Consider the following 53,812-nt stretch of genomic DNA (forward strand, 5'->3'; position numbering starts at 1 on the left):
CCCCCCCCCCCCCAGAGCACGGCACTGTTCTGATACCGTGTTTTTCCGATAGTTTGACCCGTCTAGAGTGTAAGTCGTACACGGTGTGTAGATCCGACTCTGGAATCCACCCTTACTTTTGAGAAAGACACATTTCTTCTTGACCACCTATGAGGGGCGTGTTGGAGTGGAATGGAATCTGTTTTTCATGCGCATTTCATGCGGAATATTTTTTATTGCTTTGTCCCGCTGGAGCAGACGCTCAAAACACCATTCCCGGGACGGTGCGCGGGAATAGAGTGTTCCCTCAGCCTCGGGGAATAGAGGCTATGTCGAGATGTCAGCGTCTAAAGCATACGAGGTGATCTGCCACTGAGGCGATGATTGTAGAGGAGTCTCAGAACGCGAAGCTTGCGGAGAATAAGGACTCGAAGCCTACCCAAAAGTGCGCTCCTAAATTTGAAATTCGATTGATTTCAAGCCTAAAGGACAGACTGAGAGCCTAATGAAATACGGCACGTCGTACTGTGCGTAAATTGCCAGGCAGAGCCTTTAATGATCGGTCTGATTGAAGTCGAGATGTCGCTGGACGGCGTGAAAATCCCATTCGACAATATGGACGCCGATCGTCTCGGTCGCTTCTCTCGAGTCGATTTGGGGACAGTGCTTGCCCTGGAAGCCGTCGAACGTCGGTGCCTCGGATCCAGTCTGAGAATCACACCGAATAGAATTCGGGATTTGCTCTCTATCAGCTCATTCCGGCGCTGGCTCAGATCCTCGATAAGTTAGCCAATCCCATCCCCGGCCCGGAAAAAGAGTTCTGGAGCAACGAGTCTTGGCTCTGATTGGATAGACCTCGAAATTGCCCGGTTGACGGCCCGAAACATTTGCGGAGCGACTATGCGGCCTCTCGCCCACTTCTCACCCGCAAGCACGGGCCATTCCAAAGAATGCACGCTAGCTCGAAGAATTGATGGGTGATCGCATCTCATGTCGGAGAAACTCACAAACAAAACGACACCCGTAGGATTATTATTTCTCTCGCCGCGGGTGGATCATTCTTCAAACGAGTGGGTTTTCCAATCAATCGCTCGATTTGCTCCATTGATCAATTGCACGTGTCTCGAATAGAGCGGACTCTCAAGGAGAGAACAGAGGGAAGACATTGTGCCGCTCAAGTGCCGCCACCCGAGACGGACAATAATCGAGCTCCAATGACCAAGCGAAGGCACGCGACGGGAGAGCAAAATATAACTGGATGTCTCTATTAAGGAATGAGAACTCACGCCGTCGTCGCATCATGACACCGGAGAAACCATACGTCAAAACAACGAAGATAGACGGGGTTCGGATAGTCGGATAGATCGCCATGCGGTAGACTGCATTGAGCGAGAGAACGGGGAACGATCCATTGGTCAGACACACGTACAAGTGCCTCGGCCACGCTCCGTCGGAGCTCGGATCATATTTACTTGACTGCAAAGGAAGCCAGTGAGCCACTTTAACATGATTGGAGGCAAGTGGATTTCGCGGTCTCCCTGGAAAAGAATCGCCAAGATCACGGAAACCCTGACACCTGAGACTAGCGAGTGCAGATGAACAAACGGAGATGAATATGTTCTCTTTTCGTCTTTCTCATCTATTTCAATTAGACGCATGAGCTTCCTTCTACGCTGATGCGTCGGGCGCGTCGACTTCCTTGGAAGGAGCTGTCAGGTGGAAAAAATCGCATCGCGCCTTTCGTGGTTGCCCCGTCGGCATATGACACCTCGTATCTCGCGAAATCTTAGCATGAGTGAGCGAAGTCATTGGATGGCAGATTGAGAGCTGTGAGTTCAAACGAAATTCGACTCGACACTCGAATGTGATGAGGAGAATGATAATAATGATAACTTCATCGATGTTGAACTGGATGGGCTGAATCATTTAACGCGCCGAGAGTCTCTCAAGAAGAAAGAGGACGGATTGATACCATAGTCCGCTGTTGTTGCAGTGCGGATCAACTGCGTGATCGTAAGAGATCTGCTTCAGTTTTCTCCTGTGACGATCTCTGAGGCTCTCTCCGCGATGCCTCCGGGCGAATCACGGGCATTCCATTATCGAGTCATTCGAGGAAGTATAATTTCATAAGATTCGTTCCGACGTTGTCGAACGACCTCGTGTAATTTCGACCGATATGGTTCGGCTCCCCCAACCCGCCCTCGGAATCTCATTGTGAAGCCGGGTGGATGCCCGATCGTGATGGTTATGGTTATAATAATTATTGATCCTCGCTAATGTCTACACGTTTTCATTGTCTACATGAGCGACCCTGGTCCAGGGGCGAGTTTCCTCAGCGGATCCTTCGGGTCTCATCCTCCCGAGCATCCTTCTCGAGCATTTTCTTCGTGTCCCCCCATTCCCCCCCATCACCCACTCCAGTGAAGCCCAGTCTCCTGACGAGCGCTTCCGTCTCGTGATGATGCGAGCCACATTTCAGTATTATGTGTGGTATGGTTTCTATTTGACCGCCGCATCTTGTACAATGCGGGTCAATGGATTCGTATTTCGTGGGGTGGGCTCGCGTAGGTAGCATTCCCGCACGGGCCAATGCCAACAGTGCGCTGCCCCGGCCGTTTGTGTACAAGCCGCGTGCAGTCATGCCTCCCTCCTTCCATTCTCTGTAGAACTCCAAGCTTGATTTGGATCTCATCGATTCCGACCAAGTCTCGTCGTTCGCCGCTTTGTCTAGCCCGTTCCGGAATCAGTTCGGTCTCGACTTTGACGGAAGGACAGTTTGAGCTCCCGAGTTCACTTCTCTGCTAGTGACCCCGGTTTATTCCTCCAGCCACGCTCAATCACGCTCTCGGGACTCCCATCTGAGATATCGAAGATATGACGGAGATGAATCGAAAAATCATTGATCCCAATGCTGAGCTGATCCGTAGCCGGATCTACACCTAATCTGCCCGGCCACGCGATTGGATTACGATTCGTTCTCTAATTATTGCTGACGACAACAAGGTTTCAGTCGATGCAGGACGTGGAGGAGAACGGGCGGTATCGGTCTTCGAGAGCGGACTTCCTCGATGAGCAGCAGGAAGGATGAGCTCTCTCCGGAAATCTTAACTCTGGTGAATTTCGAATTCGCAGGCGCGATCCTTTACCTTCAAAAAAAAAAATACCCTCCAAAAATTTGCCGCTCCTCTCTGCGTGAGCCTGTGGGAATGTCGAGAATCTCGGAGCTGAGCATCTTCCTTTACATATCTACATATCAGTCGGAAGCTAGTCCACGCGGGGGCGGTTTCCAGTTTATCACCGAATATGAGCTCCAATGCCGAACCTAGCGGGGCTCCCTCAGGCGAATCGTATTTTCGTGACGAGCGCAGACGGGAATACTTTCCGAAGAAACCCCCTGCACCCTGGCGAGAAGGAGCGTCTTTGTGTACTCTTCGAACACTTCTGTTTGATGCAAATAAATCCCGCTTGTTTGTCTGGAAGCCTTTGCGGACTTCGGGAGACATCGACGGATCCCGATCCAGCTCAATCGACCATTCCTGCCGCGGCCGTGTTTTCCTCTTCCCCAGATGATCGGAGAGCGCCAAGAATGCCATGAATTACTGCACGGAGTCTCTCGGTCCGACTACGGCCGTCCATCATGATCCTAGAGGCGATCTCCTCTACGGAATGGATCTCAGATCACGGTCACGGAAGCTCATACACATATGTATATACGGCTTGGAACTTTTTCTTACGTCTCGTTCGCTTGCCCGGATTTCGACGTCGGACCCATCGATGGGAATTAATGAATCAGAAGCTTGAGGAATGAGAATCGGTGGAGTTATCCCTCCGACTCTGGATTATCTTGATTGGTGGGGTTGCAGACTGAGGGAAATGAGGAGCGTTCCGACGACGATATCCTCCGGTCGCATCACCGGCCGCGATCGTCGAGAAACATAGCCGGTCGGCAGAACCGACGAGGCCATCGATCGCGTCAACTACCAGCCGGACGAATAAAGGTCTCACTTCCATTGATTGAGCTCCCCGGGCTGAGGAGCCGACCGAGCAACACTGTGTGTGATTCCGCGATGCGGGTCCCGTGGTTCTGAGCAGCGGCGGCGGCGGCGGAAACCCGCATTCGCAGAAGGTTCCTAGAAAACTTCCCGCATTATCGACTTCGGGAGAATCATCATCCCGCGTCGTTTGCCGCATCGTCTACCCGTCACTGAGGAGTTCTATAGAGGGAACGAAAGCGAACAGAAGAGACCGGTGACTTAAGTGAACGATTTTTATTAATCATCTGCATCCTCCGCATATTTGTCGTCGACTTATCCAACGCCAACACCTTTTAATCCGAGTCCGCCATAAGTGTAAGATTTCGGTCTATTCAGATAGGCCACGACCGTCCGGAATTCACTGGACGACTACCGCCCAGCTGTATTTCATTTAATTTTACATCTCGTCTTCGTTCTGCTCCATTCAGACAGCTTTGTGTGCTCAGCGCCGTTGAAGTGTAAATTCAAGCGTTCTCCGTCGGATGTTATCGCGGAAGCTCGAGGATGCCTCGGACGAACGCGCTGTGATATGCAACTTTCGAATTGATGTCTGAGAGTTCATTGGAATAAAGTTTTGGAGGTGCGACCAGCGGCGAATCCAAAGACCGAGACGCCATTTCGGCACGAAGAGCGAGCCCTTCACTTTGGCAACAACAATTCATTCGGGATTCCCGCTCGCCGCATAACTGTACACGACCCAATGACGAGTACGGCAATACTTATTTACAACACGTTACAACACATCAGCCCTTTTTCCTTGCTCGTTTCATCGGAGACGCTGCTGCCCGGCAGAAGGTGCGGATGTTCATTCGTCTTGGGGTACACCTTCAACGTCGTATTCCTTCTTCTTTTTCTTGTGATGTCTCCTGCGACCATTCTTCCTCTTGCGTCCACGACGCGGTACCGAGGTCGGGGGCTCTGCAAAACAAAGAAGCATCTCCTTGGTGATTTTCGCGAGAGAGAACGAAAAACGAAAATTTCGAACGATGCGAGGAGGTGGGAACCTCGCAATGCAGATGTCCATCCGGCGCATCTTCAGGGGGGAAAGAATGTATCATTCCCAGATCTTGGGATAATTTCAGAGGACTCATTGGATGCCACGAGGGGAATTATCAGGCTATTTGCCGAGAATGGGAGAGAATCGTTCCTATCGAATTAGGGTTCGGCGGAGGTAGAAAGAGGAGAATTTCCACTGACGGCTCATTGTCGGAGTTTTTGTTCACCGACGAGGGATTTCCAGGGATTCGGCTCTCACATGCGCAAGGGGCCTCATTGGGCGTGGCAGCTCACCTGATGCTGTCTCAATCGTCGTCGTGGTGGTCGTTGTCGTCGTCAGCGTTGTTGGGAGAGTTCTGACGGCTTCGGTAGTGCTCGTTGTCAAGTCATCAGTTTCCGTCGCGTCGCCCTCAGCTTCGCCCTTCATTTCATCCGGAATGACAGGCAGCACCGTGATGAATTCCTCTTTTACTGGGGGCATCGTCGACATTTCCTCCTCGGGTGTCGCGGAAGCAGGAGCTTTGACTTCATGATGGTACTCCCTGTGAGTTTTGGAATGTTCTTCATGTCGGATCTCGTGAGGTTTTCTCACGTCCTCCGTGGTGACCAGGTCGTCATCCTCGATAACCCTCACGGTGGCGTGTTGCTGCCGTTGGTGGTGGGTGTGGTGGGCTTTATGATGTGAAGGATCCTCTCCGGCGAGTTTGAGAATTTCGTCTTTACTGGGAATGGCGATGGAGTCGTCCGCGGTGGCATCTTCTCCATCGCCCGGTCGCATGGGAATTTCAGTCGCCGCGGATTCTGTGGTCGTCGCAATCTCGGCCGTTTCCTCGATGTGATGGTGATGATGGTGGTGGTGATGAACCTTCGCCGATGGGTCGTCTTCACGGTGCAGCGGAACTTCTTTGTTCGGATGCTCTTGATGTGTGGTCGGACCTCCTTCCTGAGCTGTCGAGTGATGCTCCTTGTGGTTAGTTGGATGATCGTGCCGTGCGACTGCGTGATCCTCGTGAGCTTCGATGTGATGTTTCTGTTGATGGTGGTCACTCGGATGAGCATCGCCGTGCGACTTCAGGCCCGGGAGATGCGCGTCGTGGTGTCGTGGAGACTCACGATGCCCCTCCGAGCGATGCGAGCCGTGATGCTCGAGAGGGAGGTCGATCTTCTTCTCGATCTTTATCTCGTCGGTGTTTTCCGCAGGGGGCTCCACTACCATCTCCAGTTCACCGTTTCCTGTTTTATGATAGGTCAGGTCATGGAAGGGCTGACCTCCTCTTGGGTGCGATGCTTCAGTCGCGGCCTCGCGGACGTCCTCCGCCGCGTCTTCGGTTGTTGTGGATGTCGGTTTTCTCTTCGGGGGCAGAGTTCTTGTTTTCGGCTCGGAGCTCACTTCTACTGAAACGAATGAAAGGAATGTTATATGATCGATTCCTGCTCAGAACGATCGGATATCGACCGGAGACACGATGGGAATGAGCTAACCTTCGGCGTCCTCGTCGGTTCTGGGGGTTTCTGGCTTTCTGCGTTCGAGTTTACGACGGCGATCCTTGCGACGTTTCTCCCTGCGGGCCAATTCCTCCTCCCGAGCCTTCTCTTGCTGCGCAGCGATGTTATGCAGTTCCATCTCGCGTCTGAAGTTTTCCGACAGATCGAACTGTATCTTCGGCTGCTCTTTTTTAACTTCCATCGAGTCCTCGTCGTCGCTCTCCTGGCTACCGCCGTTCGAGTCGGGCTGTCGATCCCTCCGAGCGGACTCGGTTTTCCTGCCGGTCACTGGGTCGATCGGGTTGTTTCCGACAACGGCTGGATGAGCGCAGTTTATCTTCTGCATTTTCTTGATCGCTTTCTTGAATGCGTCGGAACCTCGCTTCCACTCCATGATGAATGTTGGAACTAAGTTTCCGTCGCCGTCGCGCGTTCCTGAATTCGAGAGAAACAAGGATAACCTCCCGCCTAGTCAGTCCTATCCCCAATCTATCGGCTGAGACTCGCTTCGTTGGCTATCGTGTTCTCAGATTCAATCTTTCAAGTTGGGTCTGAGAAGGTCAAAATCTCGCAGAATGAATTCTCTGCATATATCCGAGTGCGGGTATGCTTGAAGATTCTAAAACGAATTGAGTCTCGCGCTCGATTTCAATGATCGAATGAACAGGAGACGGCAAAAATGAATGATTATTCTCAATAATCGGGTCGTGTAAAACTGAGAATCTCTCGATTTCAGCGTCAGAATGTGATGCGTAGAGAAGGGAAGTATTCTCGCCAATTCTTGGATCGTATGTACACATGGTGACTTGCCGAGCAAATCGCCGCCCGAAGAGATCGATCCGGGCGACAGCGACTTTGAGTCGATGTGCTAGACGTCGCGACTCGCGACCCCTCCTGGCCGATGTCATGATTTACGAGGAGCCACCTGACTCCTCATGTTCTCCCGATATCCGACTCGCTAATTTCCGACCTCCATGTCATTCTCCTCCGTCAGGTATCACCGTCCGTGCTGGATATTTTCCCGCTTGAGAGAGCTCGAGCTTCAAGACAGCATGATACTCCTCGTCCCCACAGCACACACGAAGGTCGACCAAGATTTTCATTATATCCGCCGGCATACAGAATGAAACCGAAATCGTCTCTCCGCTTGACGTAAAGAGTTTGAAAAACTGCGGAGTCATGCTGCGTCCGAGGTCCGAGCTGAGGTGGTTGGGAGAATCCAGGACAACTCCGATAATAATCGACCTGAAAGGCGACTTCTCTTCCATCTCGCGCTACCCGAGTCGACGCAGCAACTTCCCTGATGCATCAAGTTTGGGAAGCTTGGAAATGGGCGAATTCGCCCGTCGAGATAGCTCTGAGGGCTGAAGGCTTCGGAAGCGACTGCCGTTCCTCAGGCCTGCCCTATCCTTTGGTGCAGGAGGCTCCGGAAACCGAAAATGATATTCGTGGCCATTCGAACTTCGGGCGAGGACCAGGATGGATAGCTGACCGAGATCCGGCTTCCGAAGATGGGAGAGAGGGAAAGGGGGAATCACAAGCCGAAACGACATCTCGTGGCGTGGCCCACCGAGGTCAGCAGAAAATGGACAACCCGCGCTGATAACGAACCTTGAAGAAAGGTCTACAGAGCGGATCCCTCAAGCATATCGGCAGACTTACGAGGAGACCTCTACTAAGACTCTGCCTGTTCGTCTGGTAAACTCACCCATTAAGAGGAGATGTGGATTTTTCTTGGCGATTTTCCGGTCGAGTCCGGAGCAGCATTGCGTCATGTTCGCATTCCTAAACTCGGGACTTCTGAGATCTTTCTTCGAAATGATCGTCTCTGTCACTTTGAAGATACGGCTCATTTTTGTCCGGAGAACAGTACCGTCCTTCGCCCGCCGGGCGCGCGCACGGATCACTGTGAAAGGGAGGATAAGTATCCGTCAGGAACAGCTGTCTGTCAACAACTTGTATCATTCAATTAGCCGTCCTGCTAAACTCATTCTCCCCTCCCCCTGATTTGGCCTGTTCTCCTCGTGTGTCTCGATGTTTTCCCGCCCCCTCCCAATCGCATTCGACTCGAGTCTGTCCTAATCTCTGTCCGTCTCCTATTCCGTTCGCCGCTACTCCCCCTTTGTCATATACCACGCATGTCTTTGAATCGTTTTGGGCCCCGCGGACTCGAATGAGTCGCTCGGAGAGAAGGGCACAGATGAGTTCCACTGTGACAAGGATGCGATATCGCTTCGTTCAATCTGACTGATTATATCAACTGCAGGAGACTCCCTATCGATTCCAGTCTTCTGGAGGGTTGCATGCCATGAGTGGAGTACTCGTGGGAAATCAACGGATATCAGATAACGCGATTCAGGGTGGGCAGACGCAGGGCTAGCCTCAATCGTCTAAGCTTTCTTCCCGATAGACGATTCCCCCAGCGCTGCTTTGGTCCCTGTTCAGGCAAACTCCAGAATAGAGTGGGATTGGGGGGCTATGGACTAACTTTTCAGGTCATCTATTCCGCGGAGTATCCTCTCTGGAAGTCGTAAATGATAAAGTGCCGCCAATCATGAACCCGGTCAACTCGCCAAAACCACGTCCACACGAATGAAAACATTCAGGACCCCTGAAGCGATTTCTGACCAACGATACTCACCGAAGTCTGCACGGCAATAGTTGTCCAGCAAACTTTCGGAGTTTGCGGGCTGTGAGCACGCCCTGCAGACTGCCGACTCTGAAAACAGAGAATGTTAGGATTAGACTCAAAGCGAACAAGTTCCGATACTTTCACCATGCAGGAGATTCACCAATCCATCAATGGCGAGGACGGAGGATTCGGGAGCTATAGGGCAAGGGGGAGGCGTGGTGATCTGATCGTGGATATAGAAAGTTCTTGGAAAGGACTAATTTTGTCGTGCGTCGGCCATCCGAAAGTCAACAGCCCCGTTATGCAAAGAGAGGACGGGGCGTTGGATAGAATCTTATTTGCATTTAATATGATCAGCGGCCAGAAAGGAGGCGTATCGAAAGAAAACTCGCTGAGCGGTGAGCGTAAGGGGCCGTAATGAAAACATTGAAAAGAAAGCCGTCCCTGGACCGAATAGTCCGAAAACGATCGATTTATCAATATGTACAGGGAAGCCACCGCTGGCGGTGCCTAAGTCGCGGCAGCGAGCCATCAGCGACAGCAGCACTCTAGAAAAGTGGAGTGGGTGAAGTGGATTTTTTAGAACAGGTTTTCCGACGGGTTCATCCTGCGTTTAATGTTTTCTCTAGCCCACCGAATATTCCTGACTCGCCCGATCCCTCCCCGCTCCTCATGTCGTGTCCTCAATAGGAATATCTGATCCTGAGGACCGCTGACCCTGATACAGAGCTGCACGTTCCAACACGGACCTCTGACGCTAGCATGGAACTTGTGTTTGTCGGCGCGGTCCCCGAAGAGCGCCTCGACGTTCCTTTTCGACCGTGCTGACTTTCGAGGTCTCTCGCTGAACCCTCGTTTTTTCCCACAGGACACTCGCCACGTTTCCATCAGACGGCGGCGGAGCGGGGACCGTGAGCCTGAATTCGAATACCCACATATACGCTAACGAACTGCTCCATTTTAGCGGCGAGAAAAATCCTGAAACCTCTCACGAATTTGCATACATTACGACCTCTATGCCGAACGCAGGTTATACCCCCGTCCCGAGACCGCTAGCGGGGAACAGTCGTCCTCCATCTCGCGAACTCATGGGGAAGAGTTTAGACCTGCTGCTCTTATGAATGTCTCGACCCGCGACTTCGTCGGTCAGCGAAGGAATTCCGACCTCCTGATAAGTGGGAAAAGCTAGCCCTCATTCCCACATGTTGTTCCCAAATCAGCGTTAGGGAGGCGGGGGCGGATGATCGGCGGAATCGATCACGAATTCTGCCTTTCCCCGATCGGGCCGCTTTCCGATGGAATTCTTTACCGACGCTTTCCTGCCAAAAGGAATCCAGGGAACCCTATGATGTGCCCTCACAAGGCCATTGAACATTGTTTCAGGCGCCCATGTACCTGCCGATCCACCGCGTGCAATTTTTCCCCATCTCCGCCGAGCGGAAATTAATATTTTTGTACTAATTAAATTCTGTCTGTTATTCTCGTACGCGACGACATCGGGTGCCGTTCATGTGTGTGAGTTTCTATGCGACAGCCATGTAGAACTATCTGAGCGGGCCGCCCGTGCTGCTACGTCAACTTTCGGACGACACGGGAAAGCGCACAGGCTGGCGTCTTGACATGTAGATAGCAGAGGATGAGAGAGAGAATCCTCACCGGCTCCCACCAGCGAGAGAGAGAGGGTTCGCGCGAGCAAGAAACGAACATGGCGTTCAGAAAGCTCAAAAGACGACGACGTCGTCGTCCACTTGACGCATCCGTGTGCGTCGACCCGTTGTTCTGATAACGTCGACGTTGACGTGTCTCGCTGTACTTTTCTGCGTCGCGACGTTGAAGGCGGCTGATAATCTTGTAAGGAGGAACGGGAAAGAGAGCTTCCTCCTCTGGATGTCGATACAGCTCTCGGCTGATTAATAGGGCATTTATACCGAACTATCGGCAGCGAGCGAAGATCGTGAGTCGCGAGGGATTGCCGGGAGGACTCGGACTCGCTGAGAGCTACTGCTGGACGAAATGGGTGTAACAGCATGGATTGGTGTCGTTCTGGCATGGGATAACGAAATAGGGAGGAGGGGGGTGAGAAGGAGCTCTACACGAGCGAGGGGCTCGGAAGTGACGGACCCTGCCATAGAAGAGACGAGCCCTATAAACGGGAAAATTGAAAAGGCCAGCCATAGCCCGAGCGAGCCCGAGGAAAAAATGAACGTGCCGGCTGGAATCGAACGCTCTCGACTCGCCAGATGGGGATATCGGGAGAACCGATCCGACGGATCGGTGAAAATCGACGCGGATGCCTGCGTGCGGACAGATGAGTCGCGGGTCGGAGAGACATTCCTCAGAAGTCCCTCGAAATTATTTCGACTTCGGGTATTCTCGCGCTCCGAGGCTTCCCGACACATGGGGAAGTCTGAGCCCCGAGCTCGAATAGACTTATAAGCAAGAGAATCAGCGAAATATATACATACATGCACAGACACACATTGCAAGGCCTTGTGCAGCTGGCTCCACCGCTGGTCACGAGACGCTGAGCAGCCAAAGCGGCAAAGTGCCGGGGTCCCATAGGATCGATTCAAAGAGCCTTTGGGTATGTTTGCCGTTGCACGCACACACTCGCGCTCGTTTATACATACACGACATCCTTTCTTCCGGCTGGCCGAGCTCATCACGACTCGATGGCCATGCTGTTCTCCCTTTTGCTTGTCGACCAGCCACCGACTGACACGATAAGCGGGCCGACCGCAGATTCCCGGAGCAATGGTCGTATGTACCGACTCTCCAGCCGATATTCGGTCGTCAGGAGAGAGCGAAACCTGCAAGCTATCGCCCAATCAGGAGGGTCGAGACTACTGGCAGACTACCTAGTCCCTCTCGATTAGCTGTGAAGCTCATTCCCTGGAAGAGTCGGAATGATGTCTCCCGGTTTCCTGGCATTGATCCGAAAGGCCTATACGTCCCATACGGTCCTGTGCTATCGTGAGACTCGATAGGCGCTTATCGCTTCCGCTCATCCGCTCCTTTGTGGGTGACGGAGTCGGGATAATCGACCTCGCGCTTCCTCCCAGCCCCCGGAGCGTTTCAATTGGAAATGAACGCTCGCCCTCTCCATCAGGGCGGAATCGGTCATGCTTTCCATCAACTGTTCGGAGCTCATGTGTACGACTCATTGATATGCACACTCAGCTATGAAGAGCGATCATTCACAGCGACTTGATCAGTCGTCGGATCTCGAGGGATTTCGAGTTCCAGGCGCAGCCTTTGAGAATCTCGGAAGCTCTTGAGCAATGACGAGCGATTTTCTGACCACGTTCAGGGTTTTCTGATCCGCTTCATCAAAAAAACTCCGACATGTTCAGACCGGGTCAGGCATGTTTTGGAGCCCCGGCCGCCGAGCGAGTGAGCATGTATGGAAAGGAAACGCTGAATAGACTCTGGAGCTGAGGAATGCTCAACTCGGATCGAGGGCTTGGAAGACAGACGTGTACACGCTAGACAGACGGACGATTCGACGCTTGCTCGCTTGCGTGTCCATCCGCGGGGGTCGCTACTAACATCCCGGGGTAGCAGTGTCAGACGGAGAAGAACTGTCCGCTCGCTCGCTCGGTTGGCTGCTCAGTGTCTGGTCGAGCGAGCGATTGTTTGGTTGACTGAGCCATTCTTCGCAGGACACACAATAGACTTTGATCTCATTGGTGTCATTAGCTACGCTCGGCGGTGGAGCGAGTGCGACATGACATCTGTCATCGCCGAACAGAACAGCTGAATGTCGCTTGCGCACTCCGCCGAACATATAGTACGCACAGCGATAAGAATCTCCTCTGTTACAAGCAGATACGAGCGGTACTCGCGAGCGTGAGCGGAAATCGAACACGTCCCATCAGGAGGACTTCCTCGACCTCCGAAGTCGTTCACCGCGAATCACCGTCTCTGACAGTCATCCGAGCTCCACTTCGCTTCGACCCCGCTCGTTCAGACTCGATTCTGATTAAACACGAATTTCTGGTCTTCGCAGACTCCTCGACCCGAGTCAATTTCCGAGTCCGCCCGCCGAACTCCGAGCTTGAGAGGAGACAAATGATCGAATGAAACATCCTCAATCGAATATATTTCCTTCTCCGAACGTCTCGTGCTTCCCGACGACGCCGACGGACGGAGCCAGTCCGAAAAGTCGGAAGTCTGGAAACGGGGAGCACCGATGTCGTATCGTGAGGACTTAAGAGGTCGTCAGAGCTGCGAAGTGGATTGTTGTCCTGAAATCGCGCGAGTCGGACGGTCCGGAAATCGGCAAGCAAGTCACGGGGAAATTGGAAGCTTCATCAGAACCTATTGAAACTTCTCTGACAATGAGTGAGACAGAGTAAGACCGATTCGCATCTTTGAGCCTTCCCCAAGAAAACTCTCGTGGTTTCAAAGTCTGAATATCCCAATATTGCTCTCTCCGATGAATTCGGAATGCAGTGAAGCCACACGACAAAACAGGAATCGCGCTCGAATGATGGCAAGATATCTTTTCCTCTAGGATTCTTCTCGAATGAATAAATAGCAGTCGGCGGTCCCATCCCTAGAGCCTCCCGAGATTCCTGACTCCGACCGTGGGAAAAGGGGAACAAAAGCGGAGGACGGAGCTGCGGGCGAGCTACGAAGGGAGACGCATTCGGAAGTCGAAGCCAAGGGAAAAAAGATCGGAATATCGTTCTCGACCTAGTCGGATGCCTGCAGCAAAATGAAAATAATTCAGAAACTGATTTCTTTCATTTGATGCATCGCTCCCATCCAACCGGAATAACTCGCGAGAGCGTAGATCTGGTCTTGAAAACTCAGAACCGCTCATCCGATGGCTACAAGAGCGTTGAAAGGTCGACGACTTCCGCCTCGAGGTTCGGAAATTATGAATATTCTTCATTTCGCTCCGAACCGCATTCATGTAAGTCAGTAGAGTTCAATCGACACGCTCGCGAACGGTCCCGACAAGGGCCGGTTGCTCTGATCGAGCCACGGGTCGAGCCGTTGCTGTTTCCATTCGCGGTAGGTCGCCCCACTATTGTATCACCCCTTATCTCGCACTCGGGCGAGAAAATCCGCGGATGGCTCTCTTTCCCCTCCCCTAGCGCTGCCTGCTCATATATTTCTGCGAGATACGGATCAACATCGACAGGACTCGGAGGCTCCCTCAAATGTGTTCGATATCTCTCGCTCGATCACCCGGTGTTCGTGTCCATCTGATTTCTATCTACGTCTGTCTCGTGTCGATCAGACGGCCTGGTCAGATAGGCTCCGTAGTTCTTCGATGGTTATCCTACCGAATACGAATTCGTGTCCGTCCTAATTGAAAGTTCGACCTCGACTAACCGGTCCCGATAGCGCAAACCAAGCTCAATCCAGAACAGAGTTTCGCATCGAAAGCGAAAATGACGAATGGAGATATCGCGTGGAGCTCGACCAGATGAGCGTTTTTCGAGGGTATTCGAGAATTCATTCCCTTTCCCTATCCTGATCCCAATTCGCACTCGGAGAGAAAAGTCTGGAATCCCTCCTTCGAGACTCGAACACCTTCCTCGGCGACAAGCTCAAGCATGCGACAGGTTGAGAAAGAAATGATTGAAAGCTCTGAGAACGAGTCACTCATATTCTCGGAGTGAGTTGCTTGAAATGTGGAGATTAGAAGCTGCATCTCCAGCATCGGGGAAACCGAACTCCCAGCTGATCGCGCAGGCGACGTGGACCTCAGGCGATGCAACGGCCGCGGCCCCTCGAGACGAGATGTCGAGAGATCATGAGCTCAACAGAAAGCCGTTCAGCAACGCGGAGCTTCCTCCTGTCGCCGCGTCCCTTGATCGGGTATCCGAAACTCGGGAACAACTTAATTTTCTTGGCTCAGCGCTTATCCTACTTATGCAGAATGCTCGAGCTCAAGGCTCGGTGGGAGTCTGCGAAGTGCCCCGGAAGCATTCGCTTCCTGGCTGGACCAGCTCTCGATCAGGCGGAAGTTTCTGATTCGTAAAAGCATCGCGGAGGACGTAATCATGCCAACGCGCCCATCCCTGGGCAATGAATCGAGCTTCGCATTATACGCTCGTCGTCACGCTCTAGCACTATCAAGATACGGGAACTTCTGTTTTACGTCAGCTTTGATCCCGCCTGAGAGGTCTCACGGTGGTGGTCTTCTCGCTGTCGTCCCGCTGGGGCGAATTCTCCGCTGAGCAGCCGACTTCCCGAGGTGCTCATAGTTGGAGTTCGAGTGCATATTTTACGCTATGGTAAGGAGCATACCTTCCGGGATAACGCAGCGGAACTCTGCGCACGTGTCAACGCGACACCATGCACATGGGGTCATATGTGATTCGATATGCGTGCGTGCTCAGAGCTTGAGGATCCTAAGCGATACTCCGTGGCCGATCTCGCCGGGCCCCGGGGAAAGGTTCGGAGAAGGATTCTGGTGCGATATCCTGCTCGAGCTCTGATTTCAAGCCGATCGGGGAGCAGTCTCGGAAAGGCTCAGAGCGGCAACCGGAGCAGGTGGACGCAAAGGATGATGAGCGACACGAACGACCAGATAAGAGTGATCTATTGAAAAGCTGCGCGCTTTTTCCGCGTCGACTTTTTGGATCAGTGCAATTTTGTATCCCCCACGATCGGGCCCTTCTGGAGGGGCAGCTCGGTGACTCCGAGCATCCATCGGTCGGTCGTCGTCGTCCCCCTTCTTTTCCTCTAAGGACGGCAGCCGCTTGGCCGACAGCTGCAGCCGTAAGGCGCTATCGATTCTGGACGGCGCCGGCTTTCCTCCCCTGACCACCGCATTCGCTCTCCGTTCCCTTTTTATCTTGACCTCCCCTCAGTCTATCTCTCGATATCGCCCCCCCCTCATTTCTTCCCCTAGTCAGTCTCGGTCAACGGTCTAGAATTTCCTTTCGAAGCATCTTTCCCATACGAGGTTCCTCGCGTCCTCCCACTCCCTCTATGCTCGTACATCGCTCCGTTCGCTACAGTATATTCCTTGATTTTCTTTCCCACGGCTCTGTGTATTCCGCGGCCGCTGCTCTCCCTCATGTGAAGATCACAGATATTCTCTCCTCCTCATTGAGTGCCGTCTATGTCGTTCCGCCTTTGTCTTTGACCCTTTTGCGGAGAGAAGAAAGATTGGAGAGGGACACAAGAGTGGAGCTCCCTCTCTCCTCTCACTGGATTTTCTATTTTTCGGCTTCTCTTTAATTCGCCCTTTGTGTCTCCCTCACGTTCGGCTGCGCTCATACGAAATTCCGGTCGCGATTCTCAGCTTGACGATACTGTTCTTTCTCGAGAGCTTCGAGTTCGCTCGTTCGTCTTTGCAATTCTCTCTGGATTTCTCCCAATCTTCTCCTTGCCGACTGGATCACCCAGAGCTCTATTCAAGCTCCATCGACTGGCTGCCCTTTCGAACAGAATACTATGCTTGCTCAACTCCCTATTGTCCCTTAATTAGGGAGGATATCTGCTCGCTCTGCATCGGAATCGTCGATTGACAAATCTCTGCCCTCTTTCCCGAATCTTCGTGGCTCAACCCCGAGGAATGGCTTCGTCGATTTCAGGAAAATTACCGGAAAACGCTGAGCGCCCCGAGCGTGCTGTCCAACTGAGGAGTCTAAAACCCCTCTACGGTCGATCCGAAATACGTCAGCTCGGGAAACCGATCAGAAATTGACGGGATCTTGGGGCGGATCCGATCGAAAGTCACCCCGGGGAGGCTGACATTCGACGCATCGAGACACAATAATTCGACATCTTCCCTCGACGTGTTGAGGGAGCTCGCTCTTCCAAAGACAATCCCGAAAGGGGTTAATGGCCTTCAAGGTTCCGTCGTTCTGTGGCGTAATGCGTCACTACGAGATGCCACCGCAAGCGCGCTCGAACGCTTTGCGGTCGCCTGTGCTGCTCCAGGAACAAGGAATTCCGAGACCTTTCTCGTACAAAGACGGCGACGGCGAATAATCCGCAGCGCTTCGGGAGAAACAACGCTTGAGCATACTACTCCGGAAGGGAAACCAGAACAATGACTTCTCAGCGAACATCCTCCGAGGGAAGGAGACTCGGACCACTGAAGCGAATCGTCACCGTCGCCAATACGACCATTATCAGCTCATGAGAGATATCACCTGTTTCGAACGTTTTTTCTCCTTCCTATGCCTCCGTGAGATCCTCGTCGAGCACGCGAGGTGTATTACGCGTTTTTATGTCTCGCTATGCCGGCGCTCCCTGGCGTGCCATCTCAAGAGCTTTCGCGTATTCGGAAAATGCGCTCTCTGCATATTTGATCCGTAGCAGGTTGGCATAAGGCTTTTCGAGGAACTTTGCATAATCTCCCTTGGAATGAGACGAATAGACGATCAGAGGGGAGCCGAGGTGATCTTCGTTAGTCTTTCCATGATCCCAGAGGACCTCCAGATGTGTGAAAAGGGAGTGCGCGACTCAGCTAAGTTTCTCGTTTGCTCCCGTCCCGAGCAGATCACTCGAGGGAGCGGATCCGAGAGCTTTCCTCTCTGAGAGATCCCGCATGAAGCTGACTTGAAACTTCGTTGACATCTTGGGATTCTGTGCCCGAGAGATGATCTTTGGTGCCATTTGTCAGGAGCATTGGACTGGCTTTCGTACCACGCTGCCGAGTCGTCCTTCTCGAACTCATGGGTTAGCCCGTGGTCGGGGTTATTAATCGATGAACTTGGGCCTGATCGACTCTGTTGGTCCGCGCACTGTGGTCCGAATGCGACTCGCGCTCGTCTTTCCTGAGCGAGGTGTGCCTCTTCGATGAATATCAATATGCGAGTGACAGCGGTCAATCGTCGTCGGAACAATTTGCCAAAACCTCCAGGTGGGTTCCCGTCTGATTGCCAATAAGTTTCGGCGAGTTTTTGCGATGGCATCAGTCCCGTCCATTACTGGTCAGATTACTCCCCTTCATTTATCGCGACTCATGGCAAAATGCCGCGCTTACCTCCATCGTCCTTGCTTCCGGCGGTAACGCACATATCGCCTTCGGGAAACTTGTCACAATTCACCATCTCGGGCCAAGGATAACCGAACTTGAGCATGGCACTTTCGCATGACGTGCGCACGGCTTCGCATAAGCTCCTACACGGATAGATCGGCGTTTCCAGACAGACGGGTGCGAACAACGAACAGAGGAACTTCTGCGTGTCGGCATGGCACCTAAGTTTTTTCAGATGGACCCACGAAGCACTCTGCTCGAGAACTTCATCGATCGTGTCGTGGTCCAGAAGGTTCGGCAATCTCATCCGTTGATATTCCAGGCCGTGGCACAGCGACATGTTGTGTGGGATCGGAACGCACGACGTCGAGAAGGGTGATCCGCGCGACGCCACTGCGTGTGGCATATCCATCGACGCCGTATTGAACTGGGACCACTCTCCAGGCCCAGGATGGCGTCCGAACGAAAAGGCGAATCCATAGCAGGCACCAAAATTAAGCGTCAGAAGAATGAGCACTCCACACACTCCTTTAGAGCGAATCATGACTATTGAGCAGCGCACCGGAGCCCATCCGCGCGCTGTATGAAACTCGTCCGGAGCACGCGGAGGATGCCAGCGAGGGTCGGAGAGGGACATCGCCGAAGCAAGAAAGAGACGTTTCGAGAGGAAGGGAATCGGAGGTTGACTCGGAGTGAAGAAAAAAAAATGAACACGAATACTGAGCGTCCTTGACTCCAATGGACGGGGAAAAAGTTTCTGGGGGATTTCAGCCTCGGATCAACGTCGATCCCGCGGCGCACACTCGAGATACAATGCATTCTCCCCGACGAAAATACTCGTAGCGATCCATGATGGTCAAAACAGCAACAGCGCGGTCCTCCGGCATTGCAATCCGCCGAGTAGCGAGCGTCGTCCTCCTGTTTTCTTGCGTAATCATTCGAAACAGTGTCACCGTTAAATAGCTGAATATCACGGGGCTCAATCATTTCTGATGATTCCTGCCCAATATCGCCCCCGCGGGTGTTCTCTCCATCTCATAGAGGGACTCCGAGTGAAAGAATAAAACCAAAAGTACGGTGCGTGAACCGAGTCCGGATATGCCCCCGGAAAATCTCTCGAGGGAAGAAATCCGTGTGTTTCTTCTACAAGGCGGTCGACGGAGGCGAGGTCAATCGTTCTCGGCCAGGATCCCATTCGGAATCAGTGCTGGGTCGCAATCAACCTGAAGCAGAGTCCGCGTACGTGGAGATCAGCAGCTCCGAGCTACCGAATGAAACGCCAGCTCCGCCCCTCCAGATTTGATCAATCTTCTCGCTCGCGCTCTTCATGATCGCGACATCTCTCCCCTTGGTATCCAAATGACGCTATCATCATTCGTGACCGTGGCACGAGGGTCCATCTCAGGCATGCACTCCATTCTTCATTATCTCATTCCTTCATGGTATTCTTATGCTTCTACAGATCCTTGAAATTCTGTGATCATTCCGTTCCTCTTGCGCTTCCAGACATGAAAATCATAGGTTCAAGATTTCGTGTATCGAATTCAAATACGATTATCTGTCGCGCTATCGAGCGATGGGACTTCAATCTGCTCATGAGCGAATGCCTTGGCGATTCTGGCGGGAAGATCTCGACACCGTCTACGGAATCCGGAATACCCGAATGATGGAAAGCGAACGGAAATTCTTCGTGATATTCCTGGTTTTCACATCGATATCGCCTTCTAGAGGGCGGTGGGAGCATCGCGCGATGAAAACCACGGGGAACGTCCAACCAGAGTCTTCCGCTAAGCAGACATCGTGTAGAACATCGTCTCCTGATCTGGACCGTTTTCCCTTACTGGGGAATTTCGCGGATTAGATTCGCGTGCTTAAATGAGGACTCTGCATCATTTCGATCCACCTTTCGAAAGCGTCAACGAATCTGACTCGACCTCCCATCCGAGCTTTGACGAGGAATGAGCTCTGCGCTCCCTGATTTTCCGGGCAGCGGAATCGATGTCTAGTCCGCAAATGAGTCCCGACTTCCGACCACGAGACGGATATCGATTGCTTCGTTTGGGATCCTGCGTTGTCGTGCGGCCGAGGGCTCTTTGATAAATTCGGCAGGATTTCCTGGAGAGACCGGAGGGAAATAGTCCTATTCAGGTCCTTGCCGGCCAGTACAACGTGAGAGGAAAGTGCTTATTCTTCCTTCGGAACGGGAGTCTTCATATCGGTATTCCCCAGCGCTCCTTTAATCCGTCCTAGGTTTATTCTTCGCGAATATTCTCTGGCAGCAGAGTTGGCTTCAGGGGACGCTTCGCGCGTCGGGTTCCAGCTCGGAGTAACGAGATTGACTCATGGTCAGCCAGGGCAATGCGACAAATGTTCGCGTTTGGGCTTCCAGAAAAAACGGAATAGAGTCGAGCTCCTGAGCGAATCTCTTCGAGAGGAGTTTGCGTTCATTGTCCAACAAGAAGGAACCGAAGGTGACACTCGATCGGTCAGAAGTCACAGTACAACGAATGGTTGGATGATGAGCAGCGCCTCGACCTACTCGTCTCGGAATAGCCGAGAAACCTTATGATGGAAAGATAAGAGAAGCCCCTCCCCCACGATGGGACGGAAGAGAAGCAGACCGACGCAGAGTACCTTGCCTGCATAAGTCCACTGCTGTCCGCTGCTTCAATCTGATCACGAAGAGCTGTGCGGTCTCGAGTGCGGGTGGAGCCCGTCATTATCGCAGCATCTGTGCGTGAACACGTCGCATCACAAGTGTGTTTGTACAATACTAACATATAAGTGAGGATTCCGCCTCAATCGCTTAACGAGACGTCCAAAGTGGAACTTATGGCTGACTCGATGGACGACACCGTCCGACGATTCCGGGAAAGATCGCCCTCTAGGGATTCAGTGGCTGTCAAATAGAGGAGATGGAGCGGAATGTAGTATCTCATTCCACACATTGTGGTTGACTCATTGCTTGACCGGTGTCCATTCAATGAGATGCTGTTCGAGAAACTACCGGCTCGACGGACAGCTCTCTTAAAAGGAGCTAAAGATCACTTGGAAAGAATATCGGGAATCAGGAAGTCAGCTAAGTCGGAAAGTGGTCGAATTTGCCGTCCCGCCCCCGCGATCCCACCATACAAGTCTCGGGACGGATGTAGGGACGACGGAGCCAGCGGAGATATGCAGCTCGACCTGGATCACTGGAGATATTTGTTCCGACTAGCTGTGCATCGGATCATCGCGCGGTCGGATTATCCGATGCGATGGCGCGAATGTCAGCGGACTTCATCCCAGGAACTTTCTCCATGACGGAAAGGACAATCGAATGAGGGACATCGCCACATCCCTCAGCTTCGATTCCCGATGTCGGATAGAATATCGATAATAATTGAGTGAGATCGTGATCGAGACAATTCATTCTTGATCCTCACTCACAAAATTCTTCGTTCACACGGTAGGCTGTATTACGGCTTGGACGAGATATGATTGGAATCACCCTGTCAATGAACTTTGGATCATCAGGTCACGTCCGACCCTTGGACTTCCTCGGTCAGAGAAGGCAAGTATGAGATGTTTTGGTCAGCCGCGAGCGTTGGAGCTTCAGCGGCTGAAGTCGACGCATATCCGAGGACCCCGGCCACTCCATCTGGAGTCTGTAGGACCGAGAACGCTCCAGGGCTCCGCTTTTGATTACCCACGAATCTCCGCCCCATCAGAATCGAGACACCTCACCACTAACCTCTGATAAAACGATCATTCATTCAATTGGATAACTGAACAAGATCGGTTTAGCCAACGACAGAAAGGTCTGGCCCCCTCACTGCCCCTATCGCATATGAGTGAGTATCTCATATGAACATGTAGGTATCGCTCGAGGCGGAAGTCGACGATCCTCAGTAGAAGGAGCTTTGTGCAAATGAAAGGAGCATCCTAGCGGAACTTCGATTATGTATATAACCATCGATCATCTTCCATTGAACCATTGGAAAAAAACGACTCATTGTACATAGAACGACTATTTCGCCCAGCCTCCTCATCGAGACCAGCTGCCTTCGTTTCCTCCCGGACGCTGTATATCCGAAGAACATCTAGCATTGCGTATTCTCAGTGAGTGACTGCCTCTCAGTCACAGAACCGCACCTGATCACCAAAAGCGTGTTGTCTTCGTAGAAAGAGGAGAGCGGAATGGAATATCCACCTTGGGATATATGTACATATGAGACTCAGGGCGTCAATTGCAGCGAAACTCATCTATTCTCGCGATTTCTCTCGCTTCCCCGCTGTAGTTCGTGCTGATCTTCACGGAATCAATTCGGGTGACCGGCGGGATCTTGGACAGAGTTCATGCAAGCGATCGAGCGAAATACCTCGGAGAATGCTGACGGTATCTTCGATATCCTGTCACCCGCGGATGAAGCGCTCCCCCTTGGGGAATAGCCTGGTTTTATTCTCTGTATGCACATAAATAATAATAGATAATCAATTCCCCTGAGAGAAATTCAGCTCAGCATTCCAGAAAACTGACAAAGTCCGTTAATTTCGCCAGTTGTTGCTCTGACGGTATCGCTTCGCTCTCTGAGGACACATTCGCGGTTGGGAAAATGTATCCAGCTTCGAATCTCCATCCTAATTCGGCACAGGCTGCGAACAGATTATCTTTGTTATATTCGATGCAGAGGGATCATTCCAATTCTAGAGCCGTGCTGCTCGCGAGGAGGAAGAAGCGAGGAGGATGTAGCACCTTTTTCAACATCGGGGGGATTTACACCGAGAAACGAGCAGAAATCTTCAGCAGCAACATTTTCATAGGTTTTGGCGAGTATGCTCGTCGCTCGATGAACCGTAAGCGATCGGAGGTCGTCCATCGTGGCCTGCATTGCCGGGGGCCAAGGTGCCTGGAGAGCAGTATAAACCGCCGGGAACTGTCTGCCCCATAATGCCAAGAAAACTTGATGCAGGAGTTTGAACGCGGGCAGTGCCTGGATGGGGTAAAATGAGTGTGAATAATTCTGTTCCTACGAAAGAGGGAGTTGAGACGCGATAAAACAAGCTATCCGAATGTATTGTGTGTCGACGAATTAAAAGCCTGCTCCGAGCCGAAATTTTCCGTTGCCGAAGCGCGGCTGGCGAGGACTTTCTCCATGTTGTCAGAGATGGCTTAAACTCCTTAGGCATGGTTTAGCAAAGCAGCTCTGAGCATCTCTAGGTAAGTCGTCTCTCCAACAAATATGAAGGATCTCTCGATGACTCCACAAATAATGGAACACTTCTCATCCTAGATGATAAGGAGGAAGCTATCATCGAACTGAACGATGTGTACGCGATACGCACCCGTTTGACTGGGTCAGGGGCTCGTTTCCAGACGAACTTGGCGTTGGGCCTGTGGGAAACATGAGCGAATTTTACGTTTATGCATTTGAACGAGGATGCTTTCTTCGCAGTGCTCGACGAGGGGACCGGAGAGTCGGTCGGTTCTCCCACTCGTAGTACAATGACTAATCACGAAATGCAAAAGGGGGCTCGTTGCCGTTGATGGTCATCTCGAACTCACAGGTCGTCTTTGATTAGGTATATCGCCATCAGGTGGAAGTACATGTCGGCTAGTGCTTCAAGGGGAGTGTCATCGCGTCCGGCTCTCTGGGAGAAAGTATCCGATTATTGAATATCAAGCACCAGATCCCGGTCGTTCTTCCCGAGTTCAAGAGCGGGGAGCTCGGATGGCGCTCAGATCCCGAAAAATTCCGCCTTATCTTGTCATCGAATATCAAACTTGACAACCTGAACTATCTTTAGCGCTGATGCGTCCCGCTCGAGCTTCATCGACTTACATCAACTTCAAGTCTCTCCAGTTCCGAGAGCTTCGACGCGTAACGCCATCGAATGTCTTCTGGCTTTTCGGTCGCCAACATTTCGGACCGAACAACTCTCGATTCTTTGAAAAGTCAGCACCGGCTGCAGTTTCCGGAGGGAGCTCCCGAAGGAAGCTGCAGCGAGATCTAGAGATGCCGCTCACGACCGCTTCCTGAGAACGCTGTAACCGAGGACGGCGATAGAGCGCTTCTCTCAAGAGATGCAACTTGTGTTTTGCGCTGGTTTCATGTTGACAAAAGACTTCTGGCTGAACCGTGTTTCGAACCTGACGTAGCAGACGCTTCCGAAAGGACACTCGATGTAACGCGCGGCAACCGAGAGATCCAGAGCACTCTCCTCATCGGATCAGTCCCGCTTCTCTCGTACTACGGTCCTGACGATTGTCTCGCTCGATGGACTCGAGCGAATCGGCCCGTATGCATGTGATCAGTTGATCAGAGTCTGAAAGTCTATCCGTGACCGCGTTGCCAGCATGAATTAGAAGCCTCGTCGCGGGAAACCCGATGAGATTTTCATCCAATTTCAAAGCCCTCCCGATCGCCAGAACGATGAGCGAACTTTCCGGATAGTCGATTCCTCCCCAGTCTTTCGGTTGCTGGTCCTCACGTCTTCTCTCTCCTTGGAATGGCGATACCGTCTCCCACACTTCCTCGGCGCGGCCCCACTCCGAGGTCGTCTGCTCACGATTGGCGACAATCCATCCATTCGCAATGCGGCGACAGCCAATGGCGGCGGCGGCGAATGTTGATGGTATCGCTCGCGTGTCTGGTGGAGGTGGCGGCTGCTGCTGCTCACCATCCATCGACGACCATCATCCGTTGCCGCTGCTGCTGCTGAGGGAAGAAGTGTTGTTGTGGCGTCGTCCCTCAATAACACAGTGAGAGTAGCAACAGAAAAAAAAGCGGGAGTTCAAAATCCGCGTACTTTGTGTTAGGTTTGACACAGAGATGGCACCCAAATTTAAATTTCAAGAAAATGAGAAGGTTTTGTGCTTTCACGGACCGCTTCTATACGAAGCTAAATGCATCCGCTCGCAGGTGAGCCTCAGTCGAGTTTCAACGAACCGCGGAAATTTCGGCGCTCGCCTACACATGTATTTCTTCCCCTCGAGTACCGTCAAAATTCATTCTGCCTGAGCGGAGACAATCGAAGTTTTCCGAATACTTGAGGGAAGATGGGCGAAGATACGTGTCGCATCCTCGCCGCTGGCGAAGCTTGATAATTCTGTTATCAGAGGGTTACGCGAGCCGGACCTGTGCCGCCCGCTGCGCTCTCTCTCCTTGAAAGGATCAGAAATAAGAGCTCCCGATTCTGACTGGTCAGACACTGATTCCCAGGCGCCGTCGAAATGTGGCGGACCGGTGGAGGGAACTTTCTGGCGATTCTTTTCGCCGAAAATCCATATGAGCCTTGCCGTGCTCAATTTCCGAATGTGTCCCTCTGGGCGGGCGCTGACGCCAGCTGACGACATCTCAGATAACTGCCGAGTGGAGTTGGCGCCCGAAACGAGATCAACGCGAACCTGAACGTCCCGCGAGGCTCCCTCGAATCAATCCTAATGTCGAAACCTCTTTCTACAGTGCAAAGATAAGCAGATCAAGTACTTCGTCCACTACTCGGGTTGGAACAACAAGTGGGACGAATGGGTCCCCGAAAGTCGAGTTTTGAAAGTGAACGAGGCCAACCTACAGAAGCAGGCAGACCTCCAGGCAGCCCAGCAGAAGGCTCGGAAAGAGAACAAGAAGAACAAGAAGGATGCCGATAAGAGAGACTCCAGCGTTGCGGTCAAAGATACGAGCAAGAAAGAGAAGGAGACGTCATCCAAAGATGAGACGAGCGCCAAGAAAGACGTGAAGGAAAAAGAAAGAACGACCAATGCCAGGTGAGCTGACTAGTACGAATACCTCATGACGAGAAACTCCACCAGTCGAATTCGATGATTCTCAGCCGGGGGCTAATGGTTTCCCCCCCCATGTCCAGTGGCAAGAAGCGTGAGAGCCTCCCCGCTGCCGGCAAGGAGAAGGCCGGGACGTCGGCGGATGAACCGAAGAAGAAGAAGAATAAAGTTGATCCTCACGTCGAGTCCGAGGAGCATTACACACAGAAGATTGAGGTGAAGATAAAGATACCGGATGATCTCAAGAACAGACTCGCCGACGACTGGGACCTCATCTGGCGTCAGAAGAAACTCGTCAAGCTGCCTTGCGAGTACACGGTGGAGAGAATTCTCAACGAGTATCTGACGCAGAAGATTTCTGTGAAGGGCACGACGATCAGTAAAGAAACTGCTGTCACAGAGCTCACAGGCGGTAAGCTACTCCGATTCTGCGAGATATTGTCCTGGAGAGAGCTCCACGAGTATCATAGGGGGAATTGGAAAGGAAATTCGATAACGATTTCGACACGATTTCCTTTCAGGCATCCGCGATTACTTTAATTCGATGCTGGGCAAACACCTGCTTTATAAGTTTGAGCGTCCCCAGTACGCTCAAATTCTTGAGCAGCACAAGGACAAAAAGATGTCGGAAATCTACGGAGCTATCCATCTTCTTCGCATGTTCTCGCTGCTCGGTCGCTTCTTGGCCTACACTCCTCTGGACGAGAAGAACGTTCAACTGTTGCTCACACATCTCCACGATTTTCTGCGTTTTGTTTGCCGGAACGACCAGTACTGCAGTATGTGCGAGTACGCTATTGCGTCGCCTGACTATCATAGGAGAGCGATGTGAGACCTGACGTGGTGAAGGTCTTCTCCGGAGCTCTCCCGTAGCTGATACAGGAAATCAGAATTTGACAAACTCATGCGAGCCTTGAAATTATTTCTGCTGGAGCAGCAGCAGACCCAATCCCCAAATGTCGCTAATCGCTGGATAGATGGAAGAATATCCCTTTTGTACACATAGCTCAATATTTTTCCTCGAGATGTATGTATATTCGACAAGCTAGGGAGCAACCAGGCCTTATCAATTATATTGTAAACTCAATAAAAACTAACGGACGTCGTTCAAATCGAGTGAGCTTTTCCGCGGTCTTCCATGATTTCAAAGATGGAGGAAAATGTACCTGCGGCGGAGATGCGAAGAAGGAGAAGGTGTAGAGGATCACAGGTATCGAGCACCATTCCATGAGAGAAAATTGATTCCCCCTTGTCACATCCATATCTTGCCATCTATTCGGCGGTCACTGCAATGAGTGATACGAATTCCGTGGCTGAAATCTTGGGGCGCTTCTCCCGGAGTTTCGTGAATTTCCACTCGCAGAGAGCCTCTTCCTGCAGTTCCTGGCGAGCTCGAGGTGTCGCTCCTCGCCTCTCCGAAGAAAAATCTGTCCAATGCGCCTGTAGAGACGTCACGATCGTCGGGAGTCGATGCCGCGCCGATCCGGGATCTAGTATTTCTCCGCGATGAGGACGTCCCCAGGAATCGTCTATTAGCAAAATGTACAACAGGGGACTCTCCGGCCTCCTCGCTCCGTGCAGCTTTGGGCTCCGCTGGTCGAGCCCTGTACGTTGCGGCGTCGCACCGCATTCCGATTCCAGGAGACTGCTTTTTCCTCGGAGTACACTCTTGAAATCAGGAGATCAGACGATACGAGACACATCCGGGAATTTTATTCAGTATCACAACTTATCGAGACGACTCCCTAACTACGAACTTCGACCATATATTACAGCGAGTATACATTCATATTACATTTGGTTCGTTTCGGTTGAAGTTGTTCTACGTATGATTGTTGCACCCACATGCTCGGCGTATCTTTTGCGTGCACCCAAACGATTGTTTCAAAAGTTACGAAAAGTACCTCAGGTGATGGGTAGTTCTGTGAATAGACTGAGCCTCAGTCTATTCACAGAACTACCCATCACCTTCTACCACGTATCGGCGAGGAGCGTACGTTGTATGGCCTCTGCGGACGCTCACTTGTAGATTGAGCTGAGTCGGCTCGCATATCCGGTTTATCGATTTCTGGTGCGAGGATTTCTGGTCTATACTGTCGATCGACTCAACAACCAATTTCATCTGAGACCCACTCGGGAGTTCGAGTGACTCAAAATCGATACAGCTGTTCGAGTTGTTTCTGTAGAACCTCGGACTTGGCTGAGCGCTCGTGGCTCCGGGTTCTTGTTTCCATAAAGCTCCGCAGAAAATCATCGACGCCTAGTTGCTCTGGGAGAAGAGATGTGTATCAAGAGAGGTCCTGAATTTCTCACCGACATTTGTTGGAGATGCGATGCAACAGCCCCGAATTCCGGGAGAAGCTTATCGGAAAGAACTTACTGTTCAGAAACTGATCTGCCAAGGAGTCGCTCTCCTCTTCGGCTTGCTGAGCGGCTCTGCGAAGGCCCTCTTTGATGGACTCCGGAGTGAAAGTCTCCGAGAGCATACGGAACGTTTCTTGGTTCGTCTCGAAATCCGCTCGAACTCGACTGAATTCTTCACAGCGTGAGAGTAGTTGATCACGAGTTTGTTCCAGGCCCTCGCGCATCGAGATGTTCGACTGAGAGAGAGGACAACCGGGTCAATTATCTTTTCCTTACCCGACATCAATTCAGAATCATTTAGTCCTCGGTGTTTCCACGTCGAAGAAACCAGATGGGACATTCGGATCAGAGTTCCTTACCTTCGCTAAAGCTTCGTTGGTTTCATACATTCCTCTAGAAATTTCACGCTTCGCTTTGATGTGTGGCAGGGTTTCAACGAATTCCTTGATCTTCATATCGTCGGAGCTCCATTCTTTCAGGTCATCCGTACTCAGCTCGTTAACTTTCTGATAAATTGAGGACGTTCTGTAGTTGCCTCCGTTCATGTACATGCTTTTGCTTCCGGGTTGAGGAATATCCTCTTTTCTGCAAAAAATTCGTCGTTAGACTGATGTATCAACGAGATCTATTCGTCGGATTTGCATCAATTCGTCAATCTGCGCACGATCCACCCTCTGCGAAGCGTAAAAAACGCTCATTCGTGGCATTCGATCGACCCCAGAAATCAAGGGATTAGATCCATTCGAGCGTCTCGGCAAATCTCAACTCCATCTCGTTTCCAAGATATTTGATTCGCGGTTCGCTTCTGAGGATGAGCCCCATCCTATGCCCTCGGCGGGTGGCATCGACTGCGGAAGAGCTAGGAAGCTCAGGAAGATTGGGAATAGCTAGCTGATTGAGGGACGAAATTAAAGTTTCAATGAATTGACAGACTCTGCTGAACGAGCACATCTGCTGTCGGCATTCAGGTCCCAAAGTCGCGAAGAGCGGAGGAAACTTCCCGCACCTAGTCCGTGTGAATATCCAGGTGCTCTGGGTTTGGCATATATTCAATATATAGAGTATATTGCACATATGCTACGTAGACAAGATTGCCCCAGAATCAAAATATTCACGGAATTTCAACTATTTTTATTCCAGCGGGGAACGTTCTGAGCGGAGGGGTCTTCCGTCCTGCTGTCCTCGGCCACAGCATCATTCCTCAGGGGTCGCGAGAGCGCGCGCACTCAGTCGTGGTTAGGGAAAGGAGTGACCGCTCATTCAACCGAAGTCGATCGGGAACCAGCGAGGAGAAGAGGACTAGTTCGTCCCAAATGCTTCACAGCCGCTCAAACGATGCGTCAGTGGGCAAAACGACATCAGACGATAATCCCATGACGGCGGGTACAGCTTTCATGTCCATGAGCGGTTCCGAGTTTTTTTTAACTCGATTGCGGTATCTCGCCACGGAGATATACGTCGCGTGAGACGCTGTCCACATAACTCAGTCGAGGTCTGGTATAATATCCATTCCGAAGTTTTGCGCTCGTTCTCCACTCAGGAGAGTGCAAGACGCGATCGCTGGGTCTTCGCTAAGTATTTGAATTGCAAACAGGCAGGCACTTACTTTTTCAGCGGTGTGACTATGAATTGCGAGAGGACGGTGTGAACAATATCGGGCACGGAGGCATGAATCGAGAAGGCGGTCAGATCTGTGAGTCCACATACGGTCGAAGTCTCGTCCAGAAGAGGATGGATAGCTGGTGGGTGTACACTCAGCACTGGACCGACGAAAGGAAAACCGGGCGGGAGCGAACTGCGAATGGGGTAAAGGACGGATTCTCATCTTCGTTGACATGACGTTAGGCTGTGACGGGAACATTCAGTCGTTTTCGAGACCTTCTCAGTGGTTTTCGGGGAACTTCGTGATCAATGCAGCCGGAAATCGTCTCCATTCCTGATCAAATATCGTCAGCAGTGACGGGAGAGGCTCTGGACTTACATGCTCAGATCGTAGTTCACGCCGACCGATGAAAACGACAGACAGAATTCTGAGTCATGGACCCGTTCCAGGAGACTGAAACGAAAGCGATTCTGAAATTCTGACGTATTTTTTCTGTTCGCGGAGCGGACAATAAATTTGCGGCTCCCACAGACACGAGACACCTGAGACGATTGACGAAACCGAGAGCCGAACGAGTGCTTTATGGGGACAATTTTGTGCTTTGCGGGTCCGAAGCGTCAACTGGCTGGTTGATCTACGTATGATGTATGAAAGTATCTCCACTTTGTCATAATAATTAGGATAGATGTTAGATAAGATGGTGCGTTCTACGAACTCGCATCGACCGTTGCCCCCGTTACCCGCTGCTGGGTATATTCTGAAGGTATTGGGAATATTGTGAGGGAGCTCAGCTTAGACTTCCCCCGTTCGATTCAACAGAACTTCCCAAGATAAGGGAAGCTGCTATCGTTGCGACTTATCGAGCGCTTGTCGTCATCTGCTATCGAAATGATTTCGGGCAGCCGCCTGCTCTTGATGATTGCGACGATTGGCAACGTCCTTGCGAACGGAACAGCCATTGGTATTGACAGAACGCGGTCTGGGACCCGCATCACCTGGGGTAAGGGGAGTTTTTGGCATCTGTGCGAAGAGGAGGGTGATCTAACTCCAAGGAACTCCCGGGGCGCAAATCGAAGGGTCAGCGAGAGGTTCCCCACCCCGTTCCCAGGGAGGAGCCGGGACAAAGACTGTCGACGACTTTTGGTATTTGAGGGGCGGAGGGATAAGTGCAGACACGAATTACAAGAGGAACCGAGGACAGGTGCAGCAAAATGTGTTTCCTTACCACGAGCCGTGCTCAGAGCTCAGCGAAAATTCACTGCAAGAATTTGAGCCCGGTGTTCCTCCTGCTAATAGGGAAAGCCGAATGACGCGATTACCCTCGAGAAAACGAAAAATCCGGATAAGATGTGGAATGATGACCGAATAGAGGAAACAGTGGCATCAGGGGATCACATTCGAATCATCATATCTGATCCTATGGTAAAAAGCTGTTGGCATAGCTGCCTCTTTCCGAGGGAGGGTTCATTAGACTCCGAGTAGTTCATCCTAAAGGAACGGCCTGGCTGTCCGAGAAGCTTACCCAGGGCAACGACTCTTTAATTCACTGATCTTTGTACTGCGAAGATCTTGAGAGGTGGCCTGATACCCTGAAGATAATTTCGCACTTCGCAGCATAACTCATGCCCTGCCAACGCCTGGCACGCTCGTCGAAAACTGGTGCACACCCTATATATCCGATAGAAAATTTTGAAGAAGTAATTTAAGACGCGTTGTTGTCGCACATCTGATTCTGAGGAGCGGAGGCTCTCTCCCAGCGGAGAATCAATCTGTAGCACTTCTCACACACAGTCAGGAGATGGATAATGGATACACATACAGAGAGACTGCTACTGCTGCCGCATCTCTCTCCTCAAGTCTCGAACCGAATCCCAAACACGCGCCACCTGATCGTAGACGTGAACTAGACTCGAACGATCAAATTAATTCAGTGTAGGTTCGTAGGTATGCTCCGAACAGCATCGAATCATACTCCGCCTGATACATTGATAGAAATGCATGGGAGAACGCCGGAGAAACTCTAAAGAAACGGAATCCGGCAATGGGCGAGGAGCGTGAAGACAATCATGGCGATGATTTTTGCTGGGAATTTGAGCAGGATCGGGCGACCCCTCGCCCTGTTCCCCATGCTCGCTCATTCGTCAAGTCCCCGCAAAGGGACACGGCATCAGTCAATATAATGATCATATACCGAATTCCTCCTCATCGGGGAGCACCCCATATGTCCATTTCGGGAGCCTCTGGAATATTACCCTCATTAGCTTGCGATTCCATACGAATCCTACTCAGATGACGCAAGAGGGCTTCAAGATGGATCCGGAATGATCCAGCCAGATCAAGAGGGGAATATTCTAGAGCACCTCGGAGTTGATGTTTGGGGCGCCATCCCGATGGAGGTGACACGGTTCTTCATCATCATTAGAGATCGGGACTTCAGGCTATTAAATACTGGGAAAAGGCTGGCAGAAAGGCATTGAAGACTGACGAAAAAGCGACCCAAAGCATGGGAAGCGAGCGGGGGGGGATGCAAGGAAAACGCCGTCCAAGGACGAGAATATTGAGTTGAAGCTCTTGATTCATAGTGTCCGGCTTTGCACGACATACGGGTGCAAGGCGCATCTACGAAGGAGCTAGATATCTTTCTCAGGAATCAGGCACGGAGCTATCAGGATCGGCGACCTCGAGAACCGCTCCGAGAGTTGGCCAACGTTACAGCTCGACTCGAAAGAGGGAGCAGCATCGTTTGACTGCTCTAGACAGACGATTTCCTACGGAGAAATCGAGACTTGTCATCGACGAAATGAAATGGACTCCACGCCGCCTGATCGGATTGAGTCGGGGTCGTGTGTATGACACCATGGGGAGCAAGGCATGAATTCCCGAGTCGTGAAGCTTCTCTGTGATCTTCGCGATTGAATCAACGGGGGGGAGATTCCAGTCCCGGAGCCGTTACGGAGAATGCTTATATTCTGGTGGGCGAAGATGCGAGACAGCAAGAAACAAGAACATCGTCAGATATATCGGAAGACCCGGTGATTTTTCTTCGCACATAGCTCCCGACTCACCCGCAAGACTGAGCCAAAATTGAACGAAAGAGCAAGGGTCTTTCCAGTTTAACTAAGTCTCAGCTTAGTTAAACTCTTCAGTGACGTCAATCGAATGGCGGGGGCCGCCGCCGGCTTCTCTGCCCAGACATTCGCAGGATTTTCCTTGAGCTCCTCAGCATAGGGGTCTTCCAGAGCGCCTCCCGCATCGGCGGGAAAATGTTACTGGCTCCGAGAAGAGACCGAGATCAACACTTCTTAGCCTTCGACGGATCGAGTCGATGAGTCCGACAAGGTTATTCCGCTATGATGATGGCGCTGTGCTGGGGAGGGAATCGATCTTGATGTTGTGATCTTGATGATCTCGATGAGGGGATCGAACAATGAGCGGGAACTCGGGATGACCTGTCAGGATGGTTCGACATATGGTTAGTCGATTCTCCAGCGAGTCCCTCCGTTCAGACATTCGGATATCATGCTCAGGGGGAGGGGGGTTTCGCGACCGAACTTCCTTCCAGGCGATGCTCATGTATTCCCTCTCGGCCCGCACCGGAATTCCCGGCTTCTGACGCAGAAAGCCCATTGAGACACCACGACGTACCTACCTCCAGGCCCGCCTGTAACGTACGTACGAGCTTCCTCATTACTCATTACTTTTCTCCTTTCGGGGATGGCAAGCCTCCCCGACTAATGCTATTCGGACAGTCTTGGTGGCTGTCTCTCGATATAGCTCCCGGAATCTGATCGGAGATTGGGTCATCATTGGAATATTTTCCACTGTATCACGTCGCGCTCGGGGTTCTGAAATTCATTTGAACATTCAGAGCTGGGTGGCGGTGTGTCTGAGCGAGAATGCCAGATCGTTCGCGAGGTTCCCTAAGCGAGGGCTGTCTCAGAGGCGGATTTACCGAAGGGAGAGCAGATTCTCTCCGTGGGATCCCAAGTTCGTCCCTTCGAAGTCGTCGCGTGATTTCGTCTTCCTGGAGCATATATGCCGTAATCGTTGTTATTCGCTGGGGAGTAGGAGACGGCCCGTACCCCATCTAATACCAACGAGCACCCAGGAGTTATGCCCAGGGAGAAGATGAAAGGATATTTCATCCCTAGAGCGCGCAGATAATCAGTTTCGCTCAATCTTGCGAATCGCGAACAGAAAATAGAGTTTCTTTGGCCTTTTCTCGTGTTTATCGGGCATTTTCACATCGCAAGCGGCAGAAGCTTCGATTTTGAACCGGTACAGAAAACCGAAGAAGGATCTACCGCGCTCGAGTCGGCAGAACGGAGCGCGAACGAAGACAACACGGGCTCTCAGATCAATGTCATCATTGCGGCGAAAACAAACTTGTTTCCCAGTGGTGGCAGTGGTGGTGATTGGTGATGTCCGTGTGCTGGTTCGATTCGCCGAAGAAATCATCCTCCGGCTTCACGATTAGTTCGTGTATCCCATATTGGGTATAAGCCGTTGTTCGTCTTTCTCCCATTCATCCAGAATGTCCGCTGGAGACGGAGGCCTCGTCAAAGTTTTCAAAGACATTGACTCTGAGTCGAATTCAAATCAAATGTGAGTACTTCTCTGAAACCTCGCGACTTCCGTCGAGAGCATGTACGGGAGGCTGCTCTCGTGAAACATCACTCCCGTGCCCGAGGGATTCGAGGGACCCCGGATGAGTCATGTGGCGCGCGGACATCATTCTCGCGAACCGGCTTCAAGTTTCAGAGGAAGCAAAAGTTGAAGAGCTGTACCATTCTCAGTGGTTTCGGGTATATCCTCGACGACAGCTCGAAGGGAAGAGATATGCTGGGGTCCCCACTGTACGATTAGGCAGGCTATCACCGGAGGTCAATTCCTGCGATTCAATCAGAGACTGACAGCGGGACCCATGATTGAAGGAGCGATATTCAAAGGCCGGGTGGTCTCCTTGATGCCCCTTCCGGAATCTTGCGGGGAGATCGAAGTTACGATACCGGCTCGAGTTTCCAGTGTCTGCAGTTGAGCCGGCAGAATCAAAACAAGCTCCGATGTGGGAAGTCCCGAGCTGAGAAACGACGGTTTCTTTTGGAAAAAAATCCACGATACCCCTGCCAAACACGAATACGTTCGCGCCATCTTGAACGAAGGGTGCTTGGATTCCTTGCGAATGTCCCTGGTCCGATCGTGGAATTATTCTAATGTCACGCTCGGTTTTGAGCGCATCCTTCGCCGCCCCCGGAGAACCCGATTGACTGATTAGAGCCTTGTTCTCTGAACACAGCTTTTAGTTCAGCTCTCTTGACTCTCGACGAAGATTTCATTGCCCGGACTCTGGGATAGATTCCACACGATTTCACGGACCTAGATTTTCATCATTAGGTACATAGTATCCGTGAGACTATCGGATATGCCTCGACCTATCCACCTTCTTTGATTCGGAGCTTTGAACTTTTCAGATCGACAGCGTTCAAAGAAATAGCCCAACGATTGGAAAATGGAAGTCACACCGCCGAAGGCATCGGTCAGTCGGGGACGGATAATCCCTACCGAGGGAGAAAAATGATTGCACGATTTCCGAATGCGAAAAGAAATGTCTCAACCGTTAAGTGTTTTCGATCTGATCAAATTTTTCGTTTTTGTCTTCTGCAGCGGCAACAGCTCGGCTGCTCTCGATGCTGGAGGCTTTCTTGGAGAGCTCGCAATCTGCGACGAAATTGGTGAAACTTCTACCAATCACCGTTTCCTTCCAAGACACGTTGTGTGATGTCTTTCAAGTTTTGGATTCTCACACTCAGTGTGAAGCGAAAGCGAGGCCGAACCTCGTGGCGCTGATCCAAGCGGTAGCCGGAACGATGGATGAGGACCTGATGAAGGAGCGTCTCGACTTGGACCTTCTAGGCGAAGCGGATCTGGTCAAGAATCCGAAAGCAGCGAATCAAAAGATGATACGAGTCAAAACTCGTTTATTGTAAGTTAGAGATTTCCGCCTGAACCGTTGCCGGTGCATTCAGTTCAGTGATTCTCGGCTCAAGAACGGTGCGACTCGCGGTATGGTTTCGATCATGCGATCGACGATCTTCGCTCATACTGAATCCTGATCTTGCTCCCCACAGTTACAAACAAAATAAGTTCAACCTGCATCGTGAGGAAAGCGAGGGTTACGCAAAGTTGATGTCCGAGCTTCTCTGTCGCACGCATACCGATGTTGCCGCGTTGGTCAACGTTCTGAAGGCTCTGATCGGATGTTTTTCCCTCGACCCGAATCGTGTCATCGATACGATTCTCGAAGCTTTAGAAAATCAATTGGACAGGTGAGAGCGCCTACACGACGAAGTTCCACCACGGGCGTGCTCGCTCATTTTTCTGCGACACGGGTTGGAATTCACCGAAGCGACTGCTCATTCCAGACACGAACTATTCATCGGCGTTCTCAAAGAATTCGGCATGGATTCAGGGAACGTCGCACAAATAATGGGCTTCAAATTCTCGTTTTATCAAGATGCGGAGCAGAATTCTTCGCAGACGCCGGTGACGCTTTTCAAGGTTTGCGCTCTACTCATCAAGAACGGAATCATCGAGACCGAACAAATTTTTCCACTTGTGAGTATCAGACCTCAGCTGGAGTGATCGGCCGGATCCGAGCGATTGTCGGTGGTGGGAACTTTTTCGGTATCGCATTGAACGGTTCCATTTCCCATTTTGCAGCTCTCCCCAGCGAACGAGGTTTTGGCCGAGAAGTTCCGGGAAGAAGTCGCCGCGGCGAAGGCCTGGGCGCGGAACGTCGCAGCGATGACTCCCGAACAGTACGCCGAGTTTGAGAAGGGCGAGACCGATTTGGACGAGTCCAACAAAAAAGAGGAAAGTTTCCAGAAACTCTCACTGCTGGCCGCCCTCGTCCATGTCGGCGCGTGGTCAGATGTCCTCATGCTGCTGGAATTCATCCCGGCGCCTCTTGTAATGCTCAACGAAGAAGTCAATCGAACGATGATGAACACGTTGCACTACATCATCGATCCCTTGTACAGCAAGAACTCGACGGTCGCCCCTCTTTACCGGAAGAAAATTTCCGCGAAGCAGAAACTCGAGGGGGTCGCTCATACGGATCAGATCTCGACATTTAAAGCTTTCCAAAAAGAAGTTGTTCCTGTCGTCTGTCTGCTTGGTCCGATGCTCCACAAGGATCCTATCCTGCTTAGTAAAGTTGTGCGCCTATGTAAAGCGTACACGGCGCTCAAGCCCGAGGAGAAGAAGGAACAGAATACAGAGGGTCTGGAATTCGACATTCTCACCTTGATGGACGATGCCCTCTTACCGTCGCTGCAGCTCTTGCCCGGGAACTGCTGCGTGTCTGAAGAACTTTGGTGCGTCATCAAGACCTACTCGTACGAGCAGAGGTGAGAATGATTATCTCCTTCAATTCCGCCTGCGGTTCCGTGGCTCAAGAACGGAACCCGAGTCCGACTAGAGGATTTCCGCTCGGGAGGGAACAAAATCTCACGTTTCCTGAATTCCTTGTCTTTAAGGTATCGTCTGTACGCCTCTTGGAAGTTGGAGTCACCGCATCCTCTGCTGATCCGACAAAGAGCAATCACGACCAGACGGTCGCGTCATATCATGAAAAGGCTCTCCAAGGAAACCGCGAAGCAGTGTGGAAGACAAATCGCGAAGCTAGCCCACTGTTCCCCGTGTCACGTTCTTGGCTACATGCTTTCCCAAGCACAGATCTGGGACAATCTCATCGGTCCAGTGGTGAGTGTTCGATCTACAGCGACAGCCGAGGGGGAGAGGAATGACGTAAATTCAGGGAGTTGTCCGACTGTATGAGCTTCCGTCCCAAGAAATCCCAGAGTGAACCGGAGTCCCTCTATCCCTCAAGGTGGACTCGTTGAAGTTCCTGACGAGCTTATCCTACGATTGTCTGGCGTTCTGCATAGTTGAAGCTCTAGCGACGCAGAACAAAGACCGCTTCCGAGACGATGGTGTGACCGTGAGTGGTTGGTTGAGGTCCATCGCCAGCTTTTGCGGAACAGTATTCAAGAAGTACAACATCGACCTCTGTGGATTGCTTGCGCTTCTGGCTAATCAGATCAAAGCTGAAAAATTGTAAGTTTGTCCGGCGGGAAATTAAGATAGAGCTGTCTGTGGAATCGATGCTCTCTCGTTGAAATCGGAGCTCTCATTGTAATCGACGATTAATTATATGGAGATTGGACGATCGATCGGAAGACGGAAACCATCAGTTAACTTGGACTTTCACCTTCCAGCCTGGACTTGCTCGTCCTCAAGGAAATCGTGTACAAAATGTCGGGTATCGAGTGTATGCAACAGCCGACCCACGATCAGCTTGATGCGATGTACGGAGGTGAAGTTTTGAGGAGTGAGGCCGGTTATTTTACGCAAGTAAAAAACGTGAAAAAAAGCAGCCAACGACTCAAAGACGCTCTAGTCCAGCTGGATTTAGCCGTTCCCCTATGTCTCCTAGTAGCGCAGCAGAAAGAGTACATCCTGTATAAAATCGACGACGCTCATATAAAACTACTAGGCAAAATGTACGATCTCTGTCAGGAAGTCCTGTTCCAGTTCGGTACGTATATCGAAACAATCCGCGTGATTTAGTCGGATTGATTCTCGAGCAGATCGTCAATCAATTGAATGTGTTTGAAAGAACGGACTCGAAAACTACCATCTGTTCTAGGACAATTCTTCCTGGTTAACTACAGCTCCAGTGAGCACCGTTTACCCCCGGTGGGCGAACTCCTATCGAAACACGGGGTGACCGCCGACGTGGCTTTCTTCCTGGCCAGGCCTGGTTTGATGGAGACGATTGAGAACAAGTTCCAGGAAATGAAAAATCAACCCACAACCGAATCAGTCAGCAAACAAGTCGAGTCAAAGATGTACGTCGACGCTGTGAACGCGGTGCTTGGTGAGTGTTCTGAGTTTATCTTCTAGACTCGAGAATTCGTGAATGAAGAACGACTGGATGAACAATGGCCCAGGTTTTGAAACTCTTGAACTTTCTTGACCTTCCGACATTCAATTCGATGAGCGAGAAATAATCAATGGCTGGTACATCGGAGCATTAAAATACGACAGAGAACATGCGTTTTTTTCAGGACCGCTTAGCGACGCGATCAAGCCCATGTATCCTCCGAAATGTTGGCAAGATCTGAGCAGCGAGCTGTACGTCGCGTTTTGGACTCTGTCGATGAGCGACGTCGTTGTCCCGAACGACGCGTACGAGCGTGAGCTCAAAAAGCTCAGAATGCAAGTCGCCAGTCTCGAGGAAAACAAGGAGTTGGCTCCAGCGAAGAAAAAGAAGGATCGGGAGCGTTGTGTGGCACTGATGGACAAGCTCCAAGAAGAGGTTCAGCGTCAGGAGGAACACGTAGTGCACGTCATGACGCGTCTCCGGCAGGACAAAGATTCTTGGTTCATATCTCACACGCTGAAAAACGACACTATCACTCAGTTCCTCCAGCTGTGTCTCTTTCCCCGGTGTAGATTTTCCCCAATGGACGCGGTCTATTGCGCCCACTTTGTTCACACCCTACACAAGCTGAAGACCCAGAATTTCTCGACGCTCATTTGTTTCGACAAAATTTTCTGTGACATCACCTACACCGTGGCGTTGTGTACGGAATCTGAGGCGTATTACTACGGTCTGTTTCTTGGAACCCTGCTGGACGTTATGATGCGATGGCATGCCGACAAGGAGACTTTCAATCAGGAATGCGCGCAGTACCCGGGATTCGTCACTCGGTTTAAAGGCGCCCAGGGCGACAATAGTCACCGGGACAACGACGTCGACTATGAGAACTACCGTCACGTATGTCACAAATGGCATTACAAGCTCACGAAGGCTCTGGTCATCTGCCTGGAGAGCGACAACGACGTACAGCTGAAGAACGGACTCATTGTGTTGACCAAACTCATCCCTCATTTTCCGAAGATCAGCAATCTGTATCAGGCTCTCGATAAGCGAGTCGAAAAGATAAAGACCGAGGAACGGGAGAACCGAAAAGATGTTTTCTCCTTGGCTAGCATGTGAGTCTCACATGACCGGGGGGAATTCCCGCATGGATCTCTGATTTTCGCTCCGTGCATACTGTCCGTCAATCTCATGGTCGAGAACGATTCGCCCGAAATCAATGACAAACGCTTCCGTTTCAGGTACTCGGGCCATCTGAAAACGATAAAGAATCAATGCGTGCCCGAACATGAATTCCACCAAAAGGAAGCCGCGATCGTCAAGAAAGTCATCGCATCAAATTCGACAGCGCAAGCCGCAGCGAACCCCGCGGCTGCACCCACCAACACGGCCACAGCTTCCGCTGCTGCTCCGGCTGCCGCATCCGCGGCTCCGACTGTTCCGAACACGACAACGACAACACCCGCGCCGAGCACTGGCGTCACTTCTGCTTCTCCAACGACGAGTGGTCCGCTGCCGGCACAAGTCGCCAAAGCAGCTCCCCCTCGGCCGAAAGAAGTCCGGAAGGTTAAGCCACCGTGAGTAGAAATCAGGCACTCTGATATTTCGCCGAGAATCGTAGTCGAGCACCCAGCAGAACTCTGTCAAGTGGTACAGGGATTCCTGATTCGAGCTCGAGTCATCGATTCCTCCGTTTGCGGAGCATCCTTCCTTGACGAGGTATATGGCACCCCTTGATGGCCCCAGAGCGGCTCGACCCGTTGGACGTCGATTCGACATCGGGTCAGTCTTGGTCGACACTCCAAGCTTTCTCGTTTTCCGCAGGACTCGTACGAGTGAAGAGCCTCTTCCCAGACCTCTGAAGCCAGAAGAACCGAACGGTAATGGCGGAGCGGACGACCCCAGGAAACGGAGTCGGAGAAAAGAAGATCGAGAAGAAGGTGAAGTGCGCGAACGCAAACGAGGCCGTCGCGAAGAGAGAGACAAAAACGGTCTCTCGGAACGTAGTCGCGAACGAGGTCGGGAGCGATCCCCTGTTGATCTGGATGACGACCAGAGAGCATTGAAGAGACAGTGAGTTCCTGATTCGACGGACACACTTGAACATCGGAAATGTTTCTCGTTTGCGATGAGCGAGACATCTCAACAACGGGATGATTTCATTGATTTAGTCATTTTACAGCACCAAAGCCCGGCGATGACCCCCTCGATAGACTGCTCACGTTCTCAGCAGCCGCTCGCCGTTTCTGCCGCGCCAAGCCGAAGAAGAGACGGGCCATGCCCGTCACGGGAAAACTTCCGTCGATCCTTTGCTCACCCCCTCATGACTTGTATATGGATCACATTGAATAAATGCATCATGCATCCTCAACATTCGTTAAGACTTAGCTAATTCTTCCTCCGGGCCTCGGTGCGCATCCGTTCATCAGATTCCGGCAGGCGATTGAATCGGTATCTACCGCCCCATGCAACACCGTGTCCTCGTAAAGATGGGAATGCCTACATCTTAGGGAGTTTCCCAACTTTGATACTATAGGACAGGGGACTGCTCCCGTCTTCGCTCACGAAGGTGAATGAGCCTATGACTGGGATCCTCCTGGGCTGGGTCGGAGGGGAGGACAATGTGGAGGTCAGTGAATGGGAACCCGAACTGGGAAATCAATAACCGCTCCTTACCTAAACAAGCATCCCAGGAGCTCTCGCGGGCTCTCGCGGGTGAGTATCGCGCTCGGAAGCTCCATCGAGTTGAGAGGTGGGGGGAGTCAAGTTATCTTGGGGAGCGATCGCCGGCCTATCAACTGATTCCTGTGGATTGCAAGACTCCAAGGTTAGAGCTCGGCTAGCTTCATGGGTTCTCTTTCGGAGCAACTCTCTGCACCGTTCTCCGGTCCCGAGGCTATGGAATTCGGCCGTGCCGCCGGCGGGGCACGTTTCATGGCGAATGACAATCAATGAACAGCAGTCAGATGTATAGAATCCATGAGCTGCCTGAAAATATGCTTCGCTTGCATAGCTCTCCAGCTCCCGAATCGCCCTCCGTGACACATTCCGAGAAGCTCATCCGTCATCAGTCTCCTCGCGCGCCTCGCGACACGTGAGCAGAACGGCCTATCATTTCACCATCCACCTCTGCTCGAAGACTCGAGCGCCCTCTATAAACACAACCCAACAGCTGATGCAGCTGCGCTCAGATGCGAATGGTACTCCACAATGAGAGACATTTCGAGTGATAATTAATTCCCCCAATACGAGGATGATCTCAATGGTCAGACAAGTAGGTAAACTACGTCTTGGGCTGGAGTCGAGCGTTCGGACCATGGCCTCACCTGCTTCGACCGCTGAACCATCGCCAGACTTCAAGTAAGTTCGCGCACGCTTCAAACATAAGCTCAAGCCGAGTTTATGAGTCTGAAGGGATTTTCCAATGTCATCCCCCAGGACTACCTACGGGAAGATTGAGTCTACATTATATTGCGATCGATATGAACTATATATATTGTGTACTCTGGCGGATGTGGCAGCCTAGCATCAATATCAACGACCGGATGCTCAAGTTCAGGTCGGCATCCTCTCTTGCAGTTGGAAAACCAGGACACCGTTTAAGAGGCTCATGATCAAGCCGCCGTCAAATTATCGTACCGTTTTCGCGCTCTTCGTGAAAGAAAATCCCATACTGGGATTGAGCACCAAGATTCAGACTATCAGGCTTGGCAAAGCGTGGGGGACCCTCTCAGACGAGGAGAAACAAGTACGAAAATTGATCGACAAAACGCAGATCACAATAATGTCACTGTCGTGTAACGAGCTGTCTCCTCTGAAAGAACATGGCCCCTGACTTTTAACCCCCCTGATCGTCTCCAGATGTACAGAGATCGCTTGCGAGAACACAAAGCGACGTTCGATGATCAAATGAGAGAATTCCTCAACAGCCTACCGGAAGAAGATCAATTCAATCGTGTCATGTATATGGCGTCCCGCGAGAGGTTCCTAGCGAATCGGAAAGTCAGACACCTCGAAAAGGTTACCGGAAAGCCCAAAGCTGCATTGAATTGCTTCAAGATGTTCGTCCTGGAGCACTACCGACATGAGGATGTGAGGACATGAATTTTTGCGTTGACGGTTCACGTCGTCCATGCAGTATTCGATTGATTAGAGTTGTGGTGGTAGCGCAAGGAATGACACATCATTCTTTCTGCAGGGGACGAAAAGGACGGAAGATGAATACGAGGAAATTCTCGGCGCACCAAGCATGGGCAGACATGTGGTGGGAGCGCACAAAATGGTGGTAAGTATGTTTCAATCGTCTCATCCTCTGCTTTCGTGCTCAGGTTTTGGTCCGCTTCGAACCCATAGTCGTGAACATTGGGCGTGTATAGGGATTCGCGAGGAACCGCTCAGAACCGCGGTTCTTTGGGAAGCCTAGTCATGATCAAAGATTGAGGAACTTCCTCCCCCTCAGCTCCGAGCTCGCGAACTCGCCGTCAAATGGAAAAAAATGTCGAAAGCAGAGAAAGCTGTTTACGTCGAGAAACATGAACGGAAGTCGAGAGAGCAGTCCGAAAAGCGCATGGAATGGTTGCAGTCGGTGAGTATGGGGCTCGAGGCTTCCAGAACTTTGTGTCTATCAGTCTACCCATTCCAATTTTATCCTCTTGGATCGTAGGACAGCGAAAACGCATGTCAGACCAGTCAAAGCATGCGAGAAAGAGGGATGATCGATGCTAAATAATACGAGAGGAACTGATGAAACCGTGCTTTATCCCCGACTTACAGACACCCGAAGATCATCTAGAAGCATTACGTTTGCTGAGAATCACGATACCACAACGACAATCCATTGTCGCGTCAAGCGGGCTACGATGGCCCGTTGACCAATCCCGCGTCGGAGAGGCTCAGACTCCGATGATCGAAAAAAATCGTGAATAAAGTTTTGGCGTCCCATCTCGGACTATGTACAAAGCACTCAAATATTTATTCATTTCCGTCGGGCTCTCAGAAATGTATTCGAGCTGTCGGGGAGTCCACTCTTGAATGAGAAATTCAGGAGGACTTGCTGACTTCTTTCTGGGTGCTCTCCTCCGTCTGGTCGTGGGACCCCTGCGAGGGCGCTTCACTCGAGCCGTGGGGATGTTGTTGACTTCCTGGCCGCTCCTGAATTGGTTGTTGGGCGTAATTCTGCCGCACGAAAGCTTCTAGCGGGATTCCCCTGAAACTACCGCTCTCAAGGGGCGCAGACGCGGCCGACGGGGAGCTCGCACTTTTCTCTCTGTGGTTTTGTTGAGTTTGCTGTTGGTACTGTTGTGGTACTTGCAGTCCCAGCTGTTGTCCTTGGTATTGTTCAGGATACTGGGACACCCCATTGTAATTGACTTCGAACTGACCCTCCGGAACCGTTGAATGAACACCAGACGGGGCGCCATGGGCTGACGGAACGTGACCGCTTCCTATCTGAGCTTCTCCATGAGACCCCGGTGCTTGATGTAGTCTTTGCGGCTCTTGATGATGATGGTGGTGTTGTTGTTGTTGATGATGATGGAGATGAGCGGCCTGGTGCTGATTGGAAACTTGGTGCTGATGCTCGAGCTGAGGCGCTAACTGTTGGGAGGCGAGGTGACTTTGGGCATGGTTCTGATTTGCGTTTATCTGATTGGACAACCCAACGTTGTGTTGGTGTCCGGGATTCAAAACGGACTGTCCCGGTTGACCGATCACGGGCGCCTGCCCTTGATTCCCGGGGTTAAACGAAGGATTGCCCGATTGTACGCTGTTCTCGTGCTGAACGGCTTGTCCTGCAGAAGGACCGCCTTGTTGTGGGTGGTTTTGTCCACCGTCCTGGGGGAGAGGTCCCTGACCGGGGTAGCCGCCCGGGACTGCACCGTATTGCCCGAATCCCTGACCGAATCCTTGATTCGGGTCTCCGTAGTTGACGCTTGGAGGCACTCCGTAGCCGGTCAGAGAGTTCGCGTTGAAGTCTCCCCCATTGGACGACACGCCCTGGAACTGACTGAAGTCGGCATTACCGTACGAGCCGTACCCATCGAAGCCTTGCTGCCCGGGAAAATGACCGAAACCAAAGGGATTGAATTGCGCAGAAGCAGAACAAACACAGAGAGATACTATGGCAGACCACATTCTCAGCTTTGAAGCATGGTAGTTGTGAGGCGGGGTGGGCGATATTCTCTTTATATAAACTCTCTCACCGGAAAGCTCGCTGCGTGGCTAACTCGCCCGTTGCTCGTTCAGTGGGTGAGCGAGTTAACTTGCTCGCGCACAGTCGCTGAGACTTGAGGGGTGCTCTGACATTAATATGCAAATCTGACGGGATCGTTATTCTGTGTCTTTACTGTGGCTGCCTCTCGCGTGACCACGGTCTGTGACGCAATTTTCGCACTACGAACCCATGGTCTCTTGTGAAAAACAAGACTCGTACTTATCGGAACGAAGCCTTCGACAAGAGCTGGGAATTCTGCTGCGGACAGCATTTTTCCGGAGCGGGGAATCGCATATCATTTCAAGCTCACCCGCTCCTCAATGACCCGTGATCTTTACGTCGCTGATTAAGCTCGGACAAACCACCCAGAGCTACCACGGAGAAATGGGTGATAAATCCCGAAAACTCATGATGATGATTGACGATCCTTGAATGGTACGGTCCGCGTGCAGCTCGCTCTCCATCGGTTCAGAAGATTCGATTCGATTCTTTGAATTCTGGCACACTCGGGGTCCGTGACACGCATATGTCACGGACTCGCATTTCAATGGTGCGACCGTTGCCCGCCTTTCCCCTGCTAAGGATCTTCGGGTTTTCTTGACCTCGAAACTTGTGAGTGGTCGAGTGGAATTCGAAGGAAAGGCTGCCTCAAAACACAAAATGGCGTGTCACCTTGTAGGGAATTATCCCCGTCAAATTCATGATTTTATCGATTCGGCACGGGAATTTTCGGGAATTCTGACGGGATTTCTACTTGATTGATTCTGGGGTCGGTGAAGGCCTCTTGATGGAAATCCCGAGCGCGGCTCAACTCTTTTGTAGTTCCTGCACACGTCAAGGCGAAAATATATATTCCCTCGACCCACATGATGGAAACATAGAGCCCAATTGGTCAGTGGTGATCTCGGACACGGTCGCGGGATAGTCCGAGGTGAAGTGCTGCGGATGGAAAAATTCGATCCGGATTCCGTACCATTCCGGACGCGTCTCGATGAATTTTATATTCCTCTGATCAAGCGAAGAGGACCAATTTGTATCGTCTCCGTGCGCGGATTCCGAGCCGAGTTCGCAATCGTTGTTCCGGTTTCAGAAAGATTCCTGTTCTAAAAATGATCCTATTGACATCCAGGAGAAAATATTAAATTTCATTTTGGACACTGACGAATGCTTTCATTCGATTATTTTCGTCCCCCTAACGCCGCGATACGGGTCTTTTTCCGAAGGATCATCCGTTATTTCCAGCGATTGTGGAGCTTTCGACGATGTTGACTCATGGAGCACCTCCGAAACGAAGCTGTCCGCTCGTCGATTCAGCGCGAAGTCTTCCAATCATGGGCATATCTGTGAGTGCCTTGAGGAAAAAAGTTGGGGCAAGAATTCGTTCATCCTTCGCTGATTTCGGATAAAAGCCATTTTTGATATTGAGTTTAGCTGCTTCACTGATTTACAATCTGACGCTCAGACAGAATAGCGAGCGCTCGAAATGTGCTTTCTCTCTCCGGTCCGAACGAAAGCACCGCGTCAACGCGCACGCGAACAAATATCACAGTTCAACGAGCAATAGCAAACAACTTGCCATTTGGCGAGCGAAGTGAAGTTAAGCTTCCGAGCTGATGCAGAATTTCCCTTGGACTCGAAAGACGCGTTTTCGCTCGATTAAAAAGTTGTTGGCAAGAATCGAATGACGTAATTGGCACCCAGAACTTCGTAACTTCTCGAGTTCACGAAACCTGATGCCACGGAATGGGAAACGATTCGCTCAATTTATCCGGAATGAAGGGCTTCCGAATAGACCCCTCTCCCGCATTCGCTCAACCTCTATCGTCCCGGTGATCAGCCTTGCCCCACGTGTCGTCTCCGCTGCACTGCTCGGATGACAAATTGAATATTCGACCTCTTTTCTGCAAAGAGTATGTTCGTCATAAGCCGGAAACTCCATATGCAAGCTCTCCGCGAGACTCTCAGACCGAAAGTCAAGCTTCGGGGGAGACTACCTAATTTTGCAATCTCGATCTTTTCGAATGCGCTCTTCTGTGTCGTCCGGGGCGAATCGATTCTTGCGGTTCTCGGCTTGGTCCGATGATATGTCATCGCAATACGGTATGGTATGCTCAACAGCGTTGCTGGAGTCGGTGATCATTTTCGGAACGAGATCTTGGGATCCAAAAGGAAGGACATCCTTGATATCCAGGAGGAGAAGACCGTTGAGGGATCGCCGTCTTCTCCTTAAGGCTCCGTGATTTCCGCCGATTCGAGAAGAGAGACTGCCAAGCCTTGAGGCGGAGTCGTCGGGGACGCAGACGGGGAGCAGTGTGTACGATAATGAAAACTAATAAGCTCTCCTCCTAACAGCTTTGGGTAATGAGAAGGTGGACGCCGAACTTCGGTATAACAGATGCGAACGTTTCTCGAGATACCTGTATCTGTTTTCCGCTCCGGGACGCATCATTCGCTCTGACTCCGAACGGTGACTTTTACACAGACGCCAGCTTTCGCGCACTCGGAGTTTAGCTATGAGAGCGTGTTGTCAATGAAATATTCAGTCGACTGAGAATCGTGAATCCGCCTCACCCTCCTCCGGAGTGAGTCGACATTCATCTTCTCCGTCCGCCGAGCAATTTGTTCCACTCAAAAGTGGATCTGAAGTCAAGTCGAGTTGTGAAACCTCTCACAACTTTGTGCACGACTCTGGTGAATAGGGAAGCAGCTGAAGTTTGCTCTCGCGCAAATGCATCTGCCATGCATTCGCGGATGCAAACGTTGAATCTTACTAATCCGTCGTCTTTTTTGTCGGCTCCCACAAGAAGTCAGTTTGAAGACTCTACGCAGCAAAAGCTTCTGAGCTCGAGTCTGGACGGAAATCTGGAAATTCGAGTAATTCAGCGGGCTCACAGGAGAATTCTTCTGAATGGGGAATAGGCCACGCAGACTCCCGCTGCAGCATGAGAGCGATTGATCGATTCCCGATTGATACTACCCATTGAACCCTGGGTCAATCGATCCGACATCGGAAAGAAAAAAAATACTTCCCTAATGCCAAGAAGGAGACTGCACGAATCGCGCCCCATGGCTTTTCTTCCTGTGGCTCTCCGCTGCAAGTAGATTTTCCGCCGCTCGCGAGTAAGCCCTCGGAGAATTTTCCTGATGGAAAGACTGGCAAACCTTCACAGACAAAGGACGGTCACCAGCCAACTTGTCGATTCCAACGGGAAATTTTATTTGGCGAATGCAAAAGAGAAGCTTCATCCTTGGGAGACTTCTTCGGGGTCCGGTGACTGGGGCATTGGGACGTGGGATACCTCGTACAGGAAATAGCGATTTCGTCGTAATGATATTCCTCCGAATAAATCCCCCCAGATATAAAACGCTAGGTCTGTGTGACATTCTGTCTGTAGTCAAAAATCCTCACCGATTCCAATTAAAACGTTTGTGAAGCACGGACACCCCCTCCCATTGCCTGAAAGCGTATCACCAGCTCGAACCTCATTTCGACACCGAAGTCATCTTTTCAAGAGGATCCACTTGATGATCTGGGAATTCCTCTTGATCTGCCGCCGCAGCCGTGACGCGAGCGCCCCTTGCGCACGCGCTGTTGCGCTTGCGCTCATGCGTCGCAACCCGAACCCGTTAGGACTTGCCTCCGCGTCAAGAGAGCACAGTTTTCTTGTCTCTAGCTAGAAGCGATCGCTCCGTGCGATGCCTGTTGCCCTAAGCTTGAGGCACACGTTTCCCTGAATACCGTGAGCGAAGCTAACTGGAACTTGAACCCTTGAAAAATCAAGATACTTCGCCTGTTCGATTGAGGTACCTGTGCTCATCGCCCTTCCACCCCATATCTATGTCAATAGTTTCTTTCAGAGCTATGATTGCAGCGAGAAATTCGATTCCAATGGAGCCTAGCGGAGCTGTTAGGCTTAGGAATTACCGCAGCCGCGCCGTCAGCTTGGAGTTTTTTCTTCGCTAGAAGCGATCATTCGCACATTGCTCCAGGCTCGAGGCAGACGTTTTCTTGATACGCAGAACAAGGCAAACCGATTACCCTGGACAAAAACACGACTTTTCTCCCGATCAACTGTACCTGTGGTAACCGCGTTTTAACATCAGATTCACAATCGGAATTATATCCGTGTATAATAGGTCGCATGAAACCTAGAATGCAATCACAATTCCCAACCAACTACTACGGGCCGCATCCGCGGCCGAGTCCACCGTTGAAGACGTCGACGACACCCCTATCAGATATAAGAAACGTTACGGTACCGAAAATCATGAGACGCCGTACTTTTTCTATCTGCGACGGTAAAGACGTCCCCCCCCCCTGATGCTGCAGGGAAGCTGGTCTCAGGGAAGGAAACTAAAAGCCGCGTATTTACGTTCCGTGCTGGACCATCACCATGGGACCGCCAACATAGTGTCTATACCGGTTAAAATGGTCACCGCGGCTCTCCCTACTGTGACCGGCTCGGTTCCGAAGATAAGCTCAACCCCACCCGAATTTGCGACGCGACACCCAAGGACGCTAACGATTTGCTCCATCATACCCCGGCTAGCCAACCCTCAAGACTCGCTGAATCCAGACATGGTCGCGTACATGAAAGCCCCCATAGGCAATTGCGGCGCATGTACACTCTGCCTGAATCCAAGGAACGTCACCACGCCCGGAACAGCTTATGCGCTCTCAGCAGAGATTTCGGAGCTGGAGAAAATAAGTTTCATGGCTGAGTTCATGGACTGGCAAGAATGAGAATGAGTCTTCCTTCAAAAAGCTGGCACACACGGCTACGAATTTCCAGATCTGAATAAATAGCCTTCCTTACATGGTAGACGAAATAATTTTTTACATAGAATCACCCATGACTCTGGCGCAACACCGCCGCAACTGCTCTCCTTCATGCTGATGACTGATGAGTCTCTCTACCCCAATCCCGAAAACTCCCAGGGCATTGGGAGGTGAGAGAACGGGCGGCTCCAGTATATTGATAATCCAATCAATAAATTCCGGAGCGCTTGTAGTGCTCAGGGGAGATCCTTGAAGTCACGATTCTGCCCGCTGCATATCACGGCGCACTCGATCCCACGTGACATGGGACTCTGAAGGCAGCGAGCTTCGAAGACCGAATTGCCACGCAAATACATCGAGGGAAGTTCAATAAAGCCACAATTATTGCTCTTGGTGGCTTCCTCATTAGCACGTTCTCCGGAAGCAGCATGTTTTGCCGACCACGTGCGATCTTCACGGCTCGAGGTAATTAGTCGGTGTTTTCGGATGATGAGCTGCAGCTATGTTGAGTTGAGGCTGGGTGAAGCTCTGAAGGGGAAGTGCCGGGTAGCCGTTCGAGGCTTGCGAGGGGTTTAGCGCTGAGGGATAATTTCTGTTGATGAGATATCTGATCATTCCCAGCGGATGAAGGACCGACGTTTCCGCCCCCGGCAGAGGACTTGCGTAAACAGGGTTTGGTACGGATTGCTGCATCAGGTAGGGGGGTCGTTGACGCTGGGGATGCGGTAAGCTGAAGTAACCGTGTCTCGTTGGTGGGTATCCGCGGTAACCGCCGGCCTGATGTCCGAGCTCTGGGGAGAAGTTGGTCGGAAGTTGCCCGTTCGATGTTCTGCTCTGTGTTTGAGAAACATAAGGACTCGTTGAGGTCGAGCTTTCCACGGGGATACTCCCTCGGACTCCTCCGTTGACGATTTGGTCACCGATCGCGAGGCCCAACACGCAGAACCCGATCACTGGCTGGATCATTTTGTAATGAGATCCCGGCCGAGACCGCAGCTCTATTTGAGCGAGCGAATCAACAAACGAGCGGACAGAGTTTGGATCCGCTCATTTGGAAACGGGATATTCTTCATATCGGCATTCTGCCGAGCACAATATGGTTTTCACAACGTCAAACAATCCACCAAATGATAGGGGCTGGTCAAGCGACCAGTAATCTGGCTGTGGATCAATCGAGAATGCCCCTCTTTGTCGAGAAAAAATTCCATGAAAAAAAACATGACCGTGACGTCGTCTCAATGCATGTCAGTGAACGCTGGATAGCGGGATGGAATGCTTTCGAAACGATGATCGCTATTACTGTTGATTCGATTCTCGTCTTTGAGTAACCCTCCGGATCGATCAGTGTGGGCGGGTCGGAGAACCTTCCCGGATTATTGCGAGCTTTCGGGCTCGGAGTCAGAGCCCTCGCAACTGGCTTCCGAGCTGGATCCATTCCCTTGATTCAGGTCTCAAACCGCCATCCCTGAGCTTTACCGGATCGACTTCTGCGGGTCGAGTACAATAGAGCCTCGCGATAACGGACGAGAAGAGACCGGCCGAAACGGACCGGTTTACCCGGATTCGGGCTCTCGTTTGGAATTTAGGGTGAAAATAATCGGAAACAACGCTGCAGCCTCTCTCATGGCGCTCACGACAGCGAGAAACCTCGAAAATCGTTCAAGGAGTTTCGCTCGCGATTTCCCTGCTCGCAAGAATAGGTCCCGTGTAACCGATTCGATTAGCATGGGAGAAGATGGGACCGGGGCCTGGAAATCAGTCTCTGATACCCGGAAAGCCATTATTGGGTCCGCTAGAGCCGAGTCCCTTAACATTGATTATCCCATCGTCTTGTTCGCGACCGAGCAACCGGTCAGTCGTAACGAAGTGTCCGCTATGACGAGATTCTATTGAATCGCTCTCTTCAGGGGAGTTCAGATATGCCTCAAGGAAGCTCGATTAAGCTCTTCTTTTGTTGCGGCGGATAAGATTCGCTGAAGGGCTTATCGAGACTCATGGCGCGACATCGGATCTCGGAGCGTGCGGTGGAGATGCCTTCCAACAGGACGAGGCGGTCTCCGTAGCTCACCACCGGATCCGCTCGAGGGGGATCCCGGTCACTGGGAGCTCCCGCTCTCAAGCCAGGCGAATCTTCATGAATTGGGTTGTCAAGGTTGAAATATTGACCGATCGGAGACGAGCCCCTAATCATCAATCGACTCGTAACTAACGAGGCTCCGAGCAAATGAGAAGTCGCACCTTCACGCGGAAGCAATTCGAACAGCTTCTACGGTCTCTGATGATGAATAGTCCGGGCAGCAGTATGCACACGGCCATCGCTCTGTTTACCCGCGTCAGCCATCCGAGGACCAACCGTTTATTCGCAAACTTACCACAGTCACGAAGCCGCATTTGTTCTGAGACCCTCGGTCAGACATCGACTGACGCTGCTTTTTCTTTTGATGTCGAGTCAGGGTCCCAAGCATCCAATCGAGGCGAAGGATGTTGTTACAGAATTCTATCTTCAAGGTAACGATGCTGCTTATAGATTGTTCCACCATCGATCCGTGTCAATTGAAACAGAGATTCATCAGCCGTCCGAGTCTCCGGACGATCTCGTAGATTATTCCGCCTCCTGCTTCGAAACTCGAATCAAATATGAAGAATATGAATCTCGTGATTGTCCAGCGATCAGGTCTTGGAGAAGCAGATCTTGATCTATGGGGGCTAGCGGACATTTGCGTCTTGATTCGCGAAGGCTCACCTACGGGAAAGTAGCCGAATACGAAGGAGCCCTCGACCGCCTCAGGAGTCCATAAGATGCCTACAGACTCTCTCGTTGTCGTTCATCCTTCGAACTGCTCTCGAACAGCGGCACTGATTGCTCTCTATCATAATAGGAGAAGCTTGCCGTCCCTTGTTACTTGCGACCCATTCAAATATGTTTACTGCCGCCATCATTGTATCACGACGGGGCCAATAAAGCGTCAGCGAAACTTGAGGGGAAGATCTGATAAACATGAAATGAGCATCGGGAACTATTCTCGGGGAAAACTCTCATTCGCATTCGCGCCATCATTCCCGTGGCTCCCGCTGGGAAACTTTCTTGAGGGCTGTTTGAAATCATTGTACCTATTATTCTGAGTATTCTCATAATATCGTGGATTCCGTCATGACTTATCAAACAGATATTAGAACGATCACTCGTTCGAACGCTCGAGGAATTGTGTGCATGGCCGCTCGATGTGCCGACTGCGATACCGATTATAGTGAAGCACATTCCGAAAGATGATAGGTTTTCTCGAGTTCCGAAGCGATACGGAGATACAGCTCTCTCCTGGCGACGCGAACTAGTGAACCCCAATCGGTATAATCTCGGACAGCGATATCCATACAACGAGCCTGATAGGAGTAAAGAGCCCTCGGAAGTCAGGCAGTGATTCCCCGCGCGGAGACTATACGCTCCCCGACAGCCCCATAGGTCTACTGGCGTCCTTGCCCCGTGGATCGCCTAGGATGTAAGCAGCTCGAGGGCATCCAAGAGAGCGTGAATAATCTCACAATCAGCAGCCTACCAATGGGTTTTCACGGTCGGAAAATAGGGATGACTCCACATCTCAAGAGAGCGCCGCGCCTCGAAGGCCTCCAAAAAAGGATGGACGGCCCGAACTTTCCGGATGGAACTCACGATTTATTCCTCATCCATATAATATCACACATCATTGTTGCTTTACAGGTGTCTCTGCCTACACGGTGCTTTGAGCGGAAAAATTCACAGAGAGATGTATACTATGTTTTTTTTTACAGTTGCAGAGCATCGAGGACTCAGCGTAGGAACTTTCAAGTCGACTCAAATCAGGCTTTCTTCTTCTTGGGAGCCTCACCCTGGCTCACTCCGCTCGAGGTCGCGGTGACGGCCTCACTTTTCGCGTCGTTTTTCGTGGCAGCCGCCGAGTTACTAGTCGCAGCAGCGGCGTAGGCACCCCCGTAGCCGCCTCCGTATCCTCCTGCACCTCCTAGTCCTCCTCCCGCGCCTCCCGATCCGCCGCCGAGTCCCCCACCGTATCCTCCGCCGAAACCTCCA

General features: G+C 51.5%; 8 protein-coding genes across 8 annotated transcripts in view; 3 read left to right on the forward strand and 5 right to left on the reverse strand.

Moving 5' to 3' along the window:
- Positions 1-4,335: 4,335 nt before the first annotated feature.
- On the reverse strand, positions 4,336-18,626 carry LOC100898147 (uncharacterized). The gene is made up of 6 exons (XM_018638687.1): positions 18,089-18,626; positions 9,136-9,213; positions 8,203-8,400; positions 6,492-6,929; positions 5,304-6,401; positions 4,336-4,931 (listed from the first exon to the last, which is right to left on the reverse strand). The coding sequence occupies exons 1-6, from the start codon at positions 18,624-18,626 to the stop codon at positions 4,819-4,821; spliced, it is 2,463 nt and encodes an 820-aa protein (XP_018494203.1). The 3' UTR covers positions 4,336-4,818.
- A 3,884-nt stretch (positions 18,627-22,510) lies between these two features.
- Positions 22,511-24,178, reverse strand: CSN8 (COP9 signalosome subunit 8). Its single transcript, XM_003736963.1, has 5 exons — positions 23,905-24,178; positions 23,628-23,713; positions 23,408-23,456; positions 22,818-23,055; positions 22,511-22,717 (listed from the first exon to the last, which is right to left on the reverse strand). The coding sequence occupies exons 1-5, from the start codon at positions 23,983-23,985 to the stop codon at positions 22,581-22,583; spliced, it is 591 nt and encodes a 196-aa protein (XP_003737011.1). The 5' UTR covers positions 23,986-24,178; the 3' UTR covers positions 22,511-22,580.
- Positions 24,179-24,768: 590 nt separating this feature from the next.
- On the forward strand, positions 24,769-26,787 carry MRG15 (mortality factor 4-like). Its single transcript, XM_003736964.2, has 4 exons — positions 24,769-24,984; positions 25,528-25,829; positions 25,928-26,256; positions 26,366-26,787. Exons 1-4 carry the CDS (start codon positions 24,895-24,897, stop codon positions 26,674-26,676), a joined length of 1,032 nt encoding a protein of 343 aa, XP_003737012.1. The 5' UTR covers positions 24,769-24,894; the 3' UTR covers positions 26,677-26,787.
- Positions 26,788-27,592: 805 nt separating this feature from the next.
- LOC100904389 (vacuolar protein sorting-associated protein 37A) lies at positions 27,593-31,580 on the reverse strand. Its single transcript, XM_003736965.2, has 6 exons — positions 31,334-31,580; positions 30,190-30,264; positions 29,815-30,003; positions 28,568-28,793; positions 28,225-28,444; positions 27,593-28,113 (listed from the first exon to the last, which is right to left on the reverse strand). The coding sequence occupies exons 1-6, from the start codon at positions 31,426-31,428 to the stop codon at positions 27,995-27,997; spliced, it is 924 nt and encodes a 307-aa protein (XP_003737013.1). The 5' UTR covers positions 31,429-31,580; the 3' UTR covers positions 27,593-27,994.
- Positions 31,581-34,345: 2,765 nt separating this feature from the next.
- On the forward strand, positions 34,346-40,835 carry tho2 (THO complex subunit 2-like protein). Its single transcript, XM_018638719.1, has 13 exons — positions 34,346-34,416; positions 35,283-35,347; positions 35,476-35,794; positions 35,940-36,137; positions 36,234-36,426; positions 36,532-37,220; positions 37,350-37,575; positions 37,703-37,929; positions 38,091-38,410; positions 38,522-38,752; positions 38,943-39,873; positions 40,000-40,335; positions 40,583-40,835. Exons 1-13 carry the CDS (start codon positions 34,346-34,348, stop codon positions 40,833-40,835), a joined length of 4,059 nt encoding a protein of 1,352 aa, XP_018494235.1.
- A 1,093-nt stretch (positions 40,836-41,928) lies between these two features.
- LOC100898440 (nucleolar transcription factor 1-A) lies at positions 41,929-43,684 on the forward strand. The gene is made up of 6 exons (XM_003737008.1): positions 41,929-42,118; positions 42,338-42,506; positions 42,620-42,850; positions 42,957-43,043; positions 43,218-43,343; positions 43,532-43,684. The coding sequence occupies exons 1-6, from the start codon at positions 42,012-42,014 to the stop codon at positions 43,682-43,684; spliced, it is 873 nt and encodes a 290-aa protein (XP_003737056.1). The 5' UTR covers positions 41,929-42,011.
- A 114-nt stretch (positions 43,685-43,798) lies between these two features.
- On the reverse strand, positions 43,799-45,047 carry LOC108863979 (protein transport protein SEC24-like). The gene is made up of 2 exons (XM_018638803.2): positions 44,306-45,047; positions 43,799-44,134 (listed from the first exon to the last, which is right to left on the reverse strand). Exons 1-2 carry the CDS (start codon positions 44,888-44,890, stop codon positions 43,799-43,801), a joined length of 921 nt encoding a protein of 306 aa, XP_018494319.1. The 5' UTR covers positions 44,891-45,047.
- An 8,536-nt stretch (positions 45,048-53,583) lies between these two features.
- Positions 53,584-53,812, reverse strand: part of LOC108864001 (glycine-rich cell wall structural protein-like) — a 433-nt gene continuing 204 nt past the window's right edge. The window contains exon 2 of the mRNA XM_018638828.1: positions 53,584-53,807. Coding sequence (XP_018494344.1) covers positions 53,584-53,807 — 224 coding nt within the window. The remainder of the gene's footprint in view (positions 53,808-53,812) is intronic.

The sequence above is a fragment of the Galendromus occidentalis genome, unplaced genomic scaffold (genome assembly GCF_000255335.2).
Source record: "Galendromus occidentalis unplaced genomic scaffold, Mocc_1.1 scf7180000075388, whole genome shotgun sequence".
NCBI lineage: Eukaryota > Metazoa > Arthropoda > Arachnida > Mesostigmata > Phytoseiidae > Galendromus > Galendromus occidentalis.

What these genes read in the sequence shown, in the direction of transcription:
- LOC100898147 (XM_018638687.1), bottom strand. Translation starts at nt 18,626, where the DNA reads ATGATTCGCTCTAAAGGAGTGTGTGGAGTGCTCATTCTTCTGACGCTT. An exon ending in TCCACATCTCCTCTTAATGG is followed by an intron (nt 6,930 to 8,202) that starts GTGAGTTTACCA and finishes TCTCGAATTCAG; the next exon opens with GAACGCGCGACGGCGACGGA. An exon ending in GACGATTGAGACAGCATCAG is followed by an intron (nt 4,932 to 5,303) that starts GTGAGCTGCCAC and finishes TTTGTTTTGCAG; the next exon opens with AGCCCCCGACCTCGGTACCG.
- LOC100898440 (XM_003737008.1), top strand. Translation starts at nt 42,012, where the DNA reads ATGATCTCAATGGTCAGACAAGTAGGTAAACTACGTCTTGGGCTGGAG. An exon ending in GAACCATCGCCAGACTTCAA is followed by an intron (nt 42,119 to 42,337) that starts GTAAGTTCGCGC and finishes CCTCTCTTGCAG; the next exon opens with TTGGAAAACCAGGACACCGT. An exon ending in GCATGGAATGGTTGCAGTCG is followed by an intron (nt 43,344 to 43,531) that starts GTGAGTATGGGG and finishes CCCGACTTACAG; the next exon opens with ACACCCGAAGATCATCTAGA.
- CSN8 (XM_003736963.1), bottom strand. Translation starts at nt 23,985, where the DNA reads ATGTTGGCGACCGAAAAGCCAGAAGACATTCGATGGCGTTACGCGTCG. An exon ending in TACCTAATCAAAGACGACCT is followed by an intron (nt 23,457 to 23,627) that starts GTGAGTTCGAGA and finishes TGTTTCCCACAG; the next exon opens with GCCCAACGCCAAGTTCGTCT. An exon ending in CCCCTGACCCAGTCAAACGG is followed by an intron (nt 23,056 to 23,407) that starts GTGCGTATCGCG and finishes TACCCCATCCAG; the next exon opens with GCACTGCCCGCGTTCAAACT.
- LOC100904389 (XM_003736965.2), bottom strand. Translation starts at nt 31,428, where the DNA reads ATGCTGCGAAGTGCGAAATTATCTTCAGGGTATCAGGCCACCTCTCAA. An exon ending in TTAAAGAGTCGTTGCCCTGG is followed by an intron (nt 30,265 to 31,333) that starts GTAAGCTTCTCG and finishes CTTTCGTTTCAG; the next exon opens with TCTCCTGGAACGGGTCCATG. An exon ending in GGCAGATCAGTTTCTGAACA is followed by an intron (nt 28,114 to 28,224) that starts GTAAGTTCTTTC and finishes CTCTTCTCCCAG; the next exon opens with AGCAACTAGGCGTCGATGAT.
- tho2 (XM_018638719.1), top strand. Translation starts at nt 34,346, where the DNA reads ATGTCCGCTGGAGACGGAGGCCTCGTCAAAGTTTTCAAAGACATTGAC. An exon ending in ACAATCTCATCGGTCCAGTG is followed by an intron (nt 37,576 to 37,702) that starts GTGAGTGTTCGA and finishes CTATCCCTCAAG; the next exon opens with GTGGACTCGTTGAAGTTCCT. An exon ending in CAGATCAAAGCTGAAAAATT is followed by an intron (nt 37,930 to 38,090) that starts GTAAGTTTGTCC and finishes TTCACCTTCCAG; the next exon opens with CCTGGACTTGCTCGTCCTCA.
- MRG15 (XM_003736964.2), top strand. Translation starts at nt 24,895, where the DNA reads ATGGCACCCAAATTTAAATTTCAAGAAAATGAGAAGGTTTTGTGCTTT. An exon ending in CTAAATGCATCCGCTCGCAG is followed by an intron (nt 24,985 to 25,527) that starts GTGAGCCTCAGT and finishes CTCTTTCTACAG; the next exon opens with TGCAAAGATAAGCAGATCAA. An exon ending in GAAAGAACGACCAATGCCAG is followed by an intron (nt 25,830 to 25,927) that starts GTGAGCTGACTA and finishes CCCCATGTCCAG; the next exon opens with TGGCAAGAAGCGTGAGAGCC.
- LOC108863979 (XM_018638803.2), bottom strand. Translation starts at nt 44,890, where the DNA reads ATGTGGTCTGCCATAGTATCTCTCTGTGTTTGTTCTGCTTCTGCGCAA. An exon ending in AAGTTTCCAATCAGCACCAG is followed by an intron (nt 44,135 to 44,305) that starts GCCGCTCATCTC and finishes CCGGAGGGTCAG; the next exon opens with TTCGAAGTCAATTACAATGG.